This window comes from Carassius auratus, chromosome 43 (genome assembly GCF_003368295.1).
Source record: "Carassius auratus strain Wakin chromosome 43, ASM336829v1, whole genome shotgun sequence".
Taxonomy (NCBI): domain Eukaryota; kingdom Metazoa; phylum Chordata; class Actinopteri; order Cypriniformes; family Cyprinidae; genus Carassius; species Carassius auratus.
Window position 1 is genome coordinate 5,581,064 of NC_039285.1, and position 72,089 is coordinate 5,653,152.

Below are 72,089 nucleotides of genomic sequence, written 5' to 3' on the forward strand. Positions count from 1 at the left end.
TTTTAACTTCAAACCATTGCTTCAGGTTAAAGTATGAGTACTCTATCCATACTGTTTCAGTGAAAAAGGCATCTCATCTGATTCAGGAGAGAAATATGCACAGGCAACAGTCCAAAACAGTTCTAAACAAATATGTTTAGATTTGGATTTTAATGTGAGAGGACAACAAGGGATGGACATTTTCATCGGAGGAAGTATTAGATATAGAGTATGTACTGGTACAGTGTCCAGAAGTGACGGTTTAAAGTTAGAGCGCCTTAATGATGGATTTGTTTTGAAAGTAACAGACAGCATTTTGCTTCAAAAGACGTAAACTGATAAGACTGGAGTCATGTGGATTACTTGTGGATCATTTAATGTTTCTATCAACCAATCCATTGGTGAGCAAATGATGTAATGCAAAAATTTTCAAAATTGAAAATCCAAATCAGTTTCGAATAAACAAACTCATCTACATTTTGCATGTCCTGAGCGTGAGTAAATTTTTATCAAAAATTTTATTTTGGGGTGAACTATTCCTTTAAATTTAGGATGCATTAAAACATACGGATATGTTCTGTTTTGGTTTTGTTCTCCTTGTTTGACCAGTTTCTTCTTTTTTTCCCATTTTCCTGTCACTAGTTTGCTACCTTAGTTACTCGTTGATATGATTAGTGTGCTCCTGTATTGGATTGGTTTGTTTCAGCGTATTTAAGCCCCATGTTTTCTTCTGTTCTTTGTTGGTTCTTTTTGCATGCACGTTTGGTTGTTATGTCCCAGAGTTCTTTTTGTTTAATAAACGCAAATTCCTGTGTTTAGATTCTGCACTCATCTTTATTTTGCAACCAAGCTGTGACATTGGTCTGACAAAACACAATACATTTGCACAATACTTCCAAAATGTTAGAGATCCTCAACTGTGCCCCCTAAATGAGATATAAAATGAAAATATGAAAATGAAATATATGCGGATGATATAATCTGTGACATTGGTTCAGACAGCAGTATTATTCTGTGCTTGCACTTTGCCATAACATCTAAAGCAATTTGATAGTACAGACACTTGTGTCATGGCTAAAAGCCTGTCAAAATAATGTGGGGAATAATATCAGATGAAAACTGATTTACATATACTAGAAGCAATAAGGCTTATGACAGTTTTAATGTTCATCACTGTGGAATGAAAGAAAAAGGATGGGAGGAGAAATGGAAAGTAATGAATAAAGGGTTAATTTGACTGCTTTTCATTAACAAGATTAATAGAGCGGCTTATAGAAGAAGAACAAAATAAAATAATATTCAGTTCCACATAACTGCACATCTTGACAAAATAACATCCAGTGATCCATTGAGACACTTTTCAGATAAAAAAAAGAGTTTGCTCACGCTCTGCAGTCTTTAAGAGATGCATTCAGACATTCTTCTAAGCAAAGTATCTCATAATAGCCACACATTCATAGTCTCTATACATAACGCCATATATTTAACTTGTTTAAATTCAGATTGGAGTTCAGTTTTAATTACAATAATAAAACAACAATGAAAAGATGTGGAAATTACTGTGGGGTGGAGGGGAAATTAAGTTTCTTCATCCCCATAGAAATGAGTATTATAAGACACTCTCTCCTGAATAAGGCCAAATTCATTATTGACATATAAAGAAATAAGTTTCTTTGCCAAAATGTACCTCTCTGTGAATGGGGACCTTTAATTTCAAGGATTTTAATATGTTGCCAAGTGTGTGTGGAATTTCTGCATCTGCATTGGGTTAAATGTGTCTAGAGTTCTCTTTTAAAAACAATGAGCTAAACAATCAAATCTTATGAGAGTCATTAAAAAAGAAAAAGAAAAAAAAAGCTTGAATTTGCATACACAAAAGTGGACTAAGGCAGCCTTTCCAAACTAGCAAAATAAACCAAAGAAAATCACTGCTTGTCGCTGTTCAAATTAAACTAATTTTGCATGGCTTTATATGGCTAATTTATTCTTATTCTTCTCATTTGCTACATAAACTTAAAATTCAGAATTTGTGAATACTTTTAGTAGACTTTTAGTAATTATCCTTTAAAGTTCAAATAAAATGCTGTTTGCAACATATTTTAGTTCCATAATCTGACTTGTAAAATGGATGTTCACTAAGAGAAAAATATTGGGTGGTATTGGTAAAATAAGGTTCTTTTTTTTTCTTTAATAGGAGAGGACAGTAGAGAGCTTCAGTTCACTAATCACAAGGTTATTGGCATCGACCAGGTTCAATTTCTTGACATATAGTTATTCTACTAGATATTATCTTTGAACAACATTTTTTATAGCATTTATTACCATGATTTGGAGCTCAGGAAACATTTTTAATATTTTATCAATGTTGAATATAAATATGAATATAAAGTGCAAAAGAACATCTTTTGTAACAATATAAATGACTTTACTGTCACTTTTGATCAGTTTAATGCATATTAAATCGTGCTAAATAAAAATATTAATAACAAATAAAAAATATAATAAAAGTAGCGTTGGTCAATGTAAATGAATTAGAACACTACTGTTTATTGTTAATTCTTGTTTTTTCATAATACATGAACTAAATGTTTAAAATGTATATGTAGAAATTAATGTCGTTGTTCATGACACCTTCTGTTTTAAATATTGTTAAAAACTTGACCTTATTGTAAAGTTTTACCAAAAATGTTATATCAGAAGTTATTATTTTTCGGACAGATTTTTTTGTGATTGTGAACAATAAGACTACAAACGTGTATTTAAAAAACAAATAAGGTTAATTGTTGTGACTTATAGATAAAAGTGTCAGGTAAAATGTACTCTACATTTAGTTGCTCAGTAGACACTTTTATGCAGAGCAACTCACAAATAAGAACATCACAAGCAATTTATCATATAAGAGCCTATTACAACAATCCTAAAGGTAATACAGAAAAAGCTGAAAAGAAAATATGCTGAAAAGTAAAAGACATGAGGGAAGAAGAGTTGCTTTTGAGCAGTAGCCAAAGTTCTAAACATGCCCACTAATAAAGTAGAGGATAACAGTGCAGGCAGCAGCTCAGCAGACCACACTGAACCACCAGACAACCTCTCTCTGTCCTCACGGTAATGACTAGATGTTGCTCAGACAGGAAAAGTCGAAGCAAATGGAGTGTTTTCCGAGGACTGTATTTTTCAAGCGAGGAGCTGAGGGATCGAGTGAAATGATGTGTCATCATCAAAATGACATGTCAGTGAACAAAATGCCACGGGGGCCCGGAATGCCACCTGTCTGGCCCTCGAGCAGCTTCCAGCAGATGTCCTCCAGACAGCAAGAGAACAGGAATGGAACTTCTATGCCCATCTGCATGATGAGATGTTAATGAGGCTGGTCTGATATGTAGACCCGTCTCCCAGGGAACTCATTACGGCCCTGTCAAATACAGTGAGTGGCTCCATTTAGCTGGGGGGAGAGTAGCACAGGGTCCACTGCTCTCAACACAGTAAGTGATTCTGGAGATGGCACATTACAATTGCAGTACTGAGAACAGCAAAGCTATTTTTCAATTGTACAATCAAAAAAATCACATTGTGTAGTGACTCCTCATTTGCACATCTAAACATGGTGGGAAGAAATCTGTAAAACACTGAATATTTTCAGCACACACAATTCTGTGGATCTGAGAAAAACTTTAAGATTGAAGAGATGTGTTTTAGCTGATTCCTGAAGACACGTATAAGGGATTGTTTTAGTACTTTATCTGCTTGCTTCTGGAGATTTAACAGACGCTATACATTACGTTTTTACTCTATACTCTTATTGTAAATTAACAATTGTCTCCCAAATCAAATTTTTTGTCCTCCAAATGACACTTCTGAGACATCTGAGTCATATTTAAATAACAACATAAATGGGTACACAATCAGATTTCCTGAGCTATGAAAAAGCAACCTTTGCAGAAAAGGAAAAGTAATACAAGAAACATTACATGAATGTTCATAAATCTATCTTTACAGGGCTGGAAAGCTTTTAATTAGCAAAAAAAAAAAAAAAAAAAATTGGGTTGAGATATGTGTTCAAACCTCCCAACCAGTTTGGGGTCATTTAAGAGTATGTGACACTATACCCCACATTATGGAGGTATCACAAGAGGGATATCCTTGAATTTCATAATCAAAGTATCCGAGGGCAGCTAACAACCACTTTAAAGTTGTGGGAACTGTCATGTTCAAACCGCCATCACCAGAGGCAAGAATAGACGGACAGTGAAACAGCTCTGTGGCTTTTCTTTCCCATCACTAGAATGCAGAAATATTCCAGCCATTAGAACCAGATAAACACATTTGGTATTACCAAATGGCAGCACTCTCATACTCATGTTGCTTGGAGGAATAAAGTGGTACACCATGCCTTGTGGCACAATGGATGTATGATGGGTTTTCTGTTTTATTATTATTTAGGGACACACGAATACTGATCACATTTAGACTTAAAAAACAACAACAGCAACAACAAAAACATTACTTTTCTTAGCTGTTTTCGCAATGACTTCTAACCAATATGCATAAAGGTCAAGCATGTGTAAGACTTGCATTCGCTCACCATACTTCAGTAACTTGAATATAAAGCCATTCAAATGGATTTTTGTGAAACATTTTGCATGAAATCTCACTTTAAAATAGATATGCCACTTGATATTATCAAATGCAAATGCATTTCACATTCTTGGGGGGCCAATGTATGCAAACATAACCCTGCTGAACAAAAATCAAATTGAACTTTCTTTTGAAATAAATATGCAATTCTCCTCTGGTTTTCTGTGAATATGAGCAGTCAAATTTCATTTTTATAACTGATGTAGGCCATCCGCTGTGAATGGTATAGCTGCATAGGAGGTCCCATCTGCACAAGCATCCTCATACCATCAAGATAACATAAGTGATCAAATGTGATACCACAATACACAGCCTGCCACATGAGAGCAGCAGTAGCGAGTAATGACACCGATGTCTACAGCCCGATAAAGGCCTGCGTTCTGCTCAGCCTCTGTAACGGATCCAAACCCTCATCTCACAAAAACAAACACAGCTGGCAGTTTATTATTTCACTGATAAGAATCCTGCCTCCCAGAATCAAGCTTTGTTCAGTTTCAATTATTTTCGAGAAACCAAAAATAGGGATACTGTGCAAACAGAACTAAATTATAATGAAAGTTCATCCGACCATAATGCATATTAATAAACCAATTTTATTGCTGCCATTACATATTAAATATTTAACCTGGATAAATTTGATACTTTTCACAGCTAACATAGACTGTATGTTAACATAATAAATGTACAAATCACTTGTTTTAGATAATAATAATAATAATGCAAAATATGCTAAATGTTTTTGTAAATGCAAAAACAAATTCACAATCTTCTCTCAGGATAAGAAAGCAATATGCCATATGGTTCAGATATCTAGAAAAATGTAATAGACCAGTTATTAATCAGTTATTCTCATTATATATATATATATATATATATATATATATATATATATATATATATATATATATATATATATATATATATATATATATATATATATATATATATATATATATATATATACACTTCTATACTGTTCTATCTTTCCATTTATTAATTTTCTTTTACACACGCGCACACACACACACACACACACACACACACACAGAGAGAGAGAGAGAGAGAGAGAGAGAGAGAGAGAGAGAGAGAGAGAGAGAGAGAGAGAGAGAGAGAGATAACTTTTATGACCCTGGTTGATAAATGGTATCAGAGAACACTTATAAAACATTTAAATGTTGTCCAGTTATTTTCCTAAAATTCTTTGCCCTTTCCACTCGTTTTACACACTCTGAGCCAAATTCAACTCACTGCTCTCCAAGCGAGACTCCGCAGCCCTCAAAATGTCACAAGGCAAGAAATATTAGCCATCAGATGGACTTATTTTTAGCCGTTTCAGGTGGTATTCTTAGTCTTTTTGTTCCTGGTGTCCATGCTAGCTAGGTGATGGCGGAGTCCCAGAGATTGTTTGACAGAAGTGTCAGATTTGCAGAGCTGATTGAGGGTTTTATCAGCGCGCTCCAGATAGGACTCATCTCGCCTCGAGCTGAAGTTCACAGGCTTCAACCATCAGTTAATGCCACTCCATGGATAATAGCACAGCAATAAATCACAAACGGCTGAGAAATCATGTGCATCTTAACTGACACAATCACCCAGGGGTGTTAATCCAGTTCAGGTCCAGAGGACAGTTGGGGGAAAAACATCCAAAGACTCAAAAAATGAAAATATATATAAATAAATAGGCTGATGCAGTCTTGTTTGAAACATTCAGTTGTGTAATGGATATTTTGAAAAGACTTTGATGTCATCAAAATGAATTCATTGTTTAGCACAATGAGCTCCAAGAATTGTAAACTGATTATATGGGAAACGTGGTTTGAGAGTAAAACTGTTAAAACCATGAGGAAACCATAATTAATATAAAATCAATATACACTCTTAAAAATAAAGGTGCTTCAAGATGCCATAGAAGAAGGACCTATAAAAAATAAAAATAAGTCCAAGTAGAAAAATAATTTAATCAGAACCAAAATTTCTTACAATGCACATGCAGAAAACATATACAGTAGATTCACGATATCTTTATCTCCCAGCCACTTCATCCCGCTAGAGGCTATGTTTACTGATTATCTAATGTTTATATGCAATAAATCTTGTATATGTTTTGTCTTTGGGATTTGGAAATATCTATCTCTGTCAGCGACAGTCGGTGTTTGTCTGCCTGTGGCCGGGATGACAATTAATCATGTCTCATTCCAGTGCAGCTATACACTATAGGACAGAGAGCTGGAAGAACAGACTACAATTTACTTCAGTCTTCAGCTTGTTCATTGTGTTGTCTCCCACAGCCAAGATGTGGGCGAGAACATCAAGAATGTCTGACAGCCAGTAAGGCTATACCTGCATCTGTGCCATCAAGGCAAATATGGATTTGCAACTCATCTGAGCTCCCTGAATTATTGTCTACTTGTCACACTGTGGATGAATATAGGCTCTTTTTAAGTCATTTGTGAATATGAAACTATCGAATGGTCGAAAACAAACCTGATAGTACAGATAGAGCAGGAAATATGAGGGGAACTAATTTTATATGTATGGAAGGATGTTTAGGGGCAAGAACTTTGAACATTGTCGGATGCTATTCATTGTTCCTGTCAAGCACTATGACTTTAATGGTTTGTGATTTTGTGGCTGATATGGGGAGCACTAAATATACAACTACCTTAAAAAAAAAAAAAAAAAAAACAAAACATCACATGCATCAGGACAAACTTGATCGCTGCTAAATTGCTGTAAATGACAAAAGGTGTAAAAGACAGCACAGTGGGTTGTATATACTGTTAGCACTTTTATCAAAAGGAATACACATTAATGAAGAAGTGGCTTCAGTGGTTACCAACATTCTTGAAAATATCTTCTTTTGTGTTTGGTTTTTGGGAGAACTACCCTTTTAAGTAATGTATTGTCACCTAATGAAGTTATCATGGGTTGCAAAAAATAGTTTGTTACCTAAAAGAATGCACTGAAAACCCTATGTTATTTATTGATGTATCAAAATCATGAAGTGAAGTGAAAAGTGAAGTGAAGTGAAATCATACTGGTGGTAAGCGCAAAATATGTTACCTATTATTAAACAAAAAAAAACTGTGAGAGGTCAGAAGGGCATCATAGAAGTCAGTGGCAATCATTGGTAACAAAAAATGTTTTTACAAGGTGGCAATTTTGTACTAAATCGTACGATTTGCTTCATTTGAAAACACTGAAAAATATTTGGTTCACTCCAAAACATAGGCATCAATATTATAACAAATGATATCAAATGAATTGCCCACTAATTCGTCAAATGTAAAATAACAACAAATTGCAATGAGAGTGTCTGGCTTCACATGCAGTACAACACAACACCATCAATTACAGATATTAAACATTTCTAAAATATTCTCATATTCAGAGAGAGAAAAAAACTCTATGCACTACAATATTAATGACAATACAACTGCATTACTTCAAAATAAAAGAAATGCTCAGGACCACTCAGGAAACTGAATTAACTTAACGTTTAATGTACTGGATGGAAGTCTGGATAAAAAAAGACAAACTCCTCTGCCACATAAACTGAATGGAATAAAATTAGTGAATTACTGATTACATAATTAGATCACAGTTAGTCCCACGGATGTGACTAGACCTTGGACAATTAGTTTTCCAATACATGTTCATGGAACAATTAAGGCAACAAAAATCAGCTTTAGTAATCTCTGTTTCCCAGAGACATACTCATGGTTAGATTACTGCTAGGCACAGTAATCACTCTTTTTATACTAGTATTAGCATACTCTAATAATATACATTTTTATGCATTTAGCAGATGCTTTTATCCAAAGCGATTTACAGTGCATTCAGACTACTAATTTTTACCTATAATGTGTTCCCGGGGAATCGAACCCCTAACGCTTGATAGCACAATGCTCTACCAATTCACTTGTTGTTGCAGTGTCTGAAGTAACTTTAATTGAAAGAGAGCTGTTTTGTTTTCGTAATGTGGTTCTGTTGAAGACTAGCTGTTTATTTGCTTAGCTAATGCTGTTGTGTTGTAATTATTTCAACACAGCTGTGTTTTCTTAATAAAGAGATTCCATCTTACACTGATTGTTTTAGCTTTAATGGATAATAAGGAGACAAAAATAGAAGGTAATATTCACTTTTTATATGTACAGTATGCTATGCACATTTCTAAACAGCACCACAGATATCGTTTTTTCCAAATCTCTTTGTGAAGTCGCCATTATTTTTCCCAGCATGAATGGATGGAGGTGGATCTTTTCACGGAATAGCGAGCTGAGCACATAGGACTAAACTGTCCTCGTCTCATTTTCTAGCTAATGAGATGAAGATCAAAGATGATAGTGGTTCCAAAACAAACAGCTGGCTCTATATCAGCACAGAACCCAATCAATTTCCACACATCCTGTGCCTAAAATGAAAACACTCAGATAAGAGATTTATTACAAAGAGAATCATAATTAGGAAAGGGGCGTCACAAATTTGCTGTGAACTTAGCTTGACGACTTCGAACTTGGAAGATGATTGTGTGAGATCTATCTCTGGTAGAATCAACCTTTTTTTTGTTACAAGAACTCTTTGAAGGCAAGATAAAATTCAAGAAAATTCTTCTGAACAATGGCATGGTGTCAGCTAAGTACATTCTGCTTTTCAAATAAAACAAGAAAACATTCATATATGATTCTAGGGATGGGTTTACAATGTAAGCAGAGAGGTCACATACTCTTAAACACTGGATGGGCTTTTCCTCAATAAAGCAGTTGTATTAAGTGTCTAAGAAAGAACAGATTGTAAAGCAACTGATCTGTGCACTCTAAGGATCGGTGGAGAAATCTGCTGGCTCGGTAGGCGGACACCAGAATGTGACACTTTTTATAAAAAAATTGTCTTGCTGGCATTACATTCACTAGGGAAGTTTTCAAGTCCTAGTCTCAAGTAGGTCACTATGACAACCGCATTGGCAAAACTATGCTGCACTGATTTAAAACAGACATGTAAATGCATGGACTATGGTGTCTTCATGTAAATGCTAAAGGTTTTATCTGATCAAAATATATTTAATATGAAAATGAACAAGGAACTAAAAAAATCCAAAACCATTTTAAGAAAACAAAATCAATTCAGAGGAAATTTAAAATTGAAACAACCTGTATAATCATAGCCAAGTGAGCAAATTACTTAGACATATGACTTGAGGCAAACTCACAGAAGAAATTTATTTTATGAATATGTTCCCATTGCACAGTAGTTCATACAAATGAATTTTTACCATAAAGAATAAAACAACTGAATGGAAACCAAACCCAGTTGTACATTGCAGTTGTCTTTAGTGTGCAGAAATATCAGCATGCTGTCAAAACAACAATGCTTACAAGAAATTTAGGAAGTATTAATGCATTTTTGGGAAATTTCCTTTAAACGAAGAGCTTGCATTTTGTCTGTGGCTGTTCCAAGTCCTAGTGAGCTACCTTGCTGCTTACATGGCAACTGTTTCCTAAAGCCCCATTAACACTTACAGTGTTCCTGCTGCAGGATGTCCATACATTATTTTGCAATACAAATATTTTGGCATCAAAAATAAGTTTTTCTTGCCACAGAGAAATCATCCATAATACCACTGACGATTCCTGACAAGTATCATTTGTATTATATCCATGCTTGTGCAGCAAAGACAAATTTAGGATGTATTAATGCTGTTTTGGAATCTGAGGTCATTTAACGTAAAGCCAAGCCCTGACTTTTCTCTTCACTTATATGCTCAGAGCCGTCAAACAGATTTGACTCCGAGATCTACAGTGGCTGTGTTACCTCAGGTTTCCTGCCTGACTGTAAAAGGCTAAAGGCAGACTGTATTATTGAAGAGAATGCTGTTCTTTTCTCAGGTTAGCTCTGCAGTGACCCATTTCTCATGGATCATTAAATATGAATCCCACCCTGTCAAAGTGTAAAGAGAGGAAAAGTCACATACCAAAATAGACAGACGGGGGGAGAGAATAACCAAATGTCATATTCATCTCATCTCATCTTTAGTCTCATGAGATCTCCGGTCTGATTTTAAATCCAATATTCCAGGCACACTCTCTGCATGTATATAAGGTTTGGATAAGCACCAGCACTGCAGGCTAACACCAGCTGCAGAGATTTTTTTTTTTTTTTTGCACAATCCCCAGCCCTCTCTCTCTAAGGGCCAGATGCCTCATGCTAAATATGTCAGATACATCACAATGTCAATGCCACAATGCCACACTCCAGTGTGGGTGCACACACACACAGACAGACTCACAATATGCAGGCAGGCTTGCACACTCACAAACTGCTAAATATGACACAACAGCAGTCTAATTAACCTGAGAGTAACATGCAACTTGGACTCCATTCATCAAATGACACACAAAGCAGGATGCGCATTGATGCAGATCCATATAGGACTTTAAACAATGAGCTTGCATTTTGTCTTTGGCTGCGTTTCAAATCCTGGTGAGCTACAGTACCTTGCTGTCTACTGCCTAAATAGGCAGGTTTCCTAAAGCCCTGTTAACACTAACAGTGTCCCTGCTGCAGTATGTCTGAACATTATTTTGCAATAAAAATATTTTGGCATCAAAATTAAGATGTCATTCTATTTTGACAAGACATTTTTTTTTTCCTGCTGCACAGAAATCATTCAGAACACCAATGACAATCTCTGACAAGTATCATTTGTATTATATCTGTGCATGTGTAGCTAAAGACAAATCAGATAGAACAGCAAAATCCCTCAAAGTAGCACTAACATCTTCCTCCTGCAGACTCCTGACAGTCTTCAAGAATATCTCACGTGCGAAACTCTCTAGAAGACGAAACAGAAAGTGTGTGTTGTGCAAAACAGACAAGAGACTAATTTCATCAGGTCTTGACATTAGCGTCTTTTTAATCTTTACTGAAAATAATTTTAATACATCTTAGCGCCTATTCACACAGAACACAGGCTGTGGCATGGGTGGAAAATGGTTTAAATGTTGAAATTATTTTAACATGAGCATTGTGTTTTTAGAAGGCCGTGTCATGTGCAAAACACAAAAGACTCGAGATGGTCAAAGATGTCCAACTAGCGTGTTTACAAAGATAAACAACAGAACAGTAGCGAAGTGGAAACATATTTACTGCTTTGAAGATATATACCTTTTGGAAAGACCTTAATGTCTATGGATAAAAATACTAGACTAGATGGCCTTTACATCATACACACACACTCAGCTGGCTCCTCCTTCAGGGATTCAGATTAGTCACTGTCAGTATGGCTCCTCGCCCTGTGCTGCCTGATTAAATATATTGTAGAGATGGAGAGGCAATGATATTTCTCAAAGTCACAGCTTGCCATTATGGGGCAAATGGATCCCATCCACTCTGCCAAGATTTTCCGAGTGACAATTATCCTCTTGTACTGAGTGGATGTGCACAATTGCTAATGCATTTCGAGTTTACATCTCCACAGTGCAACATTCCTGTGAAAAAAGTTCAATTTCTGATGACATTGATTCATTTGTCATGTTAAAAACAAAAGCTCAGTTGGTTTCAAGATGTTTCTTTGCACTGTAAGCCACTGTACCCATTCCTGCTTGTCAAAAGAACAGACGAACCATTTCAAACACTCAAACATTCAGAAGATAAAAGCACAAAGTATGCAAATATGAAAGAGCAACACTATTGCAGCAGCTCAAAGAGAAGTGTGCACAGAAGAGTCAATTACTGCAAACAAGAGCAGCTTGCCCTATTGTGAAAAGGTGTTCTTCAAAAGTATCTGACATTTCACATTATTAACACCAAGCCAAATTGCTAATAAGCTGAATTGTTATTTAAGTTTTGTGGCAGTTGATTGCATACAGTATAGATTCATTATAACATTAGAAAGTGCAGAGAATACAAAACATTTCTAAAACAATCTGTTGCAACAACCTTGCTGAAACTGTGAAAGATTTGTACATTTTGTAGTAGTTTTTCCATGCATGGACTAGATTTGTCAAAACACAGAATGTTTTATCAGTACTGCCTTACTTTTCCAGAGAATTAACTAGTCCTTTTATTTAAAGGAATAGTTCACCCAAAAATGACGATGAGTTTGTCTTTTCATCAGAATAATTTTGGGAAATTTAGCACTTGTTCACCAATGGATCCTCCACAGGTAATCCACACATCTCTAATTCATAAATGAACAGCTTGTGAAAAGATGCGTCTTCAAAGCATTGGCTAAAATACAATTTCTCTAACAATGATATTGCTTTCTTCAGTGAAAAAGTTTTCTTGTCTGAATCAGGAGAGGAATATCCACAAATCAAGCACCATTTACAGGCCAAAACAGTTTAAAATGCCTTAATGATGGATTAGTTCCTTACAAACAGGCAGCATACCATATCCACCTCACAATCATTCAATTATAAGAGCTCTCATGGGCTCAGAGTGATGGCTCAGTTGTGGGTTAGCAGGAGTCACAACTGGATATGAGTAAAAATGATCACCACTGGTTAATACTGATGAGCATATTTTGGCATATTCATTAATTGGTGCATATAAAGAATCAAATATCTTGCTAAATATATTAGCAAGAATATTCTTGCTCCCTTAGTATCTAATAATAATCTATATAATATTATACAATTTAATTTTATATTATATATTTTTTTCCATTTTAAAATGTATAATTAAATATATGTGAACTTTTCATCAGCAGCAAATTGTTGTTTGCTACATACATGCCATTGGAGTTGCTAAACAACAGGGGGCGCTCATGAGAAGTGTGAGATTAACCCCATGATCCAGCATCATGACTTTCTACATGTACAACACAACACAAATCCACAAATGACAATAAATAAATAAATGCACAAATAAATAAATAAATAAATAATTGCATTTAATTACCATTAAACAACATATAGTCCTGCCTCTTCACTAAAACTCATAAAGACAAACCAAAATGCATCCTGCATTTTTGCACCTAAACACAAACTATTTTTCTTTCAGCTCACATGGCTGCAGTCAGTAATGTCTGAGACTGTATAAAAACCTGGCATATCCATGCCTGTCCACCCACTTACTTCACAGTTTGGCTTAATCTTCCTGAAACACCCACAAGCCCATGCTCCTGCTCTAGCACCAGAACACCCACAGCTCTCAGAAGCGTGCAGAATATTCCCTCATGCTCCGCTCAAAATCTGTGGCTGCCGCAATCCTTATTCAACTAAAAGAAAAGCCAGATTATATTCAAGTGATTTACAATAATCCTTTTACTTTTATAATTAAAGTCTGAAAAACCCCACACACATTTCCCACACTTCATTTCTATATTTAGTTATCCTAAATGTAGCAAAGGCAATTAAAAAGAAGTTTAAAATAGCATTCAACAACATGTTGCATAATAAAATCAATGCATTCTAGATATTCAGCGGTTACAGAATAATGTATCCAACACTTACTTCAAGGTCAAACATGAAGAGATCTTTTGTTGAGGCTACCATTATCATTCGTTCAACATCCAGTGAACTGGATCCAGTTGCTTGTTCACTACCTATCCTATGCTAGGAGATGAGAGGGCCATATCTTAAATTACTGCACTTTGTAAGATGAGAGTGATCTGATAAGGCCAAGAGAGGTAATTCAAAGTACATCACAGCTAACAGCAGCTCTTCAACGTAGTACAAAGGGAGAGTGGATGTTACATCCACCCTGCTGTCATTAGCTCTTTGAACCAAAAAGGAGCCCAGCAGTATTTTGTGCTCTGATACTAAAAATGAATAAGAGAGATTACCGACAGACACTGATAAAGCACAAAGATAAACAAATAAATAATAATGTATTCATTAATAATGACAAATGAATAATTACGATAATAATAATAATAATTAACAATTAATAATGACAAATTAAGAATATAAATGAAATACATGAAAATAAAATAATACACAACAGTGCAAAATAAAAATAAATAAATAAAGTATGTCTCAAAAGTGCTAATCGTTTCGTTATGTAGCCTATATATTTTTCATTGTAATAAACAGATAAATAATCTTTAATAAGTAATTAAAAAAATGAACGAAAAAAAAATAACAACAAATGAAAATAAAAATACTGATGTCAATATACAGCGCACAAAAAAGAAAAAGAAAAACGTATTTCAGAAGATCAACATATAGGGAGTTTTTAGATTATGTGATTGTAAACATTTTAATAATATGTCTCAAATGACATATATGTTGCATATTTAATTGCAAAGGAAAGCAAACGGATAAACAACTCCTGATGAGTTTTCTTTCACTAATTTAAGTAGATTATTATTTGTGTAGCTTACTAATTGAAGTTTCCCGAGTGTGTGGGCTTCCGGATGACAGCAGCACAGAGACCTGCTCAGCTCCTCGTCACGTTCAGCCGCGCAGAGGATGGAGGAGAGCTCAAAACACTTCTCATTGGCTCCCGCTGCTCCATTTAAAGGAATCCACCTGGTTTGTCCTTTTAGATCCTTCAGCATCTCCTAAGAGGAACTATAAACGTTCGCTATTTTCCGAAAGGGACCATAAATCTTTGAAGATCAGATTCGGAGCGTGGAGCAACGTCTTTGAGCCACTTTTATATACAGCCTGAGAATCTCATCAGTGATCGAAGAGCGATTTCAGAGCAGCAAATAGCAATATATCTTGCCTCTCTGAAATGAAGACAGATATTTATGTGGTGCACGTGGGATCTCCATAAGATTTTAAAGGGGTACTTAGGGGCTTTATTCCAGATCCAAAGAACTGATATATGAATGATTAACACTTTTATTGACCAGCTGATCTCGCATTACTCCAGTCATGGAACGACGGGGTGCTTTTTTATAAGTAGGCCTACATAATATTTTCCCCCCCCACGATATGGAGAGTTCGCCATGCGCTCCTTTGGGGTTTGCTGCTGTAGGTAACTTTTATACCATGGATTCAGGAGGGCTTTCAACAAGTTTTAGGGCTCGTTTATCTTCTGGAATTTATTCTGCGGTTTCGTGAAGTAACGTTAGCTAATTACGCAAAGGCTGCAGGATTTCTGAAGACTTTTTAAAGAGGGTTTTGTCATTAATTTATCGCACGGTCCGGAGCAGATCACATCGGCTCTCATGGGAATTAAACACTCTTCCCGCTGTTTGCTCCTCAGGAGAAAAATGGCGGATGTGGAGAGCGCTGAGGTAAGCAACGTGGATTAACAGATCAAATAAACGAGACATTACATATAATGTTATCATTTTGAATCCAGAAGCCTAGATCATATTTTGTATTTAAAAGCATCTCGAAGTTTTTGAGTTTTCGAAGTTTCTACAAGTGTGCTAACAATTATATCGGCTACTGAATTTTGACGTTGGTCGAAACTGTATTTTTCGCGGCTTTGTTGAAGGTTCTCTCGCGCAAACCACACAGCAGAGTTCATATGCCATCTCATTTTTTTTTTCTTGAAATGTAAACCTATAATACATAAAATGGTTACCTTCCCAAGTGTAAGCGCCTTTCCTACTGTCTACCGTTTAGCTTACTTTGCCCCTGGTATAAAAACCCAATCGCGTGCGAATTCAAGGTGGTTGCTTTACTATCATATGATCTGTCCGAGAACGGTTGCGTATTTAAACGCTGCTTTGGGGCGGACAAATGGTTAAAGTCTGGTCTGGTAACCAAAAGGTTTCAGTATGTTCAAATTCTGCGAAGGTTAATCCACTGAGTAACACACACAACTTAAACTATGCTCCAGAGGACTGCCCCTGTAAATGTTTCTTTGTACAAAGCTTAAGCGAAATGCCTAGTTAGTGATTGATACGTAATTAGTGTCTTGGGTAAAGCTGCTAATGTTCTGTGATCTTTGGTTCAGCGGCTGTGGAGGCTGGTCGCTGTCCTTGGTGCTGCACCTGCGTCTGGGAGAGAAGCTGTTTTATTTTATTTTTTTAAAAAGGGGAAACACAGTGTTTGAAGTATATTTATATTTATGTAATATAGAAAGCTCTAAAAATGCGTCAGCACTCCATCAGTTGTTGCAAATAAATATTGTATTATATTGTGTCTCATTTCTGAGATCACATGCACTATGTGATAGCTAGCCTGGGAACTATCAAAGCTTTGGAATCACTTTGTGTTATCATACAGATGAAGACATCTTCATATCAGAATTGGCCCTGGTCCCAATCTTGCAAGCACTTCTGCTCTACTTGAGTGTCCCATATCAGCGTGAGGCCATTATTTTATTGGAGGGCAGCAAAGGCCATTGAAGTCTGTTTATGCAGAAAGCCAAATATCAGAGTCATCATCCACATAGCTGCTGGTTTATATCTCAGGTCTATCAAGAAGTGGACATAATCATGGGACGGAAAGGTTAGTGAGGTTGCAATCCAGTGCTGGCACTGAGAAAAAACACTTTGATAAATTCCAGTTTCAGTAGTGGCCTACAACTTTATCTAATACTCAATGAGTGATTAACCAGCTGGAATGTATTGACATAGTCATCAAGTATGAAATCTAATCCATGTTCTTTAAAGGATAAAGAAAGGGATTTAAATAAGGAAGCTGTAATTGTTCCTCAAAGTTCAGCGCAGCAGTAGGTCACTGTATAATGTCAAGGGATCTTTAAAACTCCTCTGATGGATGCTGCCTGACCTCTGAAACATCTCCTAAAATAGTAAGACTGCTCTGCACTAGGACTGTTAGTCTGTCAAACAGGCTTCCACTGGGAGTAGATGGAACTACACTCTTAAAACTAAAGGTTCCCAAAGAGGTTTTCACAGCAATGACTGAGGAACCTTTGGTTCCCCAAATAATTTTTCAGTGAACAGTTCTTGAAAGAGCCATTTGTTTTCTTAGTGTGAAGAACATTTTAATAATCCGAATAAGCTTTTTTCCCACTATAAGAGTCTTTTGTGCAATGGAAAGGTTTTATGGATGTTGACGTTCTTAATTGAACCCCAATGCCAATTAAGAACATTTATTTTTATAAGAGTATGGAAAAGATCACCCAAAAATGATAATTATGTGATCTCACCCACATGTTGTTCTAGACATTTTAATATACAGTTTATAATAGATTAACTACCCCCTTAAATACCCCCATTTAGTAATTAAGTCTTTTCATGTCAAATCATTCATACTTTACAAACTTGCTCAGCTAAAATTTTTGATTTTGTTACATAAACAGAAATAGTAATGAAAGCCAAACATTAAATGCCATGGATGACTATTTTGACTATTTACTGTGTAATCCAATCTTTTTGGTATATTCACTGTCAGCTGCAGCTTTATTAAACTATGTCCAGCCAGAGCAGAGAGTGCTGCCCGTAAATCTGCAAAATTCATAAGAGCGGAACACATTAATGATTTAGATATGCAATGCAAAACAACTCTAAAACTATTAAGTTGTTCCCTGTTATAAACCTACACTAGAAAAAAAAAACTCTGTTTTATTTGTGAAGAAATCCCAAGAGTAAAATAGTAAAAAATTTTAAATCCCAAAGTAACTGGCGCCGATACAGGATGGCTGCCTCCGTGACGAGCTCCGCATACAGTATTGTTCAAAATAATAGCAGTACAATGTGACTAACCAGAATAATCAAGGTTTTTCGTATTTTTTTTATTGCTACGTGGCAAACAAGTTACCAGTAGGTTCAGTAGATTCTCAGAAAACAAATGAGACCCAGCATTCATGATATGCACGCTCTTAAAGCTGTGCAATTGGGCAATTAGTTGAATTAGTTGAAAGGGGTGTGTTCAAAAAAATAGCAGTGTGGCATTCAATCACTGAGGTCATCAATTTTGTGAAGAAACAGGTGTGAATCAGGTGGCCCCTATTTAAGGATGAAGCCAACACTTGTTGAACATGCATTTGAAAGCTGAGGAAAATGGGTCGTTCAAGACATTGTTCAGAAGAACAGCGTACTTTGATTAAAAAGTTGATTAGAGAGGGGAAAACCTATAAAGAGGTGCAAAAAATGATAGGCTGTTCAGCTAAAATGATCTCCAATGCCTTAAAATGGAGAGCAAAACCAGAGAGACGTGGAAGAAAACGGAAGACAACCATCAAAATGGATAGAAGAATAACCAGAATGGCAAAGGCTCAGCCAATGATCACCTCCAGGATGATCAAAGACAGTCTGGAGTTACCTGTAAGTACTGTGACAGTTAGAAGACGTCTGTGTGAAGCTAATCTATTTTCAAGAATCCCCCGCAAAGTCCCTCTGTTAAAAAAAAGGCATGTGCAGAAGAGGTTACAATTTGCCAAAGAACACATCAACTGGCCTAAAGAGAAATGGAGGAACATTTTGTGGACTGATGAGAGTAAAATTGTTCTTTTTGGGTCCAAGGGCCACAGGCAGTTTGTGAGACGACCCCCAAACTCTGAATTCAAGCCACAGTACACAGTGAAGACAGTGAAGCATGGAGGTGCAAGCATCATGATATGGGCATGTTTCTCCTACTATGGTGTTGGGCCTATTTATCGCATACCAGGGATCATGGATCAGTTTACATATGTTAAAATACTTGAAGAGGTCATGTTGCCCTATGCTGAAGAGGACATGCCCTTGAAATGGTTGTTTCAACAAGACAATGACCCAAAACACACTAGTAAACGGGCAAAGTCTTGGTTCCAAACCAACAAAATTTATGTTATGGAGTGGCCAGCCCAATCTCCAGACCTTAAGCCAATTGAGAACTTGTGGGGTGATATCAAAAATGCTGTTTCTGAAGCAAAACCAAGAAATGTGAATGAATTGTGGAATGTTGTTAAAGAATCATGGAGTGGAATAACAGCTGAGAGGTGCCACAAGTTGGTTGACTCTATGCCACCCAGATGTCAAGCAGTTTTAAAAAACTGTGGTCATACAACTAAATATTAGTTTAGTGATTCACAGGATTGCTAAATCCCAGAAAAAAAAATGTTTGTACAAAATAGTTTTGAGTTTGTACAGTCAAAGGTAGACACTGCTATTTTTTTGAACACACCCCTTTCAACTAATTGCCCAATTGCACAGCCTTAAGAGCGTGCATATCATGAATGCTGGGTCTTGTTTGTTTTCTGACAATCTACTGAACCTACTGGTAACTTGTTTGCCACGTAGCAATAAAAAATATACTAAAAACCTTGATTATTCTGGTTAGTCACATTGTACTGCTATTATTTTGAACAATACTGTATGTTTTTGTGTTTTTGTTAGTTTGTCCTGTCTTTAGTTATATTCCTGCCATCAGTTTCACCAGGGAAGAACTGCTGAACATTCGGCAGAACGCACCACAAGATGTTTTTCCGGATTTCAATTATTCAGACGTTTTACTGAACGTTGTTATCGGAGGAGCGGCGGCGCTGATCAAGCGCTTCAGGACGCGCAGACGGGGGAAGCGAGCGGGAGCGCTCGTCAGACTCAGGAAGCGCGGATTTCGAACGCCATTGCCTAGCATCCATCTGGCAAATCTCCGCTCTCTACCCAACAAAACGGACGAACTCCTTCTGCTTTCTCGGACTAATAAGGATTTCACACACTCTGCTGCTCTGTGTTTCACGGAAACCTGGCTGAATGACACCATACCGGACAGCACGCTCCATCTGCCGGGCTTTCAGCTGTTTAGAGCGGATCGCGAATCAGAATCCACTGGAAAATCGCGCGGCGGCGGGACATGCTTTTACATCAATGAACGGTGGTGTACAGATGTAACTGTGTTAAAGAAGACGTGCTGCTCAAATCTCGAAACACTCTTCATTAACTGCAAGCCGTTCTATTCGCCGCGGGAGTTTCACTCGTTCATTCTGGTCAGTGTTTACATCCATCCTCAAGCGCATGTGAGCTCAGCTTTACAGAAACTCGCTGATCAGATCACAGAGACAGAACAACAACACCCGGACTCTGTTTTAATCATTCTCGGGGACTTTAATAAAGCCAATCTGTCCCGTGAACTGCCAAAATACAGACAGCATGTTACATGTCCCACAAGAGACAGTAATATATTGGATCACTGTTACACCACAATAAAGGATGCATTTCACTCTGTTCCACGAGCAGCTTTGGGACGTTCTGATCACCTTCTGGTTCATCTTATACCGTCCTACAGGCAGAAACTAAAATCAGCTAAACCTGTATCAAGGACTGTAAAAAGATGGACTAATGAAGCAGAGCAGGATTTACAATCGTGTTTTGACCTCACTGATTGGAGTGTTTTTGAAGCTGCTGCCACCGATCTGGATGAACTCACAGAGACCGTAACATCATATATCAGTTTCTGTGAGGATATGTGTATTCCTACAAAGACTCAACTAATTTACAATAATGACAAACCGTGGTTCACTGCAAAACTCAGACAGCTCCGTCAGGCCAAAGAAGATGCTTACGTGAAGGGGGACAATGTCTTGTATAAACAGGCTAAATACACATTGGAAAAGGAGATCAAAGTGGCAAAGAGGAATTATTCTGAAAAAATAAGGACTCAGTTCACTTCCAACGACTCCGCATCAGTGTGGAAAAGTCTAAAGAAGATCACCAATTACAAGACACCACCCCCCAGCACCGTAGAGAATCAACGACTGGCAGACGATCTGAACGAGTTTTACTGCAGGTTTGAAAGAACACCCATCACCTGCCCTGAACGCCTCCCCCAACAACCATTCACACCCTTCACAACTCCTGCAACCAGCCCTGAATGCCTCTCCAAACTACCGTTCACACCATTAACAGCTCCTGCAACCCATCCTGAACACCTCTCCAATCAAGCACTCTCACCATTCTCACCTCCTGCATCCCCCCTCTCCCCCACACCTGCAATTCAGATCAGAGAGGATGCGGTGCGCCAGGTCTTCCGGAAGCAGAAAAGGAAAAAAGCACCAGGCCCAGATTGTGTTACACCAGCCTGTCTGAAATCCTGTGCTGACCAGCTGGCCCCCATCTTCACACAGATCTTCAACAGATCGCTGGAGCTGTGCGAAGTCCCTTCATGCCTCAAACGTTCCACCATCATCCCCATCCCTAAGAAACCCAAAATTACAGGACTAAATGACTACAGGCCTGTGGCTCTAACGTCTGTAGTCATGAAGTCATTTGAAAAACTGGTGCTGGGCCACCTGAAGGACATCACTGGGCCCTTGCTGGATCCTCTTCAGTTTGCCTACAGAGCAAACAGGTCTGTGGACGATGCAGTAAACATTGGACTGCATTATGTTCTGCAACACCTAGACAGACCGGGGACTTATGTGAGGATCCTGTTTGTGGACTTCAGCTCGGCCTTCAACACGATCATCCCAAACCTCCTCCTGCCCAAACTAAATCAGCTCTCCGTGCCCACCTCAGTCTGTCAGTGGATCAACAGCTTCCTGACAGACAGGCAGCAGCTAGTGAGGCTGGGAAAATACACATCCAGCACCCGTACAATCAGCACCGGAGCTCCCCAGGGGTGCGTTCTCTCCCCACTGCTCTTCTCCCTGTACACTAATGATTGCACGTCTAAGGACCCCTCTGTCAAGCTCCTGAAGTTTGCAGATGACACCACACTCATCGGCCTCATTCAGGACAGTGACGAGTCTGCTTACAGACAGGAGGTAAAAGAGCTGGCTGTCTGGTGCAGTCTCAACAACCTGGAGCTTAACACCCTCAAAACAGTGGAGATGATCGTGGACTTCAGGAGAAACCCCCCTGCACTCCCCCCACTCACCATCATGAACAGCACTGTGACTGCAGTGGAGTCATTCAGGTTCCTGGGCACCTCTATCTCTCAGGACCTGAAGTGGGACATTCACATTGACTCCATTGTGAAAAAGGCCCAGCAGAGGTTGTACTTCCTCCGCCAGCTGAGGAAGTTTAACCTGCCACAGGAGCTGCTGAAACAGTTCTACTCCACCATCATTGAATCCATCCTCTGCACTTCAGTAACTGTCTGGTTCAGCTCAGCTTCTAAATCTGACCTCAGAAGACTACAGAGGGTAGTCCGGACTGCTGAGCGAATCATCGGTTCAACCCTCCCATCTATTCAAGAACTGTACTTATCCAGAGTGAGAAAAAGGGCTGTCAAAATCACTCTGGACCCCTCACATCCAGCACACTCCCTCTTTGAACTGTTGCCATCTGGTCGACGCTACAGAGCACTGAGCACTAGAACGACCAGACACAGGACCAGTTTCTTCCCTCAGGCAATCCATCTTATGAACAGCTTATAAAAACGGCGGACACACTACACTTTATATTTATATACACACACACTTTATTTATCTAACACACATACTTAGTATACACTTAAATTTTGCACACAATATATATGTACATACATAACTTCATTTTGTAATATACTTGCCTACAATTGTCATTTGTATATTGTTATTCACTCTCTACTTATTTGTATTTTTTATTCTTTTATTATGTGTTTTATGTTCTGTCGCTGTCATTCTGTTGTACTGCGGAGCTTCTGTCACGAAAACAAATTCCTCGTATGTGTACATACCTGGCAATAAAGCTCATTCTGATTCTGAAAACGAGCATTTCACCCCCCCCCTTTAATTTTAATTTTATTTTAATTACTTCATTAATATATTTATTTCATAGTTCAATATTTTGTTAGACATTAAAACACTGTTTAGAATGGTTTAAGCATCAGAATATTTGTTTGGTGTTTTCCTGTTTTAGCAACAGCCTCTGAGTGCCGCCCCGTCTCAGTCGGTCCAGCCATCTCCTCTGCCCAAACCAGTGTCATCGGTCCATCATGCCCAGCGGCCCACACACCCATCCCATGCGCCACACACTCCTCATTCTGCCAACTTACCCAGCTGCCCTGGCAGAGGAAAGATGGCCAAGTTCCTCAACCCCGACGAGATGACCTCCAGGGATTACTATTTTGACTCGTACGCCCACTTTGGCATTCATGAGGTATGCTTGCATTTAACAGAGATGCTGAGACATGGTATGTAGGATATAAGCACTCATGGTTATCGACATCACTCATGTTGATTTATGCTGGATGTTATGTATAATGCAGAGTAAGCAGAGAAATGGAGCAGGATAGAGACGGGTTGGGGGTGTCACTGAATTATAGGATGAGAGAGCACGGAATACATGAGGTTCAGATGAGACCTGCAAGATTAATTTTGCTCCTACTCTTTTTTTAGTATATAGGTCAGATCTATTTTCCCATTCCTTCCTCTCCATGTGACAGAGGCGTATACCCAAAATGCTGCATAGATCTGAGGAGACATGTAATGGTGACAGCAAGTTTTTCATTCTCACAGGTTGTCAGAGATCTGTAATAATAACCGTGGTTGTGAAATGATTACCTGATTAATATATGTTTAATGATACTGCAAACTAAATAATTACATATTTTTTTATGCAAAGTTAATACATTATGCTTTGTCAGTATGTTTTTTGAACGCACTTATAATGCCCTAAATTGTCACCTAGATAGACAGATCACTAGGTATTGAATTTTCATTGATTAGATGACCCTGTATATGTAAATCAATGAGATCTTTAAAACAGTATAGCAGACTACTTACATAACATGCATATAAATATTATTTGTCACCTTATATCTCCTAATAATGTCACAGTAAGATGGCATTCAAATGTTGATCATTTAGAACGCTTAGAAATGTGTGTATAAAATATGATACAGAAGGCTTTAAATGGTTAAACATCTTTAAAACTGCTAAATAATTAGTTGGCTGTGTTTTTAACTGAGTGATACTGTATCTATTGAGACTGCATATTTTATCAAGTTATACCAAGATATGTCCATGTCCAAAAACAACACCATGGTACATTTTTGCTTAAAGGCGAAGACTGAATAATTGGGTGTGCTTCAATACAAAAAGTGAGCTGCCTACCTAGACAACATTGTATAAGCCCTACAAAAAAGAACTAGCAAACCCATGCTATAGTGATCTATTAGTAATACCATGGTATTGTTTATATATAGCATGCTGTAGAATGGTATCCGTCTGTCACTAGTACGACTCTTGGGATTGTGGAGTGAGGGTTTACCTGCACAGCACCTACTCTGGCCTCTGTTACATAGGTGTCCCACCAAGGGGATGGGTGACAGTTAACAGGTTAATCCTAGCCCATACCTAAACTTAACAACTACCTTACTAACTATCAATAAGCAGTAAATTAGGAGTTTATTAAGGCAAAAGTCGTTGTTAATAGTTAGTTAATAGTGAGAATTGGAGCATAAAATAAAGTGTGACCATGTGTGTATATCTGTGTGTGAATGTACAGGAAATGCTGAAGGACGAAGTGAGGACGTTGACGTACAGGAACTCCATGTACCATAACAAACACATTTTCAAGGACAAGATTGTGCTGGATGTGGGGAGTGGTACTGGCATCCTCTCCATGTTTGCTGCCAAGGCCGGAGCCAAGCACGTGTATGGGGTAAGAGGGCGGCCCTCCTTATGCCTTAAACCGCATGAGCCTGTCGCCTCCTACAATGCTGGAACGATTCACACAGCTCAAAATAGCATCATGTGTGGCAGTAGCACCAAGTGCTTTTTAAGGTGTAAATGAATAATCCTCTATCGTAGGGAAATATGACGACATATTACCACCTACTTATTTCATAATAAGCATCATAAATATAAGTTAAAAAACATTAAATGGCGCTTAACATTAACTTCCCGGTGTGAACTAGCCTTTACGGCTATACTTTTGAAACCATATCTATTTGAACATGTATGCTGATGCAAACACCATTATTTAGCCAGGAAAAATCCATTAATGCTTAGCAAAATATTTTGGAATTAACATATAAAGCATGCTAGGAGCTGCTGAATCACAAAATTTGATATTTTCACTAAACTACTCAAACTGTGAATGAAAAAAAAAATAAAAAGATAAAATCATACAAATTTGTTTGCAAAGTTTAGCCCATGATCTCTGTTTACTGTAGCTCAGGTCCTGGCACTTTCCTCTCGCCTTGATCATGTACATCAAGCACTTTTCTTCTGAGAGTGGAAATGTGCTGACTGTGTTATGGTCTTCTCTGATCCACAGCAGTATGTGAATCTTTTCCTGAAACAGGTGGGGCTGCCATGTAGGAGAAAGCAATGGTTCTGATTAATTGTCAGTTGAAGCGATGCTTACTGACTCCATGTGCTACACTGTTGATGGCGATGGCTATGGACACTAACGATGGCTGGGTAAACACAAGGGACATCACGAGCAAAAAGGATCTGTGCTGTCTGGAATCAGTCTCTCATTTATACAGCTGACGGCTTCCTACTTAATCTCTCCTCTTCCCTTCAGCCTCGGGCCACTGACAGCCCATCACTCTGTGTGCTTGTTTACATATTTTTCTGTCTGACAATGGGACAGAAATCTGGACCGTTTGTGAATGCTAAATAGGGCTCTTCGGGTGGCTGGAAGCTGATCAGAGGAACATGTCTAATGGGCATGACTGCAGGGTACAAGAATCAGAAGCTCTCAATTTTGAAAGACTCTAAATAATGTAACCGATTAAAAACAAGCACAATTATTGACATTGGTCTGAAAAGCAAAAAAGTCCCACCCCAAACTCATGCCATTGGCTGAACTGGTGTCGCTACTGTCAGCTAAACCAGAATCAACCAACAGGAAAGTTTAAATCCTCATATTTTGTCGTTTTTGTTTTCTGCCCTTCCTCAGATTGAATGCTCAAGTATATCAGAACACTCTGAGAAAATCATCAAGGCCAATCATCTGGACAGTGGTGAGCAGATTTAATGTGTGTAGATATTGTATGTGTGTTTGTTGCTGTGTAGTTAGCTTGCTTATGTGGGTGTGTGAGAAAAACAGAATGACAAATAGGATGAGATATTGACAGGATAAATAGCTTTCTTCTATTCAGCCTCCTAATTATACATAATTTTAAACCTCAGCAGTATTTTAATATTAAGAATTTAAATTGTTAATGTTCAGAATGTCTTATAATAAACATAAATGATAAATTTACTATCAAGGACACTGTCCCCCCAAAAAAACATTAATAAATATTTTGTACATTAATACATCACCATTCAAAGATTTTTTTTTCTTTTTTTTTTCTTTTTAAAGAAGTCTTTTATGCTTAGCATGGCACAAATAAAGCAGTACAATTGTTAATATAAGTTTAGCCAAAAATGTGCCTTCTATATATTTTTTTTTGGTATTTATACACCAATGTTTTTGGTATTTATACAACAATGTTTTTGGGTCAGTAAGATTTTCTACATGTGTCTTAAATGAGACAAAAAAAACCCAAAAAAACAGTTGATAGCATACTGAGCGACGGAAGAAACACTTTCTGAGCAACTAGGGGTTAAGTGTCTTGCTCAGAGACACGTTAGTGTCTCACAGTGGATTCAAACCCAGGTCTCTCACACCAAAGGCATGTGTCTTATTCACTGCGCCAACACCACCCCAAAATATATATATAAGCTCAACTAAAGGTGATTTAACAATATTAGCTGGACGCTCTCTCTCTCTGCACACATGGTTTGACCCACATCTTTTAACTGACCATAAAATTCAAAGAATAAAAAAGATCAGTCAAGTGTCTCTGTGGCCTTATCCTGTCTGTGTGTTCCAGTTATAACCATCTTTAAAGGGAAAGTGGAAGAGACGGAGCTGCCGGTAGATCAGGTGGACATTATCATTTCAGAGTGGATGGGTTACTGCCTTTTTTATGAGTCCATGCTCAACACAGTCATCTATGCCAGAGATAAGTGGCTGGTCAGTGTTTATGTGTGTTTGTGTAGTAAAGAACGCACACGTGAGTGTGTGTAGTGTATAAACAGCCAATGGCTCTACAGCATGAGCAAACACTCTGTGTTCTTCATCATTAGAAACCTGGAGGTCTGATGTTCCCAGACAGGGCTGCTCTATATGTGGTGGCCATTGAAGACAGGCAGTACAAGGACTTCAAGATTCACTGTGAGTCTCAAAACACACATCTATACAGTCATGTTTACAAGTTTCTTAGATGCTACACTTAAACAGGTCTACAATACTATCTTAAAAGTGTATATTTGTCTTGCTTAATTTTGAATGAATTTATTTCAGGGTGAAACTGCACTAAATGTATGTAAAGTAAAACGTGATTGCCCATAGGGAGAATGTTCTATGAAAGCACGCTTTCAAACACATCATACTTCCACCAACTCAAGCATCACAAACAGAGCTCCTACAGCTTTAGAAAAGTGAAGGCATGTCTCAACAGGTAAAAGTAAGCTACTTTCAATAAAAGGTCCAACATTTAAGGAATGCTTTTAACTTTAAGTTTATCTTACCTGTCGAGAAGAAACTCCACAAGTTTGTCTCATCGATTGAAACCCAAACATTCCATCAAGTTCCTCCATCTTACACTGCCAGTGTTTACCCTTGTCTTACCTTGTTGTCCGTCTCAGTAGCTGCATCCCAAATGATGCACTGTACACTATGTACTTACTGTATGCACTGTGTAATCAACCAAGTGTTTGAATTATATAAGATTAATTTGTCATTCGTAATCGGGACCCCTCCCCCTTTGCTATGCGATTAAAGCTGGGAAAGTTGAGTGCATGAAGTGTCCAACATTCCACACTTTGTTTTTTTTTCTGTTATTTAAGTGCATCATCTGAGTATTTAATATGCACTTTTTCTTTTGAGAATTTTTATTGTGAACTGCACTACTATTTATACTATTACTACTTATACTATTTATATTTTTTATGTATATATGCATCTAGAAATAAATTGACTACCCTAGCTTTATTATTTTTGTGGCGATAATTCTTCAGCACTATTTATTTAAGGTCAAAAGAACTGCATTTATTTGAAAGACAAATATTTTTATAAGTCTGAGGTGTGGACATCTTTACTATTACTTTGGATCAATTTAATTAATCCTTGGTGAAATGTAGCACTAATTTCTTTCAGTAAACTAACTAAAATATATGAAAAAAATTGGGGGTCCACATATTTACAAACATAAACGCAAAAGTGATGTTTGTTTTGTTTGAATAGATGGTAGATGAAAAGTAACAAACATTTTAGATCTTACTTGGTTAGAGCTGTTAAAGTGTATAAGAGAAAACTGACCATAGGAGAGTTTATGCTAATGCATTCTACAACTCATATTTCATGCACTTATGCAGGTGATTCTGAATACTTTCTGAGATGTATTCAACTTTATGCACATGTAAATAATTTTTTCGAATGATTTTATGTTTCAACAGGGTGGGAGAACGTTTATGGTTTTGATATGACCTGCATCAGGAACGTAGCTATGAAAGAACCACTGGTGGACATCGTGGACTCGAAACAAATGGTATCCAATGCGAGCCTGATCAAGGTCAGTCATTAAAACACTTCACAGAAATCATGTATGTGCGTGTTTCTCACCGCATGCGTGGGAGATGAGAAGATCAAGTGAGTTCCACAGAGAATACAGCAGCATTAGTATGTAACTGATCATTAGCTCTATCACTCAGTGTGACAGTTACATAATGATCTGTTGAAATGTAATTTAATTTCATTATAAACCACTGGAGAAGGTGCTGATGAGATGATTATTGGCTGAATCGGAATGATGAAGCCGGGAAAGTTTATTGCTGCACAGAAGGACTGTGAAATGCATCTGCAAAACTCTCATTTTAACTGCTAAAAATAATATGAAATAAATATATTTAAAAACAAAAGGCTTTTCAGCTATTTACAGATATAAATTTAGCACCTCTGTCACAACTAATCCAATTTAAAACGTTGATGCAAATTAGAGCTGGAAAATAATTCGATTTATAGCAGTCTACCTTAAAAAAAGGAATTTGCTAAGAAAAATCAAACATTTCATTTGCTACAAGTGAATTCTGACATCACTACATTATGATCTATCAAATGAAAAACATATGCATTTAGAAATGTTATTAGGTTACACTTATAAACATGGTATTGATGGTTTATTTAAAGACTAATAGAATATTCAATAATACAGTATATTATGTTACATTTATAAATCATATTAATGTGATTGTAAAATCTGTATTTTAGGGATGGAAATTACATTTTTATATTTGGGACATAGAAATTGCGCTATTTTGGGCTGTTTTTAACTGGCATGGGCTTGGGATGCACAGTTAATAGTAGATCGATAATAATAGTTGTGATCATATTTTACCTTCCATGATCATTCAGACACGATCGGGTGCAGAATTACTGACACTCTTCTTCAAGTCTGCATCAAATCAAGCAATCCGTAATCACAGGTAAACTGTCCGAACAGTAAGATGTTTGTCATGAGAAGTGTTCCACAAAACAGCTATGGTTTGCAGACAGTTATAAGAGTTGATGTTACAAATACATCTTTTGAATATACTGTGCAAAGTCATTGGCTGGTTAGCATGGAAAACTTTTTTTCCCTCTTCAATAAGTTTTGTCAGTTGTTATGTTTATTGGTCTAATTCTAGTTTATTTGGTCGCATTGGTTTTTCACCCTTTCTGAATTATGTTGTGTTGATAAGGATTAATCACAAAGTAAGTGTTTAGTGGTGCTATCTTACAAACAGTATTGTAAATGTAAGTTAAAGTGTTGCCGATTTAACCAGTTAAAACTTGGAGTGGTGATGAGGTCATAAAATAAATGGAAAGAGTCTTTAATAGGTCTTAAAAGGTTTTAAATTGAATTCTGTGATTCCGGTTTCTACCCTGAAAAGGTAAAGACAAAACCTTTAATCATAGTGAGGAGGCGGGGCTGACCCCGTTGCTAGAGTAGGTACGACACATTCTTTAAAAGACTGTGATTGGTCGTCCAAGAAAAAAAAATAAGAGTGCACGGATTCAAATCTCAGTTTGCCAGTTTGACAGCTGAGCTCAAGCCTTCGTTACTAATCCTAAAATGTCACTTTAGAGCTAGTAACAACAGAAATTCGAGTTGCTTCATAAAAAGCTTGTTGTATTACTGTATGATAAGCTCATTGTATTTTGTAGAGTCGAGTATTATGAGAGAGAGATGGACTGAGAGTGTGATTACCTGCATCTAATACGTCAGCCATGAAACTGTGAGAAATATTGCAAGCGGAGTGACATAAATGGTAAAACTGTTGGAGTTCTGACAAGTGGTCTTATAAATTTAAATAAAAAAAAAAATATATATATATATATATACTGTGTGTGTGTGTGTGTGTGTGTATATATATATATTAGGGGTGTAACGGTTCACAAAATTCACGGTTCGGTTCGATACGATACACTGATGTCACGGTTCGGTTCGGTTCGATACGTTTTAGATACAGCAAAATGTAAAAACATCTCAACTTTTCAGAATGCCGCAAGCGCACCGCGGGTCATGTGACAAGAACCAACCAATCAGCTTCATCCTTTCCCGTAACAACGTTGAGAGCTCAGCCAAGATGAAGGAACAGCTGATCATAGTTGTATATGGATTGCAATTTTGAAATAAATTCAGTAGCAGAGCTACTGCAAGCGATTTTTAGAGCTGCAAATCCATTTATCCTTCGCTGAAATTTCCGCGTCTCATGGAGAGAGCACGTCATTGTTGCTTAGCAAAGACAGACGCCTCATGAGCGCTTCTGCCCGAGCGCTTTGGAAAGGAGGAGAAAGACGCGCTTAGCATTTTCCATGCGTTTTTAGGCACGATATGTGAACGGCCCCTAAGGCGCTCGCTCACTCAGCACGCGCTGAAGGCTCGTTGCAAAATGTCGAATGCCTTTAACAGACCAGAAATATAAGATCCTAAAATAACCAACAGGTCTGGTGTTTGGGTTGGATTCCCTGTAAGCTATAGTGTCTAAATGCTGCAGGGATAGTTTGCTGCGTGCATGTTTCTCCTTTTTTTCGTCTTTTCCCAGATAGTACTGACGCATATATCCCAGATATTCCCGCTGGTTTTTTTTTTTTTTGTATTCCCGCTGGTGTACCCTGTCATGTTGCAGATGCGACATACCGTTGTTTTTTTATCCACCACTCTCTTGCCATCACCATTATAGCTTAAAGGGAATCCAAAGTGCACCCAAACACCAGACCTGTTGGTTATTGGAGGATCTTCTCATTTCTAGTCTGTTAAACGCATTGGCTATTTTGCAACGAGCCTTCAGCGCGTACTGAGTGAGCGAGCGCCTGCTGAGTAGCCTAACATAAACATATAAGATGGTGTTTTTTTCTTCTTCGGGAGTGTCAGGGGCGTTGCCTGTTACGTTGTTTGGGTTATTGGGCTACCTTGTTGAACGCATATCATTATATTTCTTTCTCTCTCTTTTTTTTTTTTTTTTCAAATATAATTAATTACTCCAACGAACCGTTCGGTATACATAATGCGTACCGCGTACCGAACCGAAAGCGTCGTACCGAACGGTTCAATACGAATACGCGTATCGTTACACCCCTAATATATATATATATATATATATATATATATATATATATATATATACATACATACAATATGCATTAATGTATTTATTTATGTATTTAATATTTTATTTTATTAGACCACCTGTCAGAAAGCAAACAGTATATTAACAAGTATTACAAATATTTTAGGAATCTGTCAAAAAAAAAAGTCAACTAAAAATGTTATTGTTATTTATTGGACAAATAAACTGAAACAATTAAATAGTTTTTATTCAAGCATAATAACAAAAGCTTGCATTCTTGCTGGCATTGTTTTTGTGTACCTTTCCACAGTCTCTGACTGTTCAAAATCCAAATAGTTTCTAATTGTAACATGATACTCTGTTTCTGATCAACCCTTTGTGCTATTTATTTTTAAATCCCAACAATAATTATATTTTAGCAAAAAAAAAAAAAACGATTTTAACTAATATGTTTTTATATAACTATATATATATATATATATATATATATATATATATATATATAGTTATGTCTCTAATAAGATTGGTGTCAAACATGATTCCTGGATGATATAATAAAGTCTTATTAAGTCACTGTCATCCATTTGTTCTCCCTCTTCATCTTTAAGTTATTTTCTCCTCTGCTAAAGAAACTCTCAAGCTTCTTTAAAGTCCTCCTCCCTACTCCTAACACTTTTTGACCTTATTAGCTCTTTAATGTTTAAGGTGCTTTTTGGATAACTTTTACCTTTACTAGGATCTGCTCTTTAATTTTAAGGGAAATGCTAACTATTCTAAGAATTTTCTTCCAATTTTGTCACTAGGAGCAACTCTTTAGGCAAGGCAAGGCAATGTTTATTTATTTATTAGCTGGGAGATAATGGATGAAGTCACTTAAATTAAGTGTTGAATGGAAGTGTGGCGCACACACTGTTGGTTTGTTTGATACAGTGATTAATACTCCATTTCAGACTTTATGCTTTGTAACTTGATCTAAAGTAGATTGGACATGTTTACAAATGGGAGACTTGATGTCTAATGGAAGTGAGAGTGAGAGGAATATAAAACCACAGAGAGAAAAGAGAGAAAGGTACACATTTAAGTAACAGTTTCCTATTGTTTTTCAGGTAAATATATCAGTTCTGGAGGCAGAGCTCAGTTTACTGTCAGGAAATGTTAGAATCTGAAACAGCTGTCTGAACATACTGATCCAAGAGCAGTAATAACATCCTAACATGATAGCAGTCCAGGATGACATTTCAGAAGAAGAGATAGAGAGAGAGAGAAATGATCACGCTTTTTACTCTCTCCCACAGTAAAGAGAAATTACAAAAGAGATCTCTTTAATATTCATGTTTCTTCTGGAAACTTGTACATGTAGTCTCCATTTTATCTAGACATCACAGAGATTAAATGGAGACTAAATGTAGAAGTTTCCAGCTGCTCAGACTTATCTCTAGAAAAGACCCCAGTATTTTCACATGCATCTCCTCTAATGTCACACACTGTGCTCAGAAGATAAAAACATCTGCAATCAAAACTCAGAGACCTCAGTATGAACTATGGACATTATCATTTATAAGATCAAATGATCAGAGTTATGCTATCCGTATCAATGTTATAGCTCCATATTTGTACCATATTTGAGCAATTGTTTAATTTGGAATGTTAGAAGAAAATTCTGAGACATAATTCAAGTAATGGTTTGATCCCCAAAAATGAGCATTTACTGAAAAAGGAAAATCTGATAAGTTTGATTCACCACTGGAATGGATTTGGAGAGATTTAGCATTACGTCTCTTGCTCACTAATGTATTAACTGCAGTGAATGGGTGCCATCAGAATGAGAGTCTAATCAGATGATAAAAACAATAATCCACATGACTACAGTCTATCATTTAGCAACTTATAAAGTGAAAAGCTGTGTTAATTTGACATTTTAACTTCAAAAAATAGTTTCCTCTATTCATAATATTGCTTTCTCTAACAAAATAGAAGTGGATTTTGATGTGAGGGGACAACAGGGGATGAACTTTTCCAATGGAGGAAAATTAATATTTCGGTTAAAAGCAGTGGTTTAATGTTAAAATGCCTTGATGGTGGATGGTGAGTAAATTTTCAGAAATAGTTGGCTAAATGCTTACTTTAGAAGAAACCCAGCTGAGAATGTCATTAAGTTCCTTAGACCAGGAAATCACAACTTTAAGCTTTCCTCGTCTTTTCTCAGGAAGTGGACATCTACACGGTGAAGCCAGAGGAACTGTCCTTCAGCTCCTCCTTCTGTCTGCAGATCCAGAGGAACGATTATGTCCATGCTCTGGTCACCTACTTCAATATCGAATTCACCAAGTGTCATAAAAAGACGGGCTTCTCTACAGGTGTCCTGTTTAAAAACCTCTCTACCTTCTGCTTCTCAGTGTGTGTGAATGTGTACTTTGTGGTTGATGTCTGCTCTCTAGTGGCTCGGTTTTGACACAGCACTTCCAAAGACACTGAATTAAACCAAAACAGGCACCAAGAACAAGGTGAACAGATTTCTGAAATGAAAACCAGTTACATATATTGATGTTTTAACATTACACGTGATTCCCAGGTGTTTCCAGGTCATTATATTTGACCTCACAATCCAGCAAACAGAATCAAGCATTTCAGAGAGCCACGTAACGATGTGTTATAGCTTTAATATTTTGATGGATGCATTTTATAAATAGTCTCATTTTTACTCTTCCATAGCACCAGATGCCCCGTACACACACTGGAAGCAGACAGTGTTTTATCTGGAGGAATATTTAACTGTGAAAAGAGGAGAGGAGATAGTCGGCACTGTCAGCATGAAGCCAAACGAGAAGAACGCAGTAAGAACCCACCTAATTAATCATTCAAAACAATAGTCAGTTGGTTAATATACGTATAAGGAAAAATATATATATTTATACCTTGCCAGTCAAAAGTTTTGGGCCAGTAAGATTTCTAATATTTTGGAAACAAGTTTCTTTTGCTTGCCAAAGCTGGATTTAGTAGATAAAAAATATTTTGTGAAACATAATTAGCATTTAAAATAGCTGTTTTCTATTTGAATATATTTAAAAATGTAATTTATTCCTGTGATAACGACGCTGAATTTTCAGCAACCAGTCTTCAGTGCCACAGGATCCTCCAGAAATCATTGCAATATGCTGATTTGGTGCTGGAGAAATATATTATATATTTTTTATTATCAATGTTGAAAACATTTGTGCTGCTTAATATTTTTGTGGAAACCTGCAATTTTTTTTTTCTTCTGAAATTGAATTTCGATATAATGTAATGAGTCTTTTAAATACCTCCCCACTGAATACTTAAGAAATACCTTCTTTAAAAAAAAAATATATATATATATATAAAAAAATACTAATAAAAATTCCCCCTAACTTTTGAATGGTACTGTATAATTCAATGCAACTTTCTTATATATTTTTATAACACAATTTAACATTTCCACTTCTTGTTTATCTACCCAGCGTGATCTGGACTTTACCTTCGAGCTGGATTTTAAAGGTCAGCTATGTGAGGCAGCTATCGCTCATGACTACAAGATGCGCTAAGTGTCCAGCAGTGGCCAGAGACGGTTCTGACAGCACTCAGAGAAGAAGAGGCTCTGGATCACAGCCCTGCTGCTGGGAAGAGACAGAGACAGAGGCAGAGGCAGAGAGAAAGACCAGGACAGACGCTGCTATCTCTGGGAGTCTTGCCAGCGTATTTGGAGCAGGGTGGCCATGTCTTTACCAACTCCAGCCTGCACTTCCACACCAACTCTCTGACTGTTCATGGGCCAACTCTGACTACACCCCACTGCAAACAAAAGATTGTCATGCTCTTATGAATGTTAAGTGTTAGTTTATTGCTACTTTGCTTTTACATTAGGGGTGTGAGTTATTTAATATATACAAATAGATATAATAATAATATAGATATTTAATATTGAAGGTTGTGTTTCCAAGTCCCAGGCATTAAGAATATTTTTATTTAATGTATCGTATTAAGAGAATAACTCCAAGGACATAGTAATAATTCATTCAAATTTAATCACTGCAGGACTTTAACTTTTTCAATTCAGAAGAGTAAGTGACCTCATAGATTTAAAATTATGTTTTAAAGAAATCCAGGTCATTCTCAGAAAATGGTACAGTTATTTGTTAAAATAATGTATAATATATATTTTAGTTTTATTGAAATACTAAATAATCCACTGCATATTTAAATATCATGGCTAATAATAGAATATATTTTATATGACCCATATATATATATATATATATATCATAAAATTAAGATTTGGGGAAACGAAAACAGTTCTAAACAGTTTCTTGCCCATGAATATCAGAGGAAACCGACTCAGATGCTACTAATGGAAATTCCAAGAGAGAGAGAAAAAAAAGTGTGATTGCAAAACAGTGATGTGTTATAATTGTAAATGTGTTTTTCTAGTAACTTGATGAGACTGCAATATCATATCATAATATGTAGTGGTAGTATTAATTATGATTCTAGATGTGTGATAATTACATTTCCACGTTGAGCACAGAGATGAAAATAGAAAAAGAGAAACCGCTCAATACATATCAAAATATAGATGGCAAGTGAAATGCTGGCTTGGTCTGCGGTGAGATCTTGATGAGCTGGACTCAGATGGCACCTGCTGCTCTTCACCCGTGCTCTTATCGGAGTCTTCGCCAAGGCCATGACTGGGATCGTCCCGGTCCATCGGTGACCCCCGAGTCACTGCTGATTATGCTGTTCAAGTCCTCACCAAAGACATTCAGTTCACTTGCAAAGCACATTGTCCTTTATGTGTTATATTTATAGTTCATTGTTTTTACTATAGATATTTATCTGATATCTTAGTGGATTATTGTGGATTGGGAAATGTGAATAACTATCTTTGTGCAAGGAATGGTTTTCCTCATCCAATATTGATAGGGTGTTTAGTATTGAAATTTGAGGTTTACATGTTAAAAATGTTTTAATATGATTATTCTGCCTTGATTTGAGCATCTATCAAGATGACAGTAAACACAAATGCTTAAAAATAATTAAAACAAAGAATGATGGAAGCATATTTTGTGGTTTTTAAAGACCTGTCGCTGTTGTGATAAAACATGAAAGTGAAACAAAAAAAGAGTGAACATTTCTGAAACGTTGGTGATGTAAGTTGGTAAAGCAAATAGAAGTCATTTGTTCATTAAAGTGTGGTGTAAAAATACTTAATAGTGCTCTTAATGTAGTGCCACTTGAAAATATTATGAAAAATTGGACAGACTAGCTGTGTTTAAAATGGAATACTGTTTTGGTTACTCCATTTTTCACAGAATGCTTACGGTAAATTTGTTAGTAAATAATAGAGTGTGATATGCAGTGCTAAATGTTTCAAATATATTGGCACATGACCTCATCACATTGAATATTTTCTTTTATCTAGCAAGTCAAATATAATTTAAGAAATAAATACAGTAATGTTGCATTTCTAATCCCATTTTGCGTGTTCAATCAAATAATCAGACTAAAAAGAGATTTTAAAAAAGCAGTTGATATTACTTTTAGATCATTCATCACTCTTGAAATATTACGTTTCTGTTCAAGAAGAAAAAGATTAAATGTTTTTTCCATTGCATTTTAAACACTGACAAAACCTGTTGAACCTCAGTCTGAGCATTCAGAACAAAGACTTAAATATCTGAATATAATATATAATATATTGTTAGCTGGAATGCAATGTCTCCTCTTGCAATTTCCCTGAAAGCACAAACTGGAATTAATGCAAACAAAGTATTCTTTATTTTAATAACACTTCACTCAAAATACATTTCTATTTAGTATTTACACATTACACATGTACATAACAAAGCAGGATCATATATAAGACTAAATGACAGAGTGGAAAAACTGTGCTTAAATCTAGTGTTATTCTGCCCAGGTGTCATACAGTAGTTGTGATAGATAGGTTATGTGTGAATCAATATGAAATCTCAAGTTACAGATCAAGAATCATATTGTGATTACTGAAAAACTTGAGAAAACACAGCATAGCCTTTATCTCAAATGTGCATAAATCCACTCTCAATTACAATTAATGCATTTCTAATTATTTAGATTAACGATGAACATCAACTGCTGTGAGACATTTTGAACTGATTTAACACTGAATGCATTAAATACTAAATACAGACTAATATATATATATATATACAAACACACATTACTGTTGCCACAATACATAAAATACAAAAAGTAATCTGAAATCAATATTAGACTAAATCTATTTATACAGATCATTGGTTTATTCAGTACTGTAAAGCGAACAACACTGAATCCTGTTAAAACCGAATCCTTATGCAAACCTTATGTTGGTTGCATGGCAGTGTATTAAAAATATTCATGCTGATTACAGCAATTAGAGCCATTTTTCAGAATATGTCTTCTTGCTAGGAATAATAAAGGAATAAGTCAATTCATCATAAGTAATAAATAACACATTTGTGCAAATGACTGTGCTGTAAACAAACTAGCATGTAGGAGCTTATTTTGCTCATTTAAAACATACTTTCTTAGACCTTCATATTAAAAAGATAAATTACAACAACTGTCAATACAAAAATAAAGGTTTGTTTACTTCAATAGTGTGATGGCTGATTTAAACGACCTTAACAGGGAAACGTTTGACAACTGTAGTAATATACAAAACTATAGTGCTCTACTTAAAGCCCTATACCTAATTGATATTGTAAAAATTGTCTGTTTCACACTGTAAAGAGGTACCGGTACTGGTATATAAAAAGAACAGACAATTTGAACTCCACAGTGGACATACAAAAAGAGAATGGGGGGTTGGGGGCAGATCAGCATTAACACCAAACCATACTAAAATGCAGAAGCAAAAAAGGTTGGAAAGATCTGTAGTGTTTATGGATGACTTTCTACTAGCAGCAGGACTTCTTCTTAGCGTGGCTATCTACTAGTGACACGGTTTTCTCTTTTTCTCTGTCCTCTCGGTCTTTCAGAACTCTAACAGAGAGAAAAGAGTAACACTTATAAGTTGCAGTACAACCAAAATAAAATTGTACAGAGAATACCTGGCTGTTAATGTGACTGCATATGCACTGATAGTAAAATTTGTTATGCCAGAAGTCAATTCATGTGCATATTGCACTCAAAACTGGAATACAATGGTTTAAAAACTTACAATAATACTGCCTGAACTAACACATAATAGTCAGGGTTATTGTTTTTTATTGTGTTATAGTTATAAAGTTCAAATACTATATTACAATAGTTTCATTATTTTAAATGTGTTGTTTTTCGTTTTAGTAATATTTTATGGTTTTGTAATTCTTAGTATATATAATCGCTTACATTTATTCATTTTAGTTGTAGTAATTTTAGTCACTCTCTCAGGTGGAACTTATTTCAGTTATTGCCAAGCCAACACTACATTCATCTTATATATCGTAGTTTATATTTTATTCCAGCTTTATTTCAATTACCGAAATAAAAGATTTTGAAGAGATTTAGCTAAAGGGTTCATATGAAGCAATTTCATGTTTTCTTTTGTCTTTGGAGTGTTAAAAGCAGTTTTAAAGGCGTAACATTTCCGTCACAAACTTGAGGTATTCGGCCAATCACAATGCATTAGACAGCTGGCCAATCAGAGCACACCATGCTTTTCATAACGATGAGCTTTGTAAAAATTGAAGCATTTTAAAAAGGCGGGGCATAGAGGAGCAACAATAATATACAGTATGTAGGAAAAAAAAAACATAAAAAAACCCTAAAACATTCCATTACACCAAATACACAAAATAATGTCACATGACCCCTTTAATAACAACACAAGAACAGATGTGCTTACAAAGTACAAGCTACTACAATAGTAATTAAAAATGCACTTGCAAAGTAAGGTTGGTGGCATAGAATGCTTGAAAGATATTGAGTTTTAAGGAATTACAGCAATGCAGTTCTTGGCCAGATTAAACTGCAAAGTGGACCAACATATGTCACCCTGGACCACAAAACCAGTCTAAAGTGTCAATTTTTCGAAATTTAGATTCATACATAATCTGAAAGATGCATAAATAAGCTTGATAAGATCAATGTATGATTTATTAGGATCTGATAATATTTGTCTGAGATACAACTGTTTGAATATCTGGAATCTGAGGGTGCAAAGAAAGTCAAAATACTGAGAAAATACAAATGAATTCTAAGCAATACATATTACTAAACAAAAATTAAGTTTTGATATATTTACCATAGGAAATGTACAAAATATCTTCATGGAACATGATCTTTACTTAATATCCTAATGATTTTTGGCATTAAAAAAAAACAATCAATAATTTTTACCCGTACAATGTTTTTTTTTTTTTTTTTTGGCTATTGCTAAAAATATACCCCAACGACTTAAGACTTGTGGTCCAGGGTCACATATATACTTTTATACTTGTAGGCAAAAATCTGGCGTGCCTGTGTTCAAAAGCAGTCTTTTGTATACTCAGCAGAAAATAAATTGGTTAACCACCTCTTACCTTGCCATGTGGATCATGGACTCGGTCACATTGTTGCTTGAAAAAGCACTGCACTCATAGAAAATTAACTGAAAGTCCTGAAAGAGTGACAAGAAAATGTCAAAATAAGGTACTTTTATAATAACGAGTAATTCTTACTTTGTCATTCAGTGTGGGTTTTTTTATCTGCTGAGTTCTTGCAACAGTAACGGACAGGAAGCCACATATTGCATCTTCATTGTAACTACACAAGTAAAGGACAGAAAACTTCCTCAGAATGCCCGTCACAGCCGAATACTCATTCAGCCCTGAGTCAGTTCTTTAACTTGTTCGTTTCAAGACCGCCATGCTTAAAATGTTTATTGGTGATCGATTAGTGCCACTCCAGGGCCCAGATTCACTCACCTTGGCTAATTTCTCAGCCAATCCCAATGGAACCTCTCTCTGTCCATCTAGATCAGTCTTGTTCCCCAGGAGCATGATGGGAATGTCCTCACCTGCTCCCTCCTGTAAGATGGAGAAAGATAAAGACTTCCCATTAAAACTAATGCACTGTATACAAATACCGTATTTTTCGCATTATAAGTCACACTTTTTTTCATAGTTTGGCTGGTCCTGTGACTTATAGTCAGGTTCGATTTATTTATCAAAATTAATTTGACATGAACCAAGAGAAATGAACTAAGAGACCTGAACCAAGAGAAAACATTACCGTCTACAGCCGCCAGAGGGCGCTCTATACTGCTCAGTGCTCCTGTAGTCTACCACTGAAGACATAGAGCGCCCTCTCGTGGCTGTAGACGGTAATGTTTTCTCTTGGCTCTTGCTCTAAATAAATGCGACTTAAAGTCCAGTGCAACTTATATATGTTTTTTTCCTCGTCATGACGTATTTTTGGACTGATGCGACTTATACTCAGGTGCGACTTATAGTCCGAAAAATACGGTAGATATATCTAATTTATGACCCTGGACCACAAAACCAGTCTTAAGTGTCCATTTTTCGAAATTGAGATTTATTCATCATCTGAAAGCTGAATAAATAATATTTCCATTGATATATAGTTGATTAGGATAGGACCATATTTGGCTGAGATACAAATATTTGAAAATCTGTAATCTGAGGGTGCAAAAAAAATCTAAATACTGAGAAAATCACCTTTAAAGTTGTGCAAATGAATTCTTAGCAAATGCATATTACTAATCAAAAAATATTTTTACAAATTTACAAAATATCTTCATGGAACATGATCCTTACTTACTATCCTAATGATTTTTGCTATAAAAGAAAAACCGATAATTTTGACCCATTTAATTTTTTTTTTTGGCTATTGCTACAAACAAAAATCATTCAGATATGCTGTTTGGTGCTCAAGAAACATTTCTCATTATAATCAATGTTGAAGACCTGTGTGCTTTTTCTTAGCTTTGTGGAATCATGACACCTTTTTTAGGATCTCTTGATGAATATAATTAGTAGATATTTATTTGTAACATTATAAATGTCTTTACACTTTTGATCAATTTAAAACACATAAATATGAAATATTTAGGTGTATGTGTACATATGTCTAAATATGATCATTTACTCAGAAGGAAAGTGGATATGAATCACTCGCCTGCACGCTGACCAGCCACTGTCTCACTGCTGTGAACGTCTGCTCATTAGTGATGTCATACACCACTACCACACCATCAGCCTTGCGAAAAAACTGCTTAGTGATGCTGCGATACCTGCAATCCCCAGAATAATACCATCTTCAGCATTCCCTTCTTTTAGTAGTTAGAAGACGCAATGAAGCAATCAGTCAACACACATTAAGACTATTAATAGAAATCCAATAAAAACATCACTCACCTTTCCTGTCCTGCTGTGTCCCACATTTGCAAGGCTACCTGGCTGTTGTCCACTGTCAGAGTCTTCACACTGTAGTCAATACCTGCACACGTCAAGACAAGAAAGTCAGTCTGAAGGAGGAAATAAGTTTCTGCCATTTAATGTTTTCCTGCTTTTGATTCCATCCCAGAAGAAGCTCCATACATACAAGACCTGACTAAAGGCCAGACAGAATTGATTTGTGGTATCAGTCAATACCAAGTTATTGATGAATGTTTACAATCAGTAAATAACAGACCCAAGAACACAACCTGTGAACTCACACCCAAAGACATACAGTAGTTTGGAGGAGCATGATTAAAATGTTCATTTTGGGTTAACAAATGCCTTAAAACTGAGGCTAATCAGGTTAAATAAAAAATACCCCTAGACACTAGTAAATATGTAAAGAAAGGCTACTTACCTACAGTAGCACATGTACCAGAGTGGAAACAGTTGTCACAGAAGCGACGTAGAAGAGATGTTTTTCCCACACTAGAATTCCCCACCATAACAATCTTGAACAGACGATCTGGACCTGAACTGGTCCCTTCCTCCTAGAAAAAGACAAAAAGAGACTATGATTAAGGAAAGAGGAAAAAAGCATTAGTCTGTAGGATACTTGTGTCCCAAATGCTTATATTTTATACTAAAGTTCCAAATTGTTCATTTTAGGTTCCCCAAAAGCCTTTCTGTGAACAGCTCTTAAAATAACTATTTTTGAACTTAGTGTGCAGAAGTATTTCAATAGTGAACTTTATTGCACTATAAAGAACCTTTTGCACAATGAAAATGTTCCATGGGTGTTCGAGGTCCCTCATCGATGCCAATCAAGAACCATTACTTTGAGAGTGTACTCATTTTGAAACCTCAACAAATTTCTGAGGTTCAGAGCAAATCGAGCTGTTTTCTCACCGACTGCACTGTCTCTTTGCCCACAGGCTGTCCTCTGGGTGAGGTGGGTGTGGGTGCGACTCCTGGAGGAGGTGAAACGGAGGTCGGAGTGCTGGTTGTGGGGTAAATGTTGCTCATTTGGAGGTCCATGCCCTCTTCCAACTCTTCATCTTCACTCCATTCTCGGAGTTGGGCCTGATAACCCTGTTGAAGGAGTTGAGGAAGATGGTCCTCTTCGATGGAGATGATCCTCTGGAGCTTGTGTTTTGATGGAGGTCGTGCATCTACCATGTCCTCCAGGTCCATACTGTGGCCATTTACGCCAATCACGTTCTTCCGCTTCGACTGCGGCAGAACCTCTTCATCCTCATCGCTTGAGAAGACAACAACCACATAATACCTTTTTAGATTACTCATCCCAAAAATAAATAAGAAAACATCTCATTGTGGTCATCACAATAAGCTTTGATTAAATTCAAGTCTAAAATGAATACCTCTTTTATCTTAGGAGAATCAGACCTTTTAGATTTTGCAGATTCATTGTATCTTTTCATCTTGAGGAGTGTACAGATGACATTTTCACACAGCCTTACCTCTTAAATGACTGCTTCCGCTCAGAGTGCTTCATAGTAATTGATTCAGACCTCTGTTTCCATGAGAGTTTTGCAGCAGAAGTATTTGGTTTCTGAAAGAAAGAAAACGATGATTTGAAATTGACTCAAATCGTTCAAATGCAGGATCAGTATTTACAACAATGTCTAATACAACGTCCACAAGAACCTACTTGATAGCACATGTCTCTTTCATCTCGTAAGTGTTTGTTCATTTCTCTAGGAGGAATAAAACAGAACACATGTCAAATCTGGGATGACACAAAGACATGCACCTTTCTTTATATTGTACTGTAGTTATTTCTTACCGTAGCAAATCAAGCTGCTTAAGAAGACTTGCCCTCTCTCTATGTAGGCTTTCTGTAACTCTATAAATCTCCCTGCAGAAAACACAAACTCTTTTAATGATAATGTGTTTAGTACTTTTTTAATGATACTGTGTGCAGTACTAACAACACATCAAACAAGGGACAAAATGTACTATTTCACTAAGTGGCCATTATGAAACACCAGCTTTCCAAAAACTAAAAAATACATTATTACATTTGTACTTCTAATACATTTTAATATGAAATAAATTATGATATATTACTTATGATTTTTTTTACATTTTGTATCAAATACACTAATGTGAATAAGGGACAAAATAATGACAATTACAAAAATAATGAAAAATAAATAATGACAAAAAAAAAAAAAAAAACATAACATTAATTGTGAGTAATGATTTTAAATACAGTCGTGAAAGTAATGATATAAGATAGACTTAATTCTCTTTATGCAATATATGATAGGTAAAAATTGTTAGCCTGGATGCAATGTAAGCCGCTTTGGATAAAAGTGTCTGCTAAATGCATACATTTAATTTTTTAATTAAATTTTATATATATATATATATATATATATATATATATATATATATATATATATATATATATTCTCATGTGCAAAATGTGGAGATGTGACCCTGATATGCGTTGAACAGTGTAAAATTCATGTTTTAGAAATAAAAAACATTAAATTATATTATATTAAATTGCATTGTATTACATTTTATATTATATATATATATATAAAAAAAAAAGTTTCACAAAAAAAAAAGAAAAAAAAGAAGCTTATCTCATGTAAAAAAATAAAAATAAAAAAATTTCACTTTTTGAGATTGATTACGTTTATACACTATGTCCAAAACATGCATATATGCAATATATATATATATCTTCCTCACATCTCTCTCTCCTCGTTCAGGCGCGAGGCCTGTTCCTGCAGCAGCATGAGTTGCTCCTGGGCCAGACTCAGCTCCTGGGTGGTGTGCTCCAGCTCACGGCCCAAGTCCTCATTATACTGCTTGAGTTTAACATTCTCCACGGCCGTCTCCCGCTGCTCGCTGTGCAGCTCTCGACACTGATGCTCCAGCTGACCGACATCACACAAACACACATGTACTAATGAAACAATCAAATCGTGCTGGATTACTGGACCATCAGGTTTTACACAAATGTGTGGCCTTCATACCAGCCATGTATATTAACACCACTGTCCTTGGAAGGATGGCCTTGGAAATGTTATTGTGAGTGTTTGGCTGGGACATTGTGAGAGAAAGAATTGATAAGAAAGCTCTAACACTCATGCTATGTTGCTAAATATAGACAAAAACAGGAGCAAACATACAGCACCACACTTCAGCTCCTCACAGCAGAAAAGCAGTTCTGCTTGCTTTTGCACAACGCTGCATAACCAATAATAGAACGAATATGCTTTAGCTGTTCACAAATGTGAAGAGAAGAAAATGAAGCTTTTAATGACAGAGGCAAATGAGGCATTAAGACTTTGTTACTTCCTGTTAATTCATTAGCACGGAAAGGTTTTGCTGGGTTGTGTCTATTGTGTGTATAGATCAGCATCTATTTTTGTGTGCGTCAGCACAATCAGGTGTGGTTTACTAAAACTTGAACACAAATTTCCAGCAAATGATCAACACCTGGAGATTATGTTGAACAATCAGAGTAATACAAGAGAAACTTCTGAGCATTAAGACTTATATTTGAGTAAAAGTCCTTAAAAAGTCAATGTTAGCTTGTTCTTGAGCTCAGGTTACAGCCTTTTCTTGATCTTTCACTAGGACTTAAACCCTTACAGGAAATAATCTACCCATCTGAAAATAAATGAAAGGGGTATTATGAGCAATAACACTGGGCAATAGGAGCTAAAATTTGTGGACTATTATAGCCTATATATCTTGGTATAATAAATCATATTACATTCTAAATGTAACATTGCAATCTAAAAACTAAAATTATCCTTTAAAAGTAAAAAAAAAAGAAAGTAATTAAAGCCCGAGTGCGAGCCTATACTACTATAAACTATAGGCTATTAAGAGAGAAATGAAACGCAGAAATTATTTTAATGCAAAAAAAAAAAAAAAAGAAATAAAAATGCTCTGATTGGTTGCACTCTTCATCTTTTTGTGTTGCTTGTTTTGAATAATGCGCGTGGACAGAGGAGTCACTAGATTTTTGCATAGTTTAGAGTGACAAATCATACCAGCGTACTTTGAGGACAAAATGCGTGTCTGCTATGCAAAATGTGTACATGTTGGAGGTCTGCGGTAGATTGTCATTTCCTTAGATGTATTATTCTATACAAAATGCATTATTAAAATAGTTACTAGGTGTGCAATGTCTTCATAATTATTACTAGTTAAACTGGTTTAGCGACAAGCAAAGGAACTTGTGACCCACCCGTTTCTGTTTGTTAGAAAGAATTTCCAGCTCTTTCTCTTTGGTGGAAAGCTGATGCTCCATGTCCTGACTGCGAGACAAGAACCGCTCAGAATCCTGGAGAATACACAGATCACATGACACATACAATTTACCCTGGTACATAGCAACAGTTAGTGTTTCTACTGTAAAATCATAAATGATCAATCATAAATCACATATTGGGATTGCTAGTTTAAGAACCTTTCAGAACTGTTTTTTATTTATTTTGTTTTAGTTTGATATTGACAGTGGGTGTTCTGGGTGATTCTTTCTTGACCCAACAAAAAAGATCCCTTTTCCCAAATTTGGACTATACTCTGGTCTCATATGTAAAAGAGTAATCTTTTTATAGTCTTCATTAGGTTTAATTAAGTACACAACTTAAGGTAACACTCAAGGTTTGGAATTTGTTCAAATGACCAACTGCAATAATTGTTTCACCTCTAAAAGTATCCTGTCTTTCTCATTCTTGATCTGTTGCTCCATTTCTTCATACAGCCTCTGGATTTCATCATCATGTGTCGCCGCTTTCCTACGAAAGACGTCAGGATCACTCAAAAAGCTTTTTAGTCACTTAGTCAAATGAAAGAATGAAACACTATTCATTGGGTCAATGGAACAGACGTCATTCAAAAAGCATTTATTCTTTGCCAGTTGATTCAGAAGTGATTTATCTTTTGTTAACTTACTCCAATGCTTTTTTTTTTTTTTTGGTTTGCTAGGAGACATTTTAAGTTTTCTTATTAAACTTACATAACAAATCAAGTGGCAAAGGCACAGTAGACAAGCAAAATGGGATTCATATAGTGGGCTGACACTCAAAAATGTATGAATGTCACAGAATAGATAAAATATTTTATATATTTATTTATGCATTTAGCAGACGCTTTTATCCAAAGTGACTTACATTGCATTCAAGCTAACAATTTTCTCCTAACGTGTTCCCAGGGATTCGAACCCCCAACCTTGCGCTTGCTAACGCAATGCTCTACCAGTTGAGCTACAGGAACACTATAAAAATCAGCCAAAAGAAAGGCTGGAAAAAGTATTTAAATGCTTTCTGATTTTGTGATTATTGTAACATTCTAGTTGTCTCTACCATTACTTTTGGTCAATTTGAATGGATCCTTGCTGAATTAAAATTATAAGAATAATATCTTACTGACCTTAAATGGTACCAACATTTATTTATTAAGTTTAGCGTCTTAATTGACATCTGACCTTTTAAGGGCCGTCTCCATCTCTTTCTTCTCCTGGTTGGCCTCTTTGATTTGATAAGTGACCCTGGCAAGAAACTCCTCAAAATTGGACAGGAGGTGAGGCTCATCTTTTCTAAGCTGCACCCAAAGACTCCGCACCTCTCCTGGTCTGAGACATCAAAACACAAGAACAGCATCATTTAGTTCACCAAATTATAGTTTGCGAAAAAAAAAAAAAAAAAAAACTCCACAAAAATGTGCTCCACTGTTAAAAATAACTATAAATGTCTGGCCACAGTCTGATGAATTCAAAAATTTAGTTTTTACAAAAAATACTTTCAGTACAGTAACACAGGTCTTGGTAATTTTCTGTTGCAATAGGTCTCCTGAAAGAAGATGAAAATTGCACATCATGATTTTGTGGAAATACAGTAGAAGAAAAAAACAACAACAATGCTGCTTTTATCACACAGCAAAATGAAACTGACTGTATAAAAGATGGAACCAGAATCTAATCCACACTGTCAGCTCCCCTTTGAAAAAGCAATAACCGTACATAAGGATTACATTCCGTCAGAAGGATGAACAATTTATAACTGATGCCTTCCACCATCACCGTTTGCCTTTTAGGAGTGGCGGTATTTACTGAAAGTGCATCTGGTCATGTGTTACAAAAATGGGCTTAACACACCATATGGTCAATGAGATGACAAGAACAGATCTTTATCAAACTCCTTTGGTCTTATCAAAAATGTTGTGTCTTCCTTTGGGAATGTGCTCTGTCTAATTAATTAATTTATTTAACACCATATCAGCAGCAACATTATTTTATTGGCAAACAAACTTAAAGTAGATCGTAAGATAATCATAATAATAATCAATTTACTAAATGAAACTATTATATACTGTGTTAATGTGTGTATATACATATATACTGTATAAAAATATAATGTAATAATATTTTTTCTAGAAAAATCTAACAACTAAATAAGCTTTAACAATTTGATACTTGATAGAAAACCTACATTTTTCTCAGGAGAAGAAGAAAAGAGTATGGCGTCTTTGACTATCGATTGGTTTTGGTGATATTTGTATTGTACACATAGCTGATTAAATTCTCATGCCTTTTCCATTTTGGTGTGAAGTCGCATTTAAATGAAATCTAAATGATATTTTAATATATTGTGCTTTATAGCATGAAAACAGCATCTTGTTGTAGTTCCATGCAAGAATACTTCTAAGAATGTATAAATCATACAACTGAAATGTATAACAACCTAAAAATGAATATTCATTTTTAGGCTGCAATCTGATTTATACATTAGTGGAAATATTCTTGCATGGAAGTGCACCACAATCACACTATCGGTTTGTAATAGTGTGGGTGACTGGAATGAGTCTCACTCTTCAAAGATGTTGCTTGCCCCCAGGTTCTCCATTAGCATGCAGAAGTGCTTCTCCTCGTCATCCTCTCCTCTGCTGAGTCTCTCCTCCCATTGGCTTTCATAGAGCACTTCCGGAGTCGTTCCTGAGACCGGCTTCTCATCTGCATGTGGATCTACTGACACCACACCTGGACCAAACATAAATTCACCTGAATGGGAGACATAAATACATTAGCAAACTTTTGAAAGATACAATAATCTATCTATCTATCTATCTATTGTTATTAATGGTTTCTATATGCTGTATAGATTCAAATGCAAACACACTAAAGCCGGAGGAGAACTCCTCGAAGGTCAGATATCCGTTGGCATCTGCGTCCAGAGTATCAAAGACGTTCTCAAGTTCATCAGAACTGAAAGGAAGCTCTCCATTTAACCTCTGCAACAAATGACAAATGATACAGACATGTTATGAAAAGCATATTACATCACCTGAAAATAAGCAAATTGTATACACACACACACACACACACACACACACACACACACTGTATATACTATATATTAAAAACAAACAAACCAACAAACATACTGTATATATATTACACATGAGCAAACATACATACACACATAGATATAAATATGTGTCTGTGTGTGTGTGTGTGTGTGCGTGTGTATGTATATATATATACATATATATATATATATATATATATATATATATATATATATATATGAATGTATGTATGTATGTATTAGGGGTGTAACGGTTCACAAAATTCACGGTTCGGTTCGATACGATACACTGATGTCACGGTTCGGTTCGGTTCGATACGTTTTAGATACAGCAAAATGTAAAAACATCTCAACTTTTCAGAATGCCGCAAGCGCACCGCGGGTCATGTGACAAGAACCAACCAATCAGCTTCATCCTTTCCCGTAACAACGTTGAGAGCTCAGCCAAGATGAAGGATCAGCTGATCATAGTTGTATATGGATTGCAATTTTGAAATAAATTTAGTAGCAGAGCTACTGCAAGCGATTTTTAGAGCTGCAAATCCATTTATCCTTCGCTGAAATTTCCGCGTCTCATGGAGAGAGCACGTCATTGTTGCTTAGCAAAGACAGACGCCTCATGAGCGCTTCTGCCCAAGCGCTTTGGAAAGGAGGAGAAAGACGCGCTTAGCGTTTTCCATGCGTTTTTAGGCACGATATGTGAACGGCCCCTAAGGCGCTCGCTCACTCAGCACGCGCTGAAGGCTCGTTGCAAAATGTCGAATGCCTTTAACAGACCAGAAATATAAGATCCTAAAATAACCAACAGGTCTGGTGTTTGGGTTGGATTCCCTGTAAGCTATAGTTTCTAAATGCTGCAGGGATAGTTTGCTGCGTGCATGTTTCTCCTTTTTTTCGTCTTTTCCCAGATAGTACTGACGCATATATCCCAGATATTCCCGCTGGTGTTTTTTTTTTTTTTTTTTTTATTCCCGCTGGTGTACCCTGTCATGTTGCAGATGCGACATACCGTTGTTTTTTTATCCACCACTCTCTTGCCATCACCATTATAGCTTAAAGGGAATCCAAAGTGCACCCAAACACCAGACCTGTTGGTTATTGGAGGATCTTCTCATTTCTAGTCTGTTAAACGCATTGGCTATTTTGCAACGAGCCTTCAGCGTGTACTGAGTGAGCGAGCGCCTGCTGAGTAGCCTAACATAAACATATAAGATGGTGTTTTTTTCTTCTTCGGGAGTGTCAGGGGCGTTGCCTGTTACGTTGTTTGGGTTATTGGGCTACCTTGTTGAACGCATATCATTATATTTCTCTCTCTCTCTCTATTTTTTATTTTTTTTTCAAATATAATTAATTACTCCAACGAACCGTTCGGTATACATAATGCGTACCGCGTACCGAACCGAAAGCGTCGTACCGAACGGTTCAATACGAATACGCGTATCGTTACACCCCTAGTATGTATGTATGTATGTACATACATATAAAGTCTATGTATATATAGTGAGTGTATGTATATGTAATATATCTATCTATCTATATATCTATCTATATCTATATATCTATATATCTATCTTTATATACATCTTTTGCCAGGTTATTTGTGTCAAGAGTAGGATCTCAAACTATGTTTTGACACTTTTAAAATGACGCTGACTGTAGATTTCAGTGACGTTTGACAACTTTAAAACACACAGTAAGAACGCTACTACTCTTAGAGAGCAAACAACACACCCTGTGTGGGAACCTGACACATGTTTGCTCAGAAATGTCCCATAAAACACTTCATACTGTATAATTCTATGTGTGACTTTAGCATGGACTTTTGGCATTTCTGTACTTGTAAAAGTCAGTTGTAAAAGCTAACGGACATGTGAAAACCTTTGCGTAAAAATGAGCACAAACTGCAAGACCATCACCCAGTTCCTTGGGTAAACCAAAGTGACAGCTTCTCAAAACAGCAATAAAACTCCTCTTGTGGCTTTTTTAACAGCCGAAGGTTTAGAAAATGCAGCACTTTGAAACCCCAATAGTTTTGTCAGCATTTTCAGCCAGACCAACATGTGGTGGACCCATGATGCAAGTTACTTGCAAGTTACTCATGCAAATGTTTTGTCACGGTCTTCACAATATCATATATACAATCACTTAAGATTTAAATATGTATGAATTTATAGGATCTATTTAATCCAAATGGGTTGAAATAACAAAAGGCATCATTTAAATATAGATTAGGAACCAATGTTTATTAATGCTTTTTCTACAGACACTGGATCAAAGGTGTGATGCTTTTGAAAAAGGCTCTTCAGAGAAAGGCCCGAGAGCCAGATTTCAAAGGAAACCTGTGCAATGAATGGAAAATCTAAGAGGTGATCGAATCTGCACAATAATACAACTGAAGGGGTGGTTTCAAAATGCCCACCACAATTTTAGGATGATCTCACAAGCGCCTCCAATTGTGACACTCCACGAAAAGAGGCTGTACTGAAAATGAACATTTTATATAAATCAACCACATTTATGGACGACTGATGGATCACACACACTATGACCAATTGGTGTAACTGAAAATAAATAAATAAAACATGGTGGTGGTACCATGGTACAATGATGGTATCTGATGCCATATCATGATATTTTAAAACAAAGTATATGAGGCTACTGAATTATTACTATAGTAATGTATGTACGTATTTGCATGACTACTTTACAAGTCCACAGAAAAATAACAAAAACTAATTAAATAAAAAACATTATATATATACAGTTTTATTAATTTTGCAAGAAAAAAATAAAACATACATACGGTTCTGTTAGTTTACATAGACCTTGCAGAAACAGCTAAATGTTAATCATTTTAACAAAATAAGAGTGATCACATACATAATATATATATATATATATATATATATATATATATATATATAATTACATAGTGATTAAATTCACTCCCAAGAAACAATTTTTAGATGATCAAATATTTTAGACCTTAAAATAATTTGAAAATATTTATTGACTATTTAGCTTTTCTTTTCTTTTTTTTTTACTAAACATTTCAATAATATATATATATTATATATAATATTTTCCTAATATTTTCAGGTTTTTCACGACAGTGTGGGAAAAAAAAGAATAGCGCTTAATTACAGAAGCATGTTGTTCTAACTTTAATTTTTTAACTTTTAATTTTTTGTAAGCTAATTACTTTATTCAGATTACTGCTTGTCTTCTGTTGTAAGTAAACAAGTTATAAGGGTTATCAAACACAAATTAGCTCAATTAGCCCATGGTTTGTAGATGATACAATGCCAGGACGACCAGATGACTAGAGACATTTCCTGGGGTTTCCATACTTCTTCACCAATAAAACTCCTTGCCTAATGACAAATCTCATGAATGCCCTTCCCAACATCCTTACCTGCATGTCGCGTCGTGTAATGAAGCCTTTGCCCTCGATGTCACAAATCTGGAAGAACTCTCTGGTCTTCTCAAGCACAGCACTGCAGTCACTGTCATTGGGTGTCCCCTGTCTGTCTTCTCCTCTACGGTGGGATGCCCCGTCCACCGTAGAGCCACAGGTGCTGGAGAAAGACGCCATGCCGTCCATGTGTGTGTGTGTGTGTGTGCGTATGTGTATGTGTGAACTCCACTCTCCTCACATGGGTCAGCCCTTGACAGAAGAGAAGAGAGAACGCTTTTGAGTTACACCACATCACATCCTCTCAGACATCTCTTAGCAACCACCTCTTTAATTAGCAACCACCTCTTTAAACCACAACGAGATCTGCTAGGGATAGGAATATACACTACTGTTCAAAAGTTTGGAGTCATTATAATCTTGATTTTTTTTTTTTTTTTTTAAGAAATCAAAACTTTTGCTATAATTCAGCAAAAGTGCATTAAACTGATCAAAAGGGACAGTAAAGAATTTTACTAAAAAAAAATAGCTTTTTCTATTCATCAAAAAATTATATTACTGTTATTATTTATTTATTTATACATATTGGAACTTATGAAACTTCTTTCAAAAACAAATGATAGGAAAAACTGGTTACCAGGGTGTTTCTACTGTATGTAGTTGCTAAAGTCTAAAGTGTGACTGGTACAGTGGGGGGAATATTTGTTTGATCCCCTGCTGATTTTGTAAGTTTGCCCACTTACAGAGAATTGAAAAACTACAGGGTGTGTAATTTTTATGGTAGGTTTATTTTAATGGATACAGACAGAATATATATATAAAATAAAAATAAAATAAAAAAGTAAAAAAGATTAAACATTATATAAAAGATTTGTCCTGCCAGTTACCCCTAATGTCAGCTCAATAGGTGTATATAAGACACCTGTCCACACAATCTGTATCTTCCATTCCAACTTATCCCACCACCATGCGCTATACCAAAGAGCTGTCAGAGGATGTCAGAGACAAGATTGTAGATCTGCACAAGGCTTGAATGGGCTACAAGAGCATCAGCAAGAAGCTTGGTAAGAAGGAGACAACTGTTGGTGAGCTTATTTGGAAATGGAAGAAATACAAAACAACCATCACGATCTCGTCTCATGGGGTAAAGATGATCATGAAAAAGGGATCAGCCCCGATCTACATGGGAGGAGCTTGTTAATGATCTTAAGGCAGTTGGGACCATATCCACCAAGCAAACCAACAAGGTAACCCACTACACTGCAAAGGACTGAAATCCTGCAGCATCCGCAAGGTCCCTGAACAAGAAGGCACATGTACAGGCATGTTTAAAGTTTGCCAAAGAACATCTAAATTATTGAGAGAAGGCTGGGTAGAAACTGCTGTTGTCAGATAAGACCAAAATTGAGATCTTTGGCATTAACTCGACTCGCTGTGTTTGGAGGGAGAGTATTGCTGACTATGACCCCAAGAACAACATCCCTACAGTCAAGTACGGAGGTGGAAACATTATGCTTTCGGGCTGTTTTTCTGCTAAGGGTACAGGACGACTACACCACATTGAGTCATAGGCGCAGGAAGTGGGGGTGCTGAGGGTGCTGCAGCACCCACTTTTTTTCTGTGGACAACTGTTTAACTGTTGGAAATAATAAAAAAGTGTGGAGTGTCTATTTACATTAAGTGCTAAGAGGTCGCCTTGTTGGCAGACACCAGCTGCACCCACCAATGTGTGATTGGGCTGGTCAAGATTACAAAAGACGTTTATCAATCATCAGATTCAGTGGTGTAGATGATAATGTGTGAGTCATGCTCTTTATGACCCAGGTTCGAATCTGCCTTTCGGCTAACTTTTTTCTCCCTTTTCAAATTTTTTATAAAAAATTTGGAAAAATTCAAAAAATAAAAATAAAGTAATGTAGGTCTAATGTAGGTTAATGTAGGTCTAGGCCTTTTTGTTCCAGTTAGGAGGCATCTATTTAATAATTTAATTTTTTATATATTTTTTTTTAAATAATTTTACAATGTAATACAAAGTTGAGGTTCAGATGATTGCCACTATTTGCAATAAGTAATTAGTAGAATATCCTGCTATATTAACATGTTTAGCGTGTAAATAGGCTATATCGCGTGAGCCCCGTACAACCTGAATCTTTTTTTTTTTTTTTGGTTGGTTGGTTAGTTTTCTGTCTCTATATGTTAAAATAAACCTACGTACCATACAAATTACAGACCCGTTATTTCTTTATAAGTGGGCAAACTTACTAAATCAGCAGGGGATCAAATAAATATTTCCCCCACTGTAGCATGTCGCCATGCTGTAGTTTACTGGGCCAAGTCAAATAATCCCACCTCAACATGATATTCTAGTCCCTAGTATGTCTCGGTCCTTAGACAGCTAGTAGGATAAAGCCAACGGTGACCGTAGATCAGAGGTGCCAAACTCAATTCCTGGAGGGCCTGAGCCCTGCTCCAACACACATACTGTACCATGTAGTTTTCAAATAACCCTGAAGGACTTGACTAGTTGGATCAGGTATCGGTCTAAACTCTGCAGGGCTCCAGCCCTCCAGGAATTGAGTTTGACCCCCCCGACATCGATGTACTCTCAAATATCATATTTGAATCATTGTAAGAAGAATGATTTCTCTAAGTCTTAGCCACTTTAGTGTGTTCTTACTAACAACTTACTAACAACTAAAAATGCTAATCAGCTTGGTAAGAAACTTTGATGCAAAATGAAACAAGTAGATGAAACAGAAGAAATAAATAAATCCATGATAATGATCGCAGCTTTGGGTTTCTAGGCAGATGTGTTGATTAAACTTTTTGTTTACATGTCATAAAAGCCTGAATGGGTGCAATATTGCTTTCCTTTGTCTAAGAAGAAAAGTCGAACGAACTTGGCATTCCTGCTGCACAAAAGTAATTTCAAAGTTTGTAAAGCCCATTAGACCGCAAAGCATCACATCTCACTGACAACAGCTCTTTGATTGCTACAAATCGAGTTAATTGGCTGTAATGTTTGGAACGCAGTCGGCTATATCCTACAATTATGTGTTTGTGTTTAAAAATGCACAGGCAAAAATGTTTCTATCCTTATATTTTCACGGTTGTCTCATGTCTCATGATAAGATATCTAGGTTCCATATTGATTGAATATTTGTTTTTCCTATAAACTGTCACACGAGCAGTGAAACGGTGACAAGTGAAACTATCCTTTATTTTAAAAAGCATGACACCATTTTTCAGCAAAATGTGAATTTTACAACAACAACAAAAAAGTTATAGTGACCTCTTATATGTCAAAAGATTAAGGGAATTTTGACTTCTCAGTTACTGACCCCTTTAAGTCCTCGTCCGTTGAGAATAGCAGAAACTAGTGGACTGGAATACTAGAGTGCACGTCTCTCCTATTTAGTGGAATACAGATGTTATTTGTGCAGTGACCACAAGTTAAAAGTTGATGGGATTGATGGGAGCTGACAAGCCATGCCACATATATGAGAGTGATGATGCGCATTTCCTCTGGGTATTGACCGGGAAAGGCACAAGTTTGCAGTCTCAAACATCTCTCTCTCTCTTTCTCTGAAATAAGGATTATTTCAAATTATTTGTAAATTCTTTACTACATTTCAGGAAAATACAATACTGTATTGCACTAGCCTGACCTAATCCTCCCTCTGTGAACGACCTTCAGAAGGAATATCACTACTGTTTTGCATGAAACCTTTATCTTTGCTGCCAAGTCAATAAAGAGAACAGTGCAGTGTGCCACGATGTTCAAACTGTTTGGGTGCATGGACAGACTTACTAGCTTCACATAAATGCATTTAAAAGTAAAATATGTACAAGAACACTTTTACAAATAGGCACCATTTGCACTTCTGATTCAGCCTAACCTTTTCTAACTAGACATTTTACAATGTATTTGATCTGACAAGAAGTCTCTTAGGTTTCTACTTCTACTAAAAATACACAGGCTATCCCAGAATATTACAGCAAAAAGCATGACCTCATGCAAACATTTACATTTAAAGCATTTGGCAGATGTTTTTAAGCAGCATAGAATACATTTGAGGTATATAACCAGTGAAGGCTCCATCATCCTCACAACCCTACAGAGGATAAGCGGTTTGGCGAACGGCTGGATCTATTTAACACTAAACCTACTGGAATGCTATCTGTGATTCTGAAGTTTAGTGCAAACAGTAGTTTGTGTGTCACTGTAGATTCAACAAAGTTCTTACACTATGCAAACATTTTGTTGTATCAAAACCCAAATGGAAAGCATTTCTTGTCAGTCCAGTTAGACTGCACCTACAATAGTCAAAGACAATGCTTCTTTGCTTAGTGAATCAACTCTTGAATAGTTTCTAAATTTAAAAAAAGAGAACAAAACATCTATTGCGTCACTAAATATACTGTTCTTGAAAGTCCCTTAAAGTGAAATGTAATGTCTGGGACAAAAACAAAGGCAATACACTTTCACAGAGGGACCATAGTGAAAAGAAAAGTCATGTACTACATGAAAACAAACAATATGCATGCAACTTGTAGCAGCTGATGAAAACAGGAACACTTGTTTCCTCCTCTCAATAGGAGACTCATTCACACACTTTCTTTCACACTTCCTGCTCTCAGTTGCCAAAGCACAAAACACATAAATGGTCAAGTTAAACAGGCAGATCAAGGTAAAAAATAACAACCTTTACTGTACCTTTAAATAGGCAGCTGCTGATGTTACTTCATAAAGTCCACCCATAAAGCGACAAACTCTTGTTGAAAAGTACTGTTAAGCGTGAAACTCTCCACAATTGGACATTAAGTTCAAGCAAAGACTGAGACTGAAGTTTAACTGAACGTGCAGAAGATTCTGAAGCTGGAGCTGCTCGCGTTAAGGACTCATGACTACAGAAATCTGCCGACAAGTTTGATCAAACACTCACTTGTGCGCGTTCACAGAGAGGGACTCGCGTCCACGTGGACCTGCATCCGTCTGTTTCTATAGCAACCGAAGAACGCATGCGGAAGTTAGATTTAGATTTTTTTTTTTAATCACAAAGAAGTACAATCCAAAAAGAACGAGTCAGATATAATCCATGGTTGTACAGTTTAGAGTATGTGAAATAACAAATAACAACAACAAGGTGAACATGTAAAATTTAAATAGAAAACAAACAAACAAACAAACACTAAATACGAAGACAAAGAGTATTATACATAAATAATAAATAAATGTAGTTACGTGAATTAATTTAAATTTACGCATGGTGGAATAATAAAAAAAAAAAATAATAATAATTTTCAAATGAATCAAAACGAAGTTAAAATACATTTAAACAATTAAATAATAATAATAATATGAGAACACATTAATATGTCTCTTAAAATATATACATTTTACACCTGCTTGTAATTTAGCATGTTATTTAAAGTAGGTTTAAAATATGTTTTCCAATGTTACAAAACAGTATACAAAAACAAGAATTGTTAAAATAATAGAAATATAATATATACATTCAATTTTTTTTTTTGTAATGCGCAGTGCCATCTAGTGTTTTTTTTGTTTGTTTTTTTTTTTTTTAAAGCAGATTCACAAGGCAATCAGCAGACATTAATACTTTACATAGGCTATGACACAGTTTGAAGGTAAGGTCAATTAGAAAAAATACATCTGTGTTGAGCTAATATTGTTAAAATTGCTGATGTGGTAACTGAGAAATAGTATGTCTGTTTTTTTAGGTGCACATGCTTGTGTGCAAATAGGCCCTGGAAGTTTGGACTCTACATTAATTTTTTTATGCATGAACACATTAGTTCATTGAGCAGTAGTGTTTCAGTGACAGGGCCATGTTTAGCTTCTGGAAAAAAACAGACCCTTCTATACAGTACATGTGGGCAGCATGCATCAGAGCTGCTTACCTGCACTACATGTTTCAGTACAACTGAGATTGTCTTAGCATATAAGTTTGTGTGTTAAGTTTTGTGTTAACACAAAAATGCAAATGTTTCCCTTCTACCCATGGCATGGTTTCTATGAACTACTTTCTTGACAATATTAATTTCGCAGTTGCATATGCACATACAGCTGTGGCTGTGCATGCTCAATAGACAGAGTGAACACTGGCTAGTCTGTTTGTGGTTGTGTTGTGCAAAGGAATATTTTTATCCAGGAAGTGGTGATTAGTTAGCTGGAAAATTAATGAAATCCAATGCTTTGTACCATTAAAGTACAAAACGTGGGAGTTTAGAATATACTTTTTTTTTCACTCTTTTGACTTGTCACAATTATTACCAGTAATTATTGCCATTTCTACATTTGTTTTTTAGAAGTTTGAGCTTGATGTCTGTTATTAGTTTAATCACAAATAAACTGTAGGGATTTTTATAATGCAAATTGTATATTATGCTTTAAGCCTACTTGAGTTCCCAGCATGCACTGCGATCAGAATAAATTGTACATTGTACATTGTACATTGGACATCTGTTTGTGGCTCTTTTCATTTTAATTGATTGGTTTCTCTTGCTGTTCAGATTATTTTGATTGGGTTATGTCAGAAAATAGTAAGCAAATTTGGGAATTTTATTTCTGGACATTTTCTCTAGTATTGTTGTTGTTGTTGTTGATCATATTGTAGCATCATTTAGGTACTATGATATTTGTTATATTTTTTAATTTTTTATTTTATATTTTCAGATGTAATACTTTTTTATTATTTAAATATATCTTTATAGTTTTTACAAATTTTTATTTCAGTTTTAGCTAGTACTGTACATCAGGTTAAACTAAATAAAAAGGACAAAAGTGTCTAAACTGGCAACTAGCTGGAATATATATATATATATATATATATATATATATATATATATATATATATATATATATATATATATATATATATATATATATATATATATATATATATATATAAACAATATATATATATATATATATATATTATGTTTTTGTCAATTAACATTTATTTTATGTTAAGTAACCAGAAATGTTCAATGGTCAAATATTGTTTTGGACCCCACATTCACTGTGTTAACTAAAACCATTCTTCACAAATCTTCTTGTTTGCAACGTAAGGATGAGTAATGCCTCGTCCAAATACACCCACACTTGCGGTCTGCCACTTGAGAGTGTGTGCCCGCGACAGGAAGTAAGTGTGCAAGACAGTCCAGATCTTAAAAATAAGCGCATTGCCCACTCCAGAGCGGTATTCGAGGCTTATTAACCTTGTTCAAATACCCACACTTGCGGTGTTTGCTCTTGACTACTTGTCTACTTATATGACATATTTCCTGTATTTGGCCCAAGTGTTCAAGTGAGCATAAGGACCTCAAGTGTGTGTCAAACTTTTCATTACCAGATGGGACACATTTATAGAATTGTAAAAATGCAAGTGTTTACATAGCTTTATTTTAAAATTAAAATCAACTTCTAAATGTCTGTTCAGTAGTTCCTATAACGTGACAATTTAAATTTGTGGTGCTTCTAATTAAGTGTCAAAAAGCAGTTCCACAAAATTAAAATATACTAATCCATGCAGTTGTTGAACAAAATTAATATACTAATCCATGCAGCAATAAAAATTTTTAGCACTTTGTTTTACTACCAAATTATATGTAATATCTAATTATTATTAATATTTAACTTACATTGTAAAGGTTTCCGTGACCTCACACGATCTTGGCGAAAAGTATCACGATTTATTTTCCACAACATGATGCATGATGGGATACACAAAGCCTTGAATGGCGCTCTGGAGCAGTATTCAAGAGTAGTGTGGATTTAGTGTGCGTCAAGGGCACTGTGCTGTGGCATTTTTAAGATCTGGACAGTCTTGCACACTTACTTCCTGTCGCCCGCACGCTCTCTCAAGTGGCCAAGACCGCAAGTGTTGGCAATTGTATCCCATGATGCATCGTGTTGTGGAAATAAATCGCGCAACTTTTTGCCAAGATCCCGAGAAGTCACAGAAACCTTTCCAATGTAAGTTTAATAATGAATAATAATTAGATATTACATATAATTTGGTAGTAAAACAAAGTGCTACATGTTTTATTAGTGCAAAGGTGAGTGGCCTATATTTATTTTGTACATCATTTGCAACTGCTTTTTATTACTTAATCAGAAGCAAATTAAAGTGTGTCCCATCAGGTAATGAAAAATTGTACACACACTTGTAGTTTTCATGTTGACTTGAACACTTGGGCCAAATACAGGAAATACGTCATATAAGTAGTTAAGTGATAAAGTGCAAAGACCACAAGTGTGGCTATTGGCTATGTGGCCACCCTCTTCAGTTTTGAGTGAACTATACCTTTAAGAATTAAACTTGAGCTTACATCAGCCTTCCGCTTGGTGGCGCCACATGACTAGATCATTCAAATGTGGATTTGCAAGAAAACGCTCGCAGATGTTTACTGACAAGCTGCTCAGAGCTAAGGGTGGATCAGCTCCTCAGATGTTATTGGTAGCAATACGATGAAAACCACTGATTTAGTTTGACAGAAAGAAAATGTTTACCTTTCATCAAAAGATGCAGTGTGCCAGTCGATTCAGTCTCAACTTACTAGCAATCACCTCACATAAAGCATTGGTGTACTTCATGAATGACATGTTGCTTTGGGAAATATACAAATGTAAAACAAAGGTTTGTTCAAAAATGTTTTTTTTTTTTCATCTGTGCTTTTAAACAAGCTCAGTTACTGTCGCTGTTTCCAGCACCAACACCCAACAGTTCAGAAGGGTGAAACAGTGCCCATGGGAGCAGTTTCCACAAGCCTAGAAGCTCAGGAACAGCATGGAAACAATGAGAAGAAGAAAGAGCGAAAGCAATCAGACTGCATGGGAGCAAAGGAGTCGTCTGTAACAAGTCATTGGTCTGTCCTTCTGAGAAAATAGATGGGTTTCTCTGCCTTTGATCAGACAGGCCACAAAAATTGTTTCTTTTTGTTTATTCAACTTTAGTCTGTTTGGTTGTCTGCAGTCTGATCAGCAAAAACCACATGAAATGCATACAGAGTTCGGCATCTGAGTTTTGAGAAAGGCATTTCCGATTGGACGCCATCTGAAGTCAGATTTCCAGTCATTTGTTTTATTATCAGGATAATCTACATCTGTGTTAGAAATGCCTCATGTGAGACCTTGACTGTGTATTGAATGGTGAATGAGTGCTTCTATTTGTCTGATATGCCTAGTGAGTTCAGAACCAATCAAATGTCCTGATGGGCTTGAACAGAAGAGACATTCCCAGTTTTCTGTACTTTATTTCCATGATGACAGCTAATCTCAGATAGAGGAAAGTCATTATTGCTTTTCTGATGTGGCAAAGATCTACCTGAGAGTGATAGATCACGTCCATCATTTAAATATCATTTATCATGAAGGGTATTTTATCTATCTATCTATCTATCTATCTATCTATCTATCTATCTATCTATCTATCTATCTATCTATCTATCTATCTATCTATCTATCTATCTATCTATCTATCTATCTATCTATCTATCTACCTGTACCTGTCTACCTGTAGTTACATATTGATTTAACTATGGGATCAATCTCTGTCTTTTTGAAAATATTTTCTCTGTGAAATTTTATGAAGCCTTTTTTATATTATAATTATATTTTTTGATATTTGTATTTGCAGTGTTTTATCTTACAGAATGCCAAGTCTTATGCCAAGCCATGTGTGTCCCTGAGTCTGCTCTGATTTCAGGTCTGCAAAACTTGAAATATGTTCCATGTATGATAATGGTATCTATATAAGCCCAACCTGAGTAATGTGTATGAAGTGTTATGCTGTAAAGAAATTACCTGTAAATAACCTTTAAGTGGAAAATGTGGGCAAGACCACGTGAGTTGATGCTTATGCATTTGTCTGCAGTTGTAGACATTAATGCTTTTATGGAGCAGAATGCCATAACATTTTGAAAGAATAAAATATGTAATCTTTTGTAAGGATTTTTTTATTTTTGTTTTTATTTTTTTCTTGGTGATGCTGTCACTTACTATCTAAGTGTGTCCTGCCTCACTGCGCTGGACAAGGTAATTATACGCCCCATTTTCAAGCAAGCTGGAGTTAGGGCGGGTTGCCAGATCATTCTATGATAAGAAGTCTCAGTTGCCCCAACCAGCTGTCAGAGGTCCAGAACCTTGCCTGCTTCCAATTTAGATTAGCACAGGCTTTTTACTTATAATTAATTAGCCTGCCTTGTGATTGAAAGGCACTTTTTATTTTAAAGAGCAGGCCAACAGTATTTTTTTTAGCTGCTTGCAATTGAAAAAGAGTATTTTTTTAAATAAATATTTTAATGTGACGTAAGAATGCAATGATAATTTTAAGGCAATTTTTATTTTTAATACAGAGTAGCCTAGACATTTGGTAAAAGAGAAAAGAAAAGATAGAAGAAGCATTTTGGTTTCCCATGCAATCATTCTTAGTAATAATAATAATAACCTAAACCACCTTTTTCCAGTAAAGAACCTTTTGTGGAATGGAACAGTTCCATGGATGTTGAATTTTTAAGACTGAAGTTGCTTGTCTTTTTCACACAGTTTTTTTTTTCAAGACATAAACTTGCCATTATAAGAAAAAAAAAGGCAGAATTGTTTGCTATAAATGAACTATTCAATAATTATATATAAGTTTATTATATATAAGTTAATTGCAACTTTTTATCTCAACTTTGTTCGTGCAATTTCATGTTTATTCTGTATTACACAACTCTGACTTTTCTTATCAGAATTCAGAGAGAAAAAAAATGTATATATATATATATGTATATATATATATATATATATATATATATATATGTATATATATATATATATATATATATATATATAGATATATATATATATATATATATATATATATATGTATATATATATATATATATATATATATATATGTATATATATATATATATATATATATATATATGGCAAAGGTGAATTGCAGATTAACGTCTCACAGCTTTGACTTTTTTTCCTCTTAATTCTGAGACTTAAACTAATTCTCTTAATTCTGAGATAAAATATCATGAGCGGGGAAAATAGAATTGTGATGTAACAAATTGTAAATACCTTTTAAATTAATTAATTTTTCCATGGCAAAACCCGGCTTCCATACCCTTCTGCAGTGTCCATTAAGGCTGCAAAATTTTCAATCATCATCTTATTTGAAGAAATATAGTAGTTATGTGGTTGGTGGAATGAATGAATGAATGAATAATGCATTTTTATAGACAGAGCCCAAGGAAAGAGAATATATAAATATAAACGTTACAAATATAAATTAATAGTAGTTATAATATTTTAATGAATCCACTGTCTATATTTTTAGATTACTATTTAAAGCTTTTGCTAAACCATTCAGACTGCTGTCTGTGTTTTGGCTCTCTAAATAAAGTAAATGACATCAGGTGAAACTCCAGACTTTATTATTTTTCTACTTGTCTTCATATTAGTTTCAATTACAAATGTATAAATAATTTAGCACTGAACCATCTACTGTAGGTATTTATATAATAATATATCTTAATTAAAGAATGTGCAATACACCAATGCACTTACACTAGGGCAAAGAACATTCAATTTAATGTTGTTTTAAAGATTTTTTTTTCTTGGTCATTCACATTTGAAATGTTTAGTAATATTTCATGGTGTCATTTAAACTACTGACCAGGACAGCTAAAATATTTGGCTAATCTGACCTATAATTCTTCAAATCCCCCAGGACAGGTGCTCTGCCTTTGATTTTCACAAGCTGTTCCAACATGGAAATGAATTTTCAGACATAATATATGCCTGCAATAAATAATAGATTGATTTATCAACATGTTTTAGTCAGCTTGGTCTTTAAATGTCATTTTAATTATATTTTTCTTCAGTTCATTACTTGGTCTGAGAGACAATATTTAACTTGGAGGGAAGCTGCCTGGATATGAAGATCTTTGAATGAAATTATGAATCAATCTCAGCAGTGAAAGTATATTTGTGTCAACATAAATCTTGATTGATTTTTGTACACAGTAAGTATCATTTAGGTTCAAGATAATCTAGTTTGCATGTTCATCAATGTGCTTTACAGAAAAACAGTAAGTGCTTATTTTCAATTGAACCTAAGAGATTAATTTGAACTATATTTTTGGCAACGGCATCTTAAACATTTTTGGAATAAAATAGACAAAATAGCTCTTCACTTAAAACTGAAGCAAAATTGGTTGCGGTTGAAATTACATTAAAAGTTAATTTGTGTAAAAATGTAATTCTTCTTCACACAGTAATTGGTTTGTTTAATATGCAATTTTCATATTTTCATCTTGAAAGTCTACAGGAAGAGGGTGTAACAATACAATCTGTGCATTTGATAGCATTTGAAAAGTAGTAATAAACGATGACGGCACATTAAAAAGTGTCCAAGAACAAGTTTTATATAACCTTTATGTAGCATGGAGAAAAGTTTCCTTTTCTTTTTCTGTAGTTTGAATAATCCTCATAAAAGAGGACATAAAAGTGTCCATAATTGAAAAAACTCCAAACCACAATTTTTTGAGGCAATGCAAGAAAAAGCAAAAAAAAAAAAAAAAAAAAAGAACCACAAAAGATCATCAATTAGGAATGTAACACAACATTGTATTTTATTTCATTTGTTGCACATTGCATATATAACATTTCCTCAGTAAATTGGCATGATATTTTTTTTCAAACCTAATGTTATTGTGAATAATTCCGAATGACATTGTGAATTCAAATGTGTCAGACACCTCAGTCTTCTTTCATTTTGTGAGGCATTCACCCATGGCAGTGGAAGTGACTGTGCAAATTCATCAGGAGTGAGAGTCAGTGCCATTATTGCTTACCACAGAGAGTCAGATGACACTCTGATGAGCAGCTAAAAGCAGTCACAGTATGTCGTCTATCTGTCAAGCTGTGCTGCCAATCTTCAAAGTGTGAAAGCCATATTGCCAATTCTTTCCAAATGACACAATTTTTACGGAAAATTAAGCAGTTTCTTTTAAACATCCATCATCAATAGCACCGACTACAAAAGACCATTGCAGATTTGTATTTACTGTGTATTATTTTTGACCCACCATTATATATTTTGCTTAAAAAAGAGACAAATTATTGAGAAATGATATTATAAACCATATGAGAAGCATAACAACAGAAAAAAACTTGCCATTTTATGATTTATTAAAATGATACAGTTTTTCAGTAATATACAGAATTATATTTTTTGACCATTAAATTGACATTATCTTATCTTTTTTTCTATCAATAAAAAAAAAAATGGCTGTGGAGACTTACAAAAGCCACAATGTGTGTGTGTAAATAAGGCCAGCATTTGCTGAAGTGTTTTTTTTTTTTTCGTGATATTTGTTTGTGGTCACTGCAGGTCAGATGCAAGGGCAGTTTGTTTTCCAGTGGATTTGGTTCAACAATGCAAAAGTAATCACTACCTTGCGTGTGCTTGTTGCCGCCAATGTCAGCCATCCAGATTTATCCAGATTTAGAACTTATTTATCAGCAGAGCCCAGGCCAAATTAAAAGCTTAAGTCCCTTGTGCCACTGCTGAGTCTGGTTTCATGGCTGAAAATCTGCATTGAACTGCGTATGCTGATGTATTAATGTTGTTTTTATTGGTGGCTGAGTCACCAAATGACACACACTGCTATGGTGTGACCAAAGATTACATAGTTGTTTGTGAAAGAGACTGCAATCGAACCAAAAGGAGAACAGTTTCAGTATAATAAGGTTCTTGACATGATAGTTTAGTCCTTAAATGAATCGTAATCACAGAGAAGAGGCGCATTTCAAACATCAAACTTATGTGATATCATGCTCACACTATAATTAGTTTCTAAATTAGTTAATGTCCTGGCTATGAATATAATTGAAACCTCTAAATATAGTTCAACCAATGTAACCTAGCAACCAAATAAGTACACGGACAACTGCATATGCATCCTGGTTTAGAGGTGTTAAGACCAGATGTGAGAGAATACTCAAACGTTTAGCCATAATAGCTTCTGCAATTCTGTGAGTCCGTGTTCTATTTAATGGTCTTAGAGATCCCCTTTCACTAATAATTTTGCACAGTTTATGAATTTTTAAACAATCAGATTTATTATGAATGATAGAGTTTGTGTCCAAATATCATCTGTTTCGTAGATACACCTGACAGCTGTAACGCAAAACTTAAAAAAAGAATTAATCTCTCAGCTGGTGATCTTTGAGCCACACAGGAAAAATTGAGCATTGAGCATTGAGAATTCATTACTGTAAAACTGAGCTCTGTCTTGCATTTATATATATATAAAACTCATTCAAGGAGTTTTCTTTATTGTCATGTCTATGAAAATTGTAGATTCACACTAAAGGCATCAAAACTATGAATTAACACATGCGGAATATAAATGGAATTATATACATAACAAAAAAGTGTGAAACAACTGAAAATATGTCATATTCTAGGTTCTTCAAAGTAGCATCTTTTGCTTTGATTACTGCTTTGCACACTCTTGGCTTTCTCTTGATGAGCTTCAAGAGGTAGTTACCTGAAATGGTCTTCCAACAGTCTTGAAGGAGTTCCCCGAGAGATGCTTAGCACTTGTTGTCCCTTTTGCCTTCTGTCTGCGGTCCAGCTCACCCCTAAACCATCTGGATTGGGTTCAGGTCTGGTGACTGTGGAGGCCAGGTCATCTGGCGCAGCACCCCATCACTCTCCTTCTTGGTCAAATAGCCCTTGATGCCTTCAGTGTGACTCTACAATTTTCATGTGTCCAAACTTTTGGTCTGTATATATATACTGTACACCATCTTGAAAATCACTTTTCTTTTGCCTTGAATGACCATAACTGAGTTTATTTTTCCTCAGGAATGCACTTCTAACAGTTGAGTGTTGGATAATAAATGGGCTCATATATCCGTATTCACCCATCAGGTGGTCAACATGAGGATTCTTTTGGAGCAGAGCACCATGACTGATCTAATGTGCAGACATCATCAGGTCATTCTGTAATCACCAAGCTAAATATAAACTATTTAGGTCTACATTGTGTTCAGTAGAAGAAAGAAAGCCATACAGATTTGGGACATCAATGGGCTGAGTGAATGATGACAGAATTTTCGTTTTTGGGTGAACTATTGCTTGCTTTAACACCAAAAAATATTCACTTCAACTTTAAAGGTGCTGCATGTAGGATTGACACCAGTGGTTGAACTAGATATTGCAGTCCAAATTCAAAATATTGGAGAGGGTTTTTTTTCACCCAGCCCCTTTTCCTCAGACTTGACACACACACAGGTTGCCAGATTTTCGACACCAACAGAAATGAGCGCATTTGACAGTGAATGAAATAAAAAATATGCTGTGTTTTCCACCAACTGGCAACCCGGGATGCTGAAATACAAGTGGATAAACAGGCAGTGGTCGGGTTTCACAAACCAAAACAGAGACCGACATTCTGGCACATTTTCTGCAAACATATTATGGTATTGTTATGCTTTAGTAGAGTCAAAAACTTACATACAGCACCTTTAGAGTAAAATATTAAATTGGAACATTTTATGAGTGACATACAGCCAAGTTTGGTGACCCATACTCCAAATTTAACCCATACAATGTGCACACACACACGGAGCAGTGGGCAGCCATTTATTCTGCGGCACCTGGGGAGCAGTTGGGGGTTCGTGCCTTGCTTAAGTGCATCTCAGTTATGGTATTGCTGGCCCGAGAGTCGAACCCGCAACCTTAGGGTTAGAAGTCAAACTCTCTAACCACTAGGCCACGACTTCCCCTTTATTTCTAGTGTGCAGACATCATGATTGACAGCACTGATGCAAGGGAAAAACTTCAGGAGCACAAAACATATTTTGGATTCTTGGTTGCTGCTGGAATGTGAGCCACTGTTTTGTTCCACTGTTTCTCTCTGTCTCCCCTCAAGCCATAATCTTTGCCATTTTTATTTTATTTTCATTTGTCTTTTTCCCCTCTTGCTCTCTGAGGGCAATAACTATTGGCCAGCATTTATGCTGTGGTTCATCTTACTCCTGCGCCTTCTATTTTCCTTGCCAGAAGTGGTAAATTGTGCTTTCGTTCACCTCCTGGAGGTATTAAATTCAGTCGGATTCCTCAGTGTCACAAAAGGTTTTGAGTCTTGCTAAAACCTAACGAAGTGCAAGTGTGTTGAGAAGTGTATCTCCCCAGAAACTGAGGGTGGGTGATGGCTGTTTAATGTCTAGGTCTTCTCTCTCTCTCTCTCTCTTTCTAAGATTGAAACAATTCTTTCCATTTCAGGCTTTAGGTCTGTATCTGGGCTGAAAGCATGTTGCTGTTTCACGTAATCCAAGTGGCATTTAAAGCCTAGGCCTAATGTTCAGGTTGTCTCATTGTACCAAGCGCTTGCTCTAAATGTGGTTCTTGCTTTGAGGCATCTTAGAGCTTGATTCAAGGCTGTCCAGATAATGGTGGACCACCCAGAGCTGTGCTGAGTAGGCATTGCTAGTAGTATGGGTGGCATGGGTAAACTCCCTGGTTTTGCTGACAGTCAGACACCACGATCCATTGAAATCCCTGTTTTGGTTCGAGGTTGGTGAACGCCAGGCTGTCATTCAGACAGAAGTGGAAATACCCCTTATGATTTAGAGCCCAGCAGACATTTAGGAGTGACCTTGTTTAAGGTTGTGAGGATTATCACTGAAGTACAGTAACCCAGTTAGCACAGACTTTGCAAACAAGTGACATCCATGAAAAACTGCCATGTCATCCTAGCCTATATTTCTGTATATACTGTAGTTATTTTGCAGTGGATTTTGTGTTACGATAAGTCAACAGATTTCTAATACATATCTCTTTATGTGCATATATATATATATATATATATATATATATATATATATATATATATATATATATATATATATATATATATATATATATATATATATATATATATTAAGCAGCTGTTTTCAACAATAAGAAGAAATAATTATTAAGCAGCAAACAGCATTTTAGAATGATTTCTGAAGAATCATGTGACACTCAAGACTGAGATGACTGCTGAAAAAATAATAGTAGAAATTTTATTTTAAAACTGTCGCTGGGATATATTTTTAGCAATAGCCAAAACAAACAAAAAAACAACAACATTAAGATATTAAGTATAGATCATGTTCCATGAAGATATTTTGTAAATTTCCTAGCATAAATATATATAAAAATATTTCTAATTAGTAATATGCATTGCTAGGAATTCATTTGGACAACTTTTCAGATTTTCCCAGTATTTAAACTTTTTTGCACCCTCAGGTTCCAGATATTCAAATAGATGTATTTTGGCCAAATATTGCCCGATCCTAATAAATCATACATCAATTGAATGCTTATTTATGCAGCTTTCAGATAATGTTTTAATCTCAATTTCGAAAACTTGACACTTAAGACTGGTTTTGTGGTCCAGGGTAACGTCAACGTCAAAGCTGTTCTCAAGGCTGCAGCTCAGACAAAAGCTTGTGGCCATATACAGTATTTGCTTTGTCATGAGTGAAATATTTCAGGAGTAAGAACAATACAATAAACAAACCACTTTATTATTATTATTTTCATGAAAAGCTTACACCAATCTTGATTTAGATTACTGGTCTTTTGTCATAGAGCAACCTTTAAAGAAAATTTTAAACAATTGGACCTAGTAAATTTTGGATTCAGGGGATGACTCTGTAAATGTCAAGACATGGGCTGTAACTCACACAGATTTCTGCAGAGAGCTTGATGGAGAATATGACGCTTCAAATTTAGTTTTTAGTTCTTTTACAGTTTCTGTCCATATTACTAATGGTGTCTTGGAGATGGTTTTGTGGTCTATAAATGACAAGAAGATATATTCAGAGGATTGCAAATGAATAAAATGAGGTTCATTAAAATGCAAAGCTTCATTATTTTACCATTGTTTGATTTTGGCCTGATTTTATTATGTCGTACTGATAATTGTATAAGGGTATCGCACAAGGATTCATAACATAATCTTTTGGCAGTATTGATATGAAGATACAAATGTATACTTATACATCATTACCCATTGCCATTTTCCTCCTCCTCTTTGACCATTAAAATTTATTTAGTTTTTGTCTTTAAATTGTATTTAAATGACTTCTGTTGGTTTACTGAATGAATTGAATGAATATTAAGGGAGAAGTTATTATGAAACAGTATTTGCAACCACATTTCCCCCCATTATGTGGCATACTTGTGAATTAAATGGAATAAAAATAAATTTTCCTTTCCACTAGCGTTACCAAATGGAATTACAGAAAATAATGCCTGCCAGTTTTCCACTGGTCAGACAAACAGTTAGTCCTGCACACAAACCATTGTAGTTACATAACCAGCTACACTTCTTCAAGAAACCAACCTGCAAATGCTTTATAGTTGACTCTATATGTGAAAGTATTTTAACACTGAAAAAAAAAAACTAAAAGGCTAAAGTGAAAACAAATGTTTGGCTGAGATGTTTGCTTTCCACGTTTCAATTGATGTTTGTACTCAAGTTGAGCCGGGGACTCTGAATAACTTAGGAGAGGACTAGCTCTCATTTACTGTAAAAAAAAACAACAACAACAACAACAAACAAACAAAAACTAAAACTAAATGATTAGTTTAATGTGAAATTAAATTTTTTGAAATTATTATTTTTTTTTTTTCTGCAAAAAATCTATATATTCAGAATTAACCAAACTCAAACTCAATTTTTTCAAACTAATGTTGTTATTCCCTGTCATTTTTTTATAGGAGCCAGTGAGATACTCAGTGTGGTAGCAGTGTTTGTGGGTTGGAGGTAAATGCCTATTCAAGAAGATTTCATTTTGGGAAACTGACACTCTTTGTGAACCTTGACCTGCTTTCAAAACACCCGGTAAAAGAGTTGCACGATAACATGTCATCACAA

The 72,089-nt window shown here is 35.9% G+C and overlaps 2 protein-coding genes across 2 annotated transcripts; one reads left to right on the forward strand and one right to left on the reverse strand.

Annotated features, from left to right (window-relative positions):
* The first annotated feature begins 14,750 nt into the window (after positions 1–14,750).
* Positions 14,751–37,522, forward strand: LOC113061536 (protein arginine N-methyltransferase 8-B-like). Its single transcript, XM_026230709.1, has 10 exons — positions 14,751–15,805; positions 23,249–23,488; positions 24,839–24,994; positions 26,243–26,306; positions 27,165–27,307; positions 27,421–27,508; positions 28,792–28,907; positions 34,151–34,301; positions 34,657–34,778; positions 35,424–37,522. The coding sequence occupies exons 1-10, from the start codon at positions 15,737–15,739 to the stop codon at positions 35,505–35,507; spliced, it is 1,233 nt and encodes a 410-aa protein (XP_026086494.1). The 5' UTR covers positions 14,751–15,736; the 3' UTR covers positions 35,508–37,522.
* Positions 37,523–37,739: 217 nt separating this feature from the next.
* On the reverse strand, positions 37,740–58,093 carry LOC113061537 (ras and EF-hand domain-containing protein homolog). Its single transcript, XM_026230710.1, has 18 exons — positions 57,838–58,093; positions 53,121–53,372; positions 49,517–49,628; positions 49,209–49,398; positions 47,827–47,973; positions 47,047–47,137; positions 46,585–46,680; positions 45,072–45,259; positions 44,152–44,223; positions 44,017–44,062; positions 43,826–43,917; positions 43,254–43,605; positions 42,763–42,895; positions 42,321–42,402; positions 42,082–42,196; positions 40,869–40,970; positions 40,485–40,561; positions 37,740–38,964 (listed from the first exon to the last, which is right to left on the reverse strand). Exons 2-18 carry the CDS (start codon positions 53,307–53,309, stop codon positions 38,880–38,882), a joined length of 2,169 nt encoding a protein of 722 aa, XP_026086495.1. The 5' UTR covers positions 53,310–53,372; positions 57,838–58,093; the 3' UTR covers positions 37,740–38,879.
* Positions 58,094–72,089: the final 13,996 nt, after the last annotated feature.

Bases quoted from the DNA above. Each gene is read 5' to 3' on its own strand.
- LOC113061537 (XM_026230710.1), bottom strand. From the start codon at position 53,309: ATGGACGGCATGGCGTCTTTCTCCAGCACCTGTGGCTCTACGGTGGAC. The intron at 47,974-49,208 runs GTGAGACTCATT...TTGATGTCTCAG, and splicing joins GCAAGCAACATCTTTGAAGA to ACCAGGAGAGGTGCGGAGTC. The intron at 44,063-44,151 runs GTAAGAAATAAC...TATTCCTCCTAG, and splicing joins AAGCAGCTTGATTTGCTACG to AGAAATGAACAAACACTTAC.
- LOC113061536 (XM_026230709.1), top strand. From the start codon at position 15,737: ATGGGAATTAAACACTCTTCCCGCTGTTTGCTCCTCAGGAGAAAAATG. The intron at 15,806-23,248 runs GTAAGCAACGTG...TTCCTGTTTTAG, and splicing joins CGGATGTGGAGAGCGCTGAG to CAACAGCCTCTGAGTGCCGC. The intron at 34,779-35,423 runs GTAAGAACCCAC...TTATCTACCCAG, and splicing joins AGCCAAACGAGAAGAACGCA to CGTGATCTGGACTTTACCTT.